The 69789-nt window shown below is 52.4% G+C and overlaps 1 protein-coding gene, 3 long non-coding RNA genes and 1 other non-coding gene across 6 annotated transcripts in view; 3 read left to right on the plus strand and 2 right to left on the minus strand.

The window, feature by feature from the left end:
- LOC132243898 (uncharacterized) overlaps nt 1–884 on the plus strand; it is a 1003-nt gene extending 119 nt beyond the window's left edge. The window contains exons 2-4 of the long non-coding RNA XR_009455469.1: nt 122–149; nt 398–496; nt 831–884. This is a non-coding gene — a long non-coding RNA (uncharacterized LOC132243898). The remainder of the gene's footprint in view (nt 1–121; nt 150–397; nt 497–830) is intronic.
- Nucleotides 885–2165: 1281 nt separating this feature from the next.
- On the plus strand, nt 2166–3557 carry LOC132243899 (uncharacterized). Its single transcript, XR_009455470.1, has 2 exons — nt 2166–2454; nt 3317–3557. It is a non-coding gene; the product is annotated as an uncharacterized LOC132243899 (long non-coding RNA).
- Nucleotides 3558–16043: 12486 nt separating this feature from the next.
- LOC132244167 (acidic leucine-rich nuclear phosphoprotein 32 family member E-like) lies at nt 16044–23419 on the plus strand. 2 transcript variants are annotated; one of them, XM_059715208.1, is made up of 6 exons: nt 16044–16185; nt 18392–18541; nt 19352–19474; nt 20945–21110; nt 21553–21701; nt 23120–23419. In XM_059715208.1, exons 2-6 carry the CDS (start codon nt 18482–18484, stop codon nt 23192–23194), a joined length of 573 nt encoding a protein of 190 aa, XP_059571191.1. In that variant the 5' UTR covers nt 16044–16185; nt 18392–18481; the 3' UTR covers nt 23195–23419. The 2 variants fall into 2 exon arrangements, with proteins under 2 accessions (XP_059571191.1, XP_059571192.1); XM_059715209.1 differs by lacking the exon at nt 16044–16185 and adding an exon at nt 16216–16312.
- Nucleotides 23420–41505: 18086 nt separating this feature from the next.
- TRNAS-GCU (transfer RNA serine (anticodon GCU)) lies at nt 41506–41587 on the minus strand. The gene has a single exon. It is a non-coding gene; the product is annotated as a tRNA-Ser (tRNA).
- Nucleotides 41588–60326: 18739 nt separating this feature from the next.
- On the minus strand, nt 60327–62470 carry LOC132243900 (uncharacterized). The gene is made up of 3 exons (XR_009455471.1): nt 62306–62470; nt 60706–61336; nt 60327–60450 (listed from the first exon to the last, which is right to left on the minus strand). It is a non-coding gene; the product is annotated as an uncharacterized LOC132243900 (long non-coding RNA).
- Nucleotides 62471–69789: the final 7319 nt, after the last annotated feature.

The following is a 69789-nucleotide window of genomic DNA, read 5'->3' on the forward strand; positions in this document are numbered from 1 at the left end:
TCGGGGCACAAGCCCAGGGCCCATCCCACCTTCTGTGCATGTTTCTGCCTGGGGAAGGGGTGTTTTCTGGGACGGTGCCATCCATCTCTCTCAGCCCAGTAATGGTTTTTTGTCTCCACAGCGCACGGCAAAGGGAGGAACGGCTCCGGGTGAGTTTGTATGGGGCAGGGGTCCTCAGGGCTGTGGGGCAGGGGAGGGAAGAGGCTGAGGCAAGCTTGGCCAGGCTGGGGGACATCCCAGAGGCTGCTGAAGCTGGGAGCAGAGTCCCGACACATGGCGTGCGGGGAGAGGAGGGACCTGATGGGTGCGCAGGGAGGTAACGCTGGTGGGTGCGGGGCCCGATACGCTGGGCGCAGGCATGGGCAGGCTCTGACGGGCTGGGGCGATTCTCGTGCAGGCCCAAGTGGAGGCGCTGAGGAGCCAGAACCTCTTCCTGGTGCTGGCCCTCAAGGCGCAGAGGGAGCAGGGCTGCGAACAGGACGACAGCCCCATGGAGGTGAGTCCTTCTGCATGCCCCTGCCCAGGGGAGGGGGAGTGTGCATGTGCCCGTGTGCGCACAGGGCAAGGCTGGCCCCTGCTGTGCCAGCCCCGCAGTGGAGGGGACGGGGGGTTGCCCTGGGGGGAGGGCTTGTGTGTGCAGCGCTGGGCACCATGTGAGCTGTGTGGATGGCACAGTGGGACTGGTGGGGTGACAGGTCTGTGCTGCACTGACCTCCCCTGCTCCCTGGGTTACTGCCCCCCAGCCTCCCCACGTACTCCACCACATGCCAGCGCTGGCCCACGGGCTTGATTTTCTCTTCACTGCTATGTTACTTTTTCATTTGCACCAGACTCCCATGGATATGGAGGGGATGGCGGAGGAGTGCTGGCCACCCTGGAGGGGGTAAGTGAGGGACAGGGAGGGCAGGGTGAGGTACGGGGTGTCCTGTAGCTGGTGGGCTCTGGGCCAGGCTATGGCACGTTGCAAGTGATGCTGTTTGCAGGTAGGGGAGTCCTTCCTTCTCCGGTGCTGGTGGGGATGGATTCAGTCCAGGACCCATTTCTGACCAGCTCCTTTTTGTGCAACCAGGAGCATTAGCCCCTGCCAGGAAACGGAGGCAGGGTCCCATGAGGTCAAGGGGACGCAGACCAACCTGCCCCTCCCTGCAAAAGCCAGCACCCAGACTGGGCCCCTCTGCCGGGCTGAAGTGGGGTGCAAGACAGAGTTTGACAGAGGCGAGTCTTCGTTTGAGTGCTCGCCTCCATGACGGGCAGGGGTTCTGGAGAGAGGGGAGGCCGGGGCATGGGCTGGTGGAAGTGGTAGGGCTTGGGGGTTTGGGGTGTCTGCGAGGTGACCAGTGTCTCTGCCTCCCACCCCCAGTGCTGACACGGTGGCAGAGGGGAGGAGGCGAAGGTGGGGAGCACTGAGCAGGTGAGTTGCCAGGACTTCACCCCGGGGTTTGGAGGTCAGAGCTTCTGGCCCAGGTCAGGCCTGCTGGGACAGAAATCCCCGCTGAACCAAGTGTGAGAACCACGTACTGCTCCCAGTTGAGGAGACTCTCCTTTACCCTTTGGTTGTTCCTGGGTGTGAGCAGAGGGGCCGAGATCCAACCCCATCCCGCGCACACTGGTTTTTTCTCACCTGGCCTGCACCCCACCTTGCGCGTGCCCTGATTCTGCCCTTCTCCCACAGGTTTCACCTGGCCTGGATGGTCCCATGCTGTTTTGCCCCCAGATGAACAGCTGAACTCCTCCCCTCCCCATGCCCCTCCGTCCTCCTTGTTCATGATGCATCTGCCACTGTGATGAGCACCCCTGAACTTTCACTACAGTTTCTATACTTCGAAAACAGCTTTATATATTTTAAAAAATATATTTTATCTAACCAAGGACATAAAATAGGTTGTTTAGGCTAAAAAAGATCGCTTGTTGCTTAGTTGTTTAATTGCTGGCCTCGCTAAAAAAAAAAGCTATATCAACAAAGTCCCAGAAAAGGAAGGGGGGTTACTTGGGAGAGAGCTGGAAGGGGGGTTACTTGCTGGGCTTGCTACACATTTCATCACATGAACAAGTTTAACCTGTTACATAGCTATATAAGGCAGATGCCCACTGGGGTGGGGGTGCGTACTTTATAAACGATTGCCAAACACCACTTTCTACACAAAAATAAAGATTAAGTTAGATCCTTCACTCCTGTGTGTTTATTGACACAAGCGCACCGGACACGAACTCACTGTCCTTTGGAGACAACAATTTCTGGTGACCCAGATGGGACCCTAGCTGACTGCCTTGCCCGGTCCACCACTTTGGCTCCGGCAACAACTGTGGACGGCGCGAGGGCCAGGCACCACCGACCTTATTCGTCGGAGGTCTGACCGTCTCCTGGTTGCCTGACGGAGTCGTGGAGGGGTACAATGGCGCAACGCTTGAAGGACCAACTTAATCGGGCGGGGCGAGGGAGGTTTCAACGGACTGGTGAGTACTTCTTTCCATATTTTGAGCAGGTTGGGGAAGAGACGGCTTTAAAAGTTCTGACCGTGTAGACGCCCTAGGCGAGTGAGATCGGGTGGCAGCCCCGTGAGCTCCCTTTGATCAGTTTGGTTCTGAGGCTGAGCGGCGGTCGCCGTCCGGTAGTCGGACAATGGGAAGTAACCAGTCCAAGATTCCACCCTGCAGTCCCTTAGGATGCATTTTGAAAAACTGGCCAAAGTTTGGAAGCGACCCTATGATGAAACAACAGATGATTCGGTATTGCAATACATGTTGGCCACAGTACCAACTTGCGGATGCTGCAGCCTGGCCGGAGAATGGGTCTTTGGATTATAGCACAATCTTGCAGTTAGTTGTTTTGTAGGCGCCAAGGGAAGTGGGATGAGATGCTTTATTAGAGGCATATATGACTTTGTATAGGGATGGGGTTACACAGAAGTCGTGTGGGATATTTAGGGGAAGCGGGGTAATGGCTTTACAGGGGGTCACCACAGTATGTCCGGAGGAGCCGGAGGAGGGAGACGTGCAGTTGCTAATTGCTCCCACGGCTCCCCCATCTTATCCTGTGAGCCCTGCGTCACCACAGGGGACTTCCACTTTCTGCGCAGAAATAAAGATTAAGTTGGATCCTTCACCCCTGTGTGTTTATTGGCACAAGTGCACCGAGCACGAACTCACTGTCCTTTGGGGACAACAACACCAAGTCTCTGGACTCGGGCCTGCACATAGGATGCCCGCCAAAAGACTTTGGCACAAATTACAAATGGGCACCCACAGACTCCCCACAGTTGGCATTGGGAAACGGTCCTATACTTCCCATCCCACCCTGCAATTCCACCATCTCTAGGTCCTTCCCATGGGAACAGCACTGAGAGAGAGTGCATTTGGCATCTGCCTTTCACCCTCTTCAACGTGGGGACATCCTACAACACCTTTGTGGCTACAAGTTCCAGACCTCCAGCATGACGGGGCTCCAGCACTGTGCCCTGACCTGTCGGCAGTGGATTGATAACCATGTGTCCTTCCATATATTTCGATGTGATATTTTTCTCTGTCTCTCTTAGTAAAGGTGGTTCTTGATGAATGTGCTCCACGTGTTTTGTTTGCCCCCGTTTCCCCATGGGTGAGGTCAGACAGGGGATTCCCTGCTTTCGTGGGTGCTGATTTCTGTGAAATCATGAAGGGTGCAGAGAAAGGGAAGAGGTGCCTAGCCATGAGAGCCTGAAGTCAGTCAGATGTCAGGTTCTAGATGAAATAAGATCGGAAGAGGCTTGTGCTCTGTCTGTCTGTCTGTCTGTCTATTTGGAAAGCTTATGCTCTCAATGCATATTTGTCTTATTTAATTAGCTGATAAAGGTGCAACTCTACCTTGCTTTATTACTGAAGGAATCAATGGCCCATTTTTCCAGGCACTGCGTGGCATCCTGCTTACGCTGCACAGCGGTACAGCCTCAGCATCTCCACCTCATCACATTGGCATGCTCCAAGGATGTGGCCTCCAGCAGTGCCACAGCAAGGCGGGGGGCAAGTGGGGCGACTGCCCTGGGTGCCGAAGCGAAGGGGACGCCGAGAGGCGCTCCCCAGCTGGGGCGGGAGCAGGACGGAGCCGTGAGGGGCTTATCTGGGGAGGTGGGGATGGGAAAAGGGTGGCTTCTGCTGCTGCGTACACTCCTGGCAAGCATGGGGGGGGTGCCCCCCCAATCTGTGCAGGGGGCTAGGGCGGGCTGCCACTGCGGGGTTTGTCCCAGGCATCAAACTTTGGTGCTTCGGCACTGGCCTCTAGGGTGGATCTACCTAAGCCACGTTCTGGCTTCCAGATCTCCGGGAGTCTCCCCAGCCTGGGCAGCCCCCCTCCCAGCCTAACTCCTCCCCTGCTCAATTTTCCTTCCTTCCTCCTCTTTTTCCCTGTTATGCGTTTAATTAGCTCATAGAGCATACTGTTATGTATGCATGTGTCATGGGGTTGTAATTCCTGGGTTCATCCTGTGCCTCAGGGTACCTGCTGGCTGTTGCTGGGGGCTGTAGGGGCCGGAAAGAAATATTTATTCCCCTTAAAGGCAGAACCTGGCCTCTGATACAGTGCTCAGTTCTTGGTTTGGGGCCTTCCTTTGAAGCCTCAGAGAGCAGCTGGCTATTTCCAAGCTGAAACATTAAGGAAAAGGGGGGTAGCGGCTGTGGCAGAAATGCCACCGTGGGTGCCCCTCTCCAGAGACCTGTCTCAGCCAGCCTGGGAGGCTGGAGTTTCATTCCTCAGGGTGGGGATCTCCCACCTGGTCTACATGACAAAAGCCTGGCGCCTGGGAGGCGATGCTCTGGTCACCTGGGCAGGGGGGAAAGACCCGGCCCTGCGCGGGCCCAGGTAGCCAGGGATGCTGGGGAGATTGGTCGGCTTGTGGCCAGTATTGGCAGCTTCAATTGGACCGGGCTGCTGAGGTCAGAGAGGTTATTTAAGGGCTCGGGCCAAGAAGAAGGCAGTCAGCCATTAGCCATGCGGTCATCCAGGTGAATCTGAGCCTGGCTCTCTCCTCATCACCGCATGCTCCAAGAGTGCCCTGCCTCCAGAGGAAACAACAACCACCTCTGGACGATGAGAGTGAGTAAGCTACTAAAGATCCGATTAGCTATTTAGTTTCAGTAACTCAGATGCGTTTAAACGGCTACCTCAGCCACCCTGGTTTGCTCAATGGGATTCCTTTGATATTCCTGTAAGATTTCTATGATACTGCTCTACCTTTTACCCTGTTTCCGCCCTACCCCCTGTAATCAATAAAGTTCTCCTTTGTGACCGGTGTGGGAGACTTATTGAGGGGTGGGTCTAAATTATGCCAAGAAGGCCCCTTAGGTCTGTGGACTAAGGGAGACTTTCCTAATAAGCCCCTGACTTGGGGAAGTGCCCCAAGTGCTTGTATTGGGTCTAGGACCCATTGGACGATCAGGTCTGCGTTCTCCAAGGTGCGCAGAGCCAGAAGTGAGTCCAGAGCCTTGGATGGTGGCAGCGGGACCCCAGGCTAGCGGGTGTGCTCCAGGGAAGGGGTTGGCCGGACGGGAGGCACCCCAGGGAGGCACTCGGAGCCTGGACGGTGGTCGGGCGCAGTGAGGTGGGCGGCTCAACGCAGGAGCGCCCCCTACTGGCCCGCCACAGCGGCAAGATGACACAAAGTGATTTCAGGTGGGAAAGACCCAGGTGGACTGCGAGGAACTAGAGAAGGATCCTGCGTGATTGAGTGACTGGGCAATGAAATGGCAGATAAAAATCCAGCATTGATAAGTGTAAAGTGATGCAAATGGGCAAAAATAACCCATGCTTTACCTATTATGGGCTCTACATGAACTGGTACCACACAGGAAAGAGATCTGGGAGTAATTGCGGACAGCTGGCTAAAAAATACCAGCTGGATGGCTAAAGAAGAGAATTGTGAATGAAACAAAGTCTCAGGATTCCCCTTTATAAACCCATGGTGCCCCCACACACTGAAGACTGTGCCCAGGTCTGGTCCCCGCATCTCAAGAAGGAAATCGAAGAACTAGAGAGGGGCACCAAGAATCATGAGTGTCACAGAGGGGCTTCCTTCCACATGAGAGCCGGTAAAAGAGGCCAGGTCTATTCAGTTTAGAAAAGACCTGCTTGAGGGGGACCATGTGAAGGGTTTACAAGATACTAAATGGGGAAGAGTAAGTCAATAGGGATTTATTATTGACTCTCTTGCAGTACAAGAACTGGGGTGCCAGGATGAAACTAGTAGGGAGTATGTCGAAAGCAAACACAAGGAAGTGTTTTTTCACCCAGCAGGTCATTAGTGTGGGACCCGTTGTACCAGATGTGGTGGAAACTGTTCAAACAGGGATTGGACATATTCTTGGAGGAAAGGGGCATCAGTAGGTATTGAGCACAGGAGTGAGGGGCACGGCCTCTGAATCAGGGCTTCCTAGACCTTAAATGCTGGAGGCTGCAAGTGAGAAACCATGGATAGCCCTGGCCAGACATAGTTTACTCTCCCTTCCAGCATGTGCTGTCTGCCATGGTGTGACACAAGAGACTGGGCAAGACAGACCTGTGGTCTGACCCAGTATATAGCACTTCTGTGCTTAATTCAGTGTGGAGGAGATGGCTTGGTGCCGTGAAGGAAGGAGCTGGTAGTCGGGATCCAGGACTCCTAGGTTTCATCAATAGATCACTAGTTCTGGGATCCAGGACTCCTGGAAGTTTCATCCTAGCAGCTTGGCTAAAATGCTAGGGGGCCCCAGCATCAAAAGCCTACGTTCCCTCTCTGCAGCTACATCCCCATGGGTTTGCTCCCCCCAGAGTAGTTCATGCCCTGAGTGCAGCCAGGCAGGGTCTGTTGCCCCCTTATGAGCTCACAAGGACCCTCCCATTCTGACCTCACCATGATGTCACTCCCTGACTACCTCCTAGGGCCCAGGGACCCTCAGGTGGGCAGTTGCCAAGAAAGAGGTGGAGGAGGGAGGTTGTTATATCTTCTGCTCCACCACCCTGGCAACTTACCAGTATGGATTTTCTCGTCAAATCCATCCTGGTTTTACTCGTATCTCAAGTGGGCTTTTGGCTTTGCAGGTAGGTGGGGGGGCAGAGGGGAGGAGGCTTCTGGGCTTTGCTGGATGTCTCCTCCTCTCCTTTCTGCTCCATGTGTCAGGATGTTCTTAACCTCTTTTAGAGGCAGGGGAAACACCCTGGAACTGGGTCAATTAAGGCAGTTTCCTTGAGTCTTCCCAGGGATAACTGTTCCCCTGGCATGGTTTAGTACCCGCCTCGGGGTTGGGGCTTCAAGCCCACTTCCTGGAAATGGGAGGCTCCTCCCTAGCTTGCATCTGCGGCCGTATGTATGACTGAGGGCAGGCGAAACTTGGGGGCATCTTAACACCAAGTCTCTGGACTCGGGCCTGCACGTAGGATGCCCGCCAAAAGACTTTGGCAAGATCTGAAGCCCCTGGCGGGGGTGGAGGATGTTTGCCAGTTGTAGGGCCACTTATGGTTTGGACTGACTCATGAATTTAGACTCGATTCGGCTGGTTTGTCTTGGAACATGAAACATTTCTTTAAAAAAACCCCAAACTAAACAAAACAAAACCTGTTTTTAGAGGCGTTGGGTGTCGGCTGCAACTGAGGCCGGGGATGGTGACAGGGCTGTGCTAATGCTCCTGCTGGGACGACAGGCTCCTGGCTAGAGGGTCTTGTCCCTCTGCTCAGGGTCCCCGTTGGGATGGTGGGACCTGCCGGGCGGGCACCAGTTCTCCGGCCCTGTGGGGTCCAGGGAGCTGCCCTCTAGCCCGCTGCTCTCTGTGTGTGCAGACCGTTCGTCGGAGGCCGAGGCAGATACGGGGAAGAGCCAAGCTGGGAGGTGAGTAGCCTCGGGCCCTGGCCTGGGGCAGGAAAGAGCATGGCCCCCTGCCTCCTCCCAGCCCATGGGAGCCACGGAGGAGCAGCCAGGGCCCTGCTCACAGGCTGGGGGTGCCGGCTGGGGAGGGGCAGAGTCTCCCCAGGCCCACGCCAGCTCCTTCCTCTCTCCCTTACAGCAGCTTGGGGACATGTGGAGGAGACACCACCACTCCAGTGCACACAGTAAGCACTGCCCCGTGCCCCTGCAGCCTCCCGGGGCCTGAGAGACCCCTTTCTGCCAGGGATGGGGCTGGCTCAGGAAAGGGAGGAGGGGAGGGGGCAATGCAGCCATAGGAGATGCCCTCCTCTTTGTCCTGCAGCTGCCCCATGCCTGGGCACAGCATGCCTCTCCCCAGCCCAGCCCAGCCTGGCACCCCCCTAAGTCCCCACCAGGACAGGCAGATGGGTGTCAGAGTCAGCCCATGCCTGTGCCAGTGCTGGAGCTGGCAGTTGCCCGGCCTCTGGGCTTACACATCTGGTGCCTGGAGCTGCAGCGCCAGCTGGGCCTCCCCAGCCCGGATGCCAAGTCACTGGCCGTCTGATCCCCCCAGTGCTGCTCCGGTGCCCCCGTCCCACGTACGCTGAGAGACGCCGGCTCTGGAAGAGCATCTCCTGCACCCCTCGGGATTCCCGCGCAGCCCTGCGGGTCTCACACCTGCTGCCCGCCCTGCCTGAGGAGGCGCCACGGTGGGAGGAGGCCGAGGCCGTGAAGACAGAGGAGCCTGGATACGACCCACGGGATAAGGCCGCGCGGCCTCCGGGATTGGACACCCAGGAGCCCTGTGTCTGCCTCCCCAAGCCCTTGCCCTGCCGGGCCCTGAGGCTCATGAGCCTCCCTGAGGCTGCCCTGAGCCAGCCCGCGCCCCATGCTGACACCAGTCTTTCCAGCAGGGGAGCCCGGAGACACAGCCTCCACTGGCCCGCGGGTCCCAGGGGATGGCTCCGTGTGGGAAAGAGACTCCCTCAGCCGCCCAGGGCCATCCCCGGGGGAAGCCTTGCAGCACGGCTGAGCCAGAGAAGGGCCCAGAGCACCGCCACCCCCTCCCCCCCGAACTCCTGCAGGCCACTGGGGTGCACCAGCCTGCAGTGGAAGCTGCACCTCCTGGCCCCAGAGCCTCCGGGCAAGCAGGATCCTGCAGACACCACCGTGTTGCCAGGGGAAGCCAGCACCAAGGTCCCAGACCCATCTGAGGATGTTTGTGCTTCCCAGGAGGCGTCGGAGCGGCACCTCATGGGGAAGCAGCTGCAGGAGGTGACTGAGCCAGGCCCGGCCTCTTGCCAAATGCCCTCAGGGGCAGAGACTGATCCAGGAAAGAAGGACCTGTCCCACCCATGGCGCACCACCAATGGAAGTACAACAAACAGCATCAGATGCCTCCTTCCCACCCCGGTGAGAGGCCGCCATGGAGGAAGGGAGCGGTGGAGCCTGGAACAGCCCAGGAAAGGCACCCAGCTGCCCCCTGCCTGGCGCCCGAGAGGGCAGAGGGGGGCACCCAGCGGGCAGCCAGTGGCAGCTGGGAGCCGAGAGCTGCATCAGGCTGGTGGGCAGGTGCCTGACCTCCCCTACGTCTGTGGCCTGGAGGGAAAGCCAGCCCGTGCGGTCTGGCCAGGAGACTCTGAGCAGCTTGGTGCCAGCTGCAGCCTGAAGGAGCTTCAGGGGCTGCTCCAGAAGATCACAAGGGTCATGGCAAGAAGCCCCAAGGCCTCAACAAGCTCCATGGCTAGTGCAGGAAGGGGCCTCCAGCAGCGCAGCCTTGAGACCAGCTGGGAACGGGATCAACGGGTCTCCCAGCTGCCCCCAGGCTCCGAGATATCCCCGGGGACCGATGTCCCGTTATCCCAGACCTCCATGCCTGCGTGGAGGCACCGACCAGCCTCAGTGCTGCCCCACAAGCCAATCCACAAGCCTGGTGGGGAAAGCGGGATGGGACCCAGGCAGGGGAGACCCCCTGGCTCCAGCCAGCCCCAGCAGGGAAAAGCGACCCGTGCTAGCAGCTCGAGGGCTGTGGCAAGAGAAAGCCTCGCCGGCACCCCCGGAGACACCAACAGGCTCCCCAGGGAGAGGGGACGGGGTGCAGGGCCAGGCCCTTGGCCGTGGAAGGAAGGAGGGAGGGACCAAGAAGTGCCCTGTGGGGGCAGCCAGGCCCGGACCCAGGCCAGACCATGTAGAGCCCCCTGACCGGGCGCAGCTCCTGGCCTCCATCCTGACCTCCCTCCACGCTCATGACCTGCAGCTCCAGTTTGTTGCTGACCTGCTGAGGAAGCAGTGCCCCCAGGGTGTCAGTGCCATTTCCCCCACCAGGCCCCTGTGCCAGCTGCCTTCTCCACCCAGCTGGATGTCCAGGCTCAAGGCCAGGTCCGCGCCCACAAGATGAGCCTGAGCTACAGGCTAGATGCCCCCGGCGGGCCAGCTCAGGAGGGGCCGCCCACAGGGGGCTCCCGGGGGACACGGAAGGGGGTGAAGGGTCAGGCGAAGGCAGGGACATCTGAGCAGGGCCTGGACAATGCCACGAACGTCTGGCTCCGCACATCCCAAGCCCCGGATGGGGTCTGTCAAATGAGTAGCAAGAAGCAGGGGAGGAAGCCAGGTGGCTCTTTGGGCCCTGGCGGCTGCCAGGGACCCCTTGAAGAGCCTCAGCGCTCATCTCCAGGGGACCCCTTGGGTCCTTCCAATCTGGACCAGAAGCCCCTGGAGAGAGGGAGCCAGAGGCAGGACAGGAGGCTGAGGAGACCTTCCCACCAACGACCCCAAACTGTCTCTGTCAGCACCAGCACCACGCATTTCCCCCCCCAGCAGATGGACGGAGCCACTTCTCTCCTGGCCACCAAAGAAAAGAAACGCCAGACCAGGACCCCATCGGTGCCCAGAGAAAAGGTCCCTTTGTGCCGCCGCTTCCTGAGGTGCCTCCAGCGCACCTTCTCCAAGCCCTGCCTCACCACGAGGGCCCGGCTGTCCCGGGATCCACGGAACAAGGTCCCCAACGTCAGGCTCACAAAGCCTCCCTTGCGCCATCAGGCCTCCAAGGTGGCACCTCATTGGCACCTCCCAGTCCCCACCTGCCTGCTGGGAGGGACACCCAGGAATCCACCTTCTCCCTGGGCTCGGGCAGGTGCTCGCCCTCCTGGTCGTCTTCTTCTAGGGCACTGTTATCTTTTCCCATCTGCATCACAAATGGGCACCCACTGACTCCCCACAGTTGGCATTGGGAAACGGTGGTATACTTCCCATCCCCCCCTGCAATTCCACCATCTCTAGGTCCTTCCCATGGGAACAGCACTGAGAGAGAGTGCATTTGGCATCTGCCTTTCACCCTCTTCAACGTGGGGACATCCTACAACACCGTCGTGGCTACGAGTTCCAGACCTCCAGCACGACAGGGCTCCGGCACTGTGCCCTGACCTGTCGGCAGTGGATTGATAACCATGTGTCCTTCCATATATTTCAGATGTGATATTTTTCTCTGTCTCTCTTAGTAAAGGTGGTTCTTGATGAATGTGCTCCAGGTGTTTTTTTTGCCCCCGTTTCCCCATGGGTGAGGTCAGACAGGGGATTCCCTGCTTTCGTGGGTGCTGATTTCTGTGAAATCATGAAGGGTGCAGAGAAAGGGAAGAGGTGCCTAGCCATGAGAGCCTGAAGTCAGTCAGATGTCGGGTTCTAGATTAAATAAGATTGGAAGAGGCTTGTGCTCTGTCTGTCTGTCTATATATTTGGAAAGCTTATGCGCTCTATGCATATTTGTCTTATTTAATTAGTTGATAAAGGTGCAACTCTACCTTGCTTTATTACTGAAGGAATCAATGGCCCATTTTTCCAGGCACTGCGTGGCATCCTGCTTACGCTGCACAGCGGTACAGCCTCAGCATCTCCACTACATTACATCGGCATGCTCCAAGGATGTGGCCTCCAGCAGTGCCGTAGCAAGGCGGGGGGCAAGTGGGGCGACTGCCCTGGGTGCCGAAGCGAAGGGGACGCCAAGGGGCGCTCCCCAGCTGGGGCGGGAGCAGGACGGAGCCGTGAGGTTCTTATCTGGGGAGATGGGGATGGGAAAAGGGTGGCTTCTGCCGCTGCGTACACTCCTGGCAAGCATGGCCAGCTTGAATGCATCGAACTAATCCAATCTTCTTCTAAAAGCTAAGAAATATTGATGTGCTGATAGGAGAGCCATCAGGCATTGGAATAAGCTACCCATATTAGTCGTGGAGTCTAAGCAATCGAGCAATGACAGAGCCTGCGGTGGTATTAGCCCCCGCGGGAGCTGCCGCAGCATCTGGGAGCCCAGCCTGAGACACCCAGGGCTGGATCTGCAGGAGGGCCAAGCACCTCTGGTCTCCAGCAACTTCAGCTGGACCTGGGGCTGCTCAGCACCTCTGGAGATTGGCTCTGGGATGAGGCAACACTTGGGGGCCCCAATCCCTCATGGGAACAGGCCCATCCGTGGCTCATGGCACCACCCCCCCAACCCATATGATGTGGCCAGGTAGGTGGAGACAGGGCGGCTGTTCCTCCGGCACAGGACCAGGGGCAGGACCAATGGCTCACGGCAGGAAGGGACCCTACAGGTGGCATCAACATGAAGATGCCGCTGGTGTTGGATCAGTGAGGAGGGAATTGGCGTTCCATCATTCAATGATATAGGGATTAATAACCCAAGTCTAAGATTACAGACACTACCGTTAACTTTGAATTCAAGATCAATTAATGTATCCTACCCTAACATTACCTCAAAGAATTCAACCTAGACCACTGTTAGGGGATCAAGTACCATTGGTTATATGTTCATTAAAGCTTTTGACAGTACAGATGGAATTAAATTTTGGAAGAAATTGTTGAATTATGGGATTGACCCTTCTCTTTTGCACCTGCTGATAGAATATTATAAAGATACATGAGCCCAAGTTAGCAGGGGCCTGAGGGTCAAACTTGCACAGAAATTTCAGCTACAGAAGGGGGTTGTGGTTAGACAAGGATGTATTTCGGCCCCTTTGTTACATGAATGACATTATCAGAAGCATGCAGGATGCTCATTTTCACCCCCCAAAATTACTAGTAATTCCAATTCCTGTTTTAATGTACGCGGATGACACCATTATACTGTTAAGAACCCCCACTGGGTTACAGAGAGCAATTACAACTTTTCAGTATCTTCTGTGGACAGAACAATTTAAAGATAAATTATGATAAACCCAAAATAATGTCTTGGGGAAGCTGTTTGATGCAATAACAGTGGAACACGCGAGGAAGTGAACTCAAAGTTGTTAAAACCTATAGGTACTTGAGTATGAGGTTTACAGTTTTTCCATCATGGAAACAAGCACCACTTTCAGTCGTTTAGAACTGAGGCAGCCCAACCAGTCGTGGCTATAAAGAAACTGTATGAGACCACAGCAGGAGGATCATCAGTCTAAGATCCTGTATTAGTATATCAAGTCAAAGTTGAATCTCAGATCCTATATGGCGCTGAAGTATGGGGTTACGCTGCCAGAAACCATGAAGACATATATCAGAATAAGTTTCTTGGAGCTCTTTTGGGTCTTCCTCCAACTCTTTTTTGAGATTAGAGATGGGATTAGATTCTATAATCTAAGAATTGGGCGCGGGGGGGGGGGGGGAAGGTATTTACAGCTGGATCTCAACAATAAATGGTGATCCTCTTTGACTAGACTCAGGACTGAAAAGCTGCCTACAACTGTTTTGGCTGAGTGTCGACTTTCCACTCCAAGAGCCCAACTCCACTAGGAGCTCTGGAAGCGATCCATTAGGTTTTAAAATGTTCTTCATATGACAACGTATGGAGAAAGTATCTATCACCATTCTTGCAGAAATACTTTTCAAACAGAGAGAAATTAATCTGACTTTTCCAGCAAACAGATCTATACTTAGTAAGCCGTCTTGCAATTTTTGCTTATAAGGCTACAGCGATCAGAGCTAAACGTTCTTTACTGTTGATGAGGCTGATAGTAAAATCAAATACAGTGATAAAGTGTGAGTCAATTGTAGGCCTATCTATAACATTTTTATAGATTCATGACCTGATTTATCACTATATTTCTATTCGATTACGTTAATGTCCGGAGTATGAATAATAAACGTTTATTTCCAATGGTTAGCTATATTTTATTATTACATTTGTATTCGTTATTTTTTGCTTAAATTTATTTTTTATTATGGTTGCATGTTTCTCATGTTTTTGGGAGCATGGCTTTCAACCACAATCCTTAATAAATTTAATTGAAGTTGAACTGATCTGTAAGGAGGGCCCACAGCTCATGTCTGAGGGTTTGTGCTGCTCCTGCCCTGCCAGTATCACCCACTGCATGAGGGGTTATGGGGTAGGGGCACGTGTTGCTTCCCTGCTGGATCTGCAGAAGAGCCGCTCCCTTCGCATAAAGCGGGTCCTGAGAGCTACTTCCCCATCCATCAGCTCCACTCCCATCCCACCCAGGCATTACGGGGTTTAGTCACCCTCCAGGAGACCAATGTAAGTGGGAGGGGCTAGCCTAATGCCACAGCCCTTCTGCGCGGCAGCCACAGACCACAGGGCCCCTGAGAGCACCTCGAAGTACTTGCTGCCTTAGGGCACGCACAGACGAAACAAAAGTTCCCATTTACATCGACGCAGCTCCGTTTGTTTGCATGACCCAGGATTTTCCGTTTCTTTAAAGTCCATTTAGCACCTTAAAATAACACTACTCAGAGCCTGACTCCAAAGACTTGGAATTAATCCCCTTCGCCACGAGGGGGTGCTGCGTTCGGCCTCTGGTGTCCCGGTACGTTCTTTTTTACTCTTAACGATAAGTATGAGAAGTTAAGCGCAAGAAAAACATAATAATAAGTTTTCTGCAAGTAGTTTCAAACTTTGGAGGGAGGGAGCAGTTACATGACTCCCTTCAATACTGCAACCTGAACTTCAGCACGTTCCCTTTCAGAGCCACGACCAGAAGTCCAAGGGCAGCAAGACGCTGCCTGCCAGACCCGACACCCAGGCTACGCAGCATCCCAGGTGGGTTTTTTTCCTTGACACCCACATTGTTTGTTAACTGCTGCCTAGGGCTTCACGGCCCAATACCGACTGCAGCCTAAACTCTGGTCTTCTTGACAGGTCAAATCTCTGCCGCTCATTGACCCCGACCGCGCTATTCTCTGTCCTTCGAAGCTTCACCGCTACCCCCGACACACGCCTGCAGTCCTCGTCTTCACGGCGTCTATTGTGTCGGGGCTCTCGTCGTACCAGTCCCTCGCACTAATCAAGCACGCCAGTCTGCGTTGCCCGTTCCCCCTAAACCCGAGAGATGGCGAGGCCACAAGGCTGGCAGGAGCCAACAGCTCTTGGGATTTGGCAGCCTTTCTGAGCACGTCCGCTGCCCTTGCACACCCCAACAACCGGGTATTTGCACAGCACTGAACTAAACCCACGGCTCTCCAGTTTCCTAGACGTCAGGCGTCCCTTTCGGCGCCCCTCAGAAACTGCCCATTTCACCCGAGTGGGTTTTTTGTCACAAATCATTTTTGCCCCGTCGCAAAGCGCTGAGAAAGCCCCCAACACCGCAAGGCTTTGAACTGTTGATTCCTGTATGAAAGCCCCCACGTTTCTCCTCTGGTGAATCAGGCGTGCACGCCGAACAGGGCTAAACACTACCCGGCACGCGCAGCACCCGCGAAAGCGACACCCCAGACGCCGCGCGCCCAATCGAAACAGAAAGCCTTCGTTTGGGAATCAGGACCGGAAGCCAGCAGGTCCCAACACCACCCCTCCTCTTTCAAGCCCCTTGCACAAGTATCTGCCAGCTCCTTGCTGCAGTTTTCACTAAACACAGTGTTATCTTTAGCCCGTCATTCGGCTAATCTCTGCCTTCGCACCGAACACCTAGACACGTCCCTTTTTCTTTTCTAGCGCCTATAACACCTCATTAGTCTGCTTCCAGCCGCCCAGCCCTGACCCCGCCAACCAAACCACCCCAACCGCGTGACACGGAATGGCGCCCAACAGCCGCCAACAGTCGCATTTAAAAGCTCGGAGCCTCGACGGGCGTCCGGCGGAGCCAATCGGCCGCCGCCGCGCCGCTCCTCCAATGGGAAGCGGCGTAGCGAGAGGAAGCGCTCGCCCCTTCCTTGGCCCCACCTCGCCGGCCGCGGGGGGCGTGTCCTGGGCGAGGGGGCGCGGCGCGCCATGGCATGGAGGCTCAGTGCGCGCCCGGCCGCTGAGCAGCGCGGAGCTCCGGCCGGCGGCGGCGGCGGCCCAGGTCTCCCTGCCCGCGCGGGCTCGGCCGTGGAGGTGATGAAGCGCGTGGTGCTGGAGCTGAGGAACCGCGCGCCCGAGAAGGTGAGCTCGGGGCCGCCATGTCGCGGCGGTGCCCGGCGCTGCGCGTGCCCCGACCCGGCATGGAGCAGCCCCGGGCCCCAAAACACCCCTCCTCGGCGTGCTCCTTACTACGCAGTTGTGCCTTGTGGTGCGTTCTCCTAATTATTCACCTCCTGACCGCGTATTATTATTATCATTATTATTATTGCAACGATCAGATTGTTTTTGGACGGGCCAAGGCTTCTTCTGCCCCCTGCGCTGCTTGTAGAAAAGTGAAGGAGGGCTGGAAGCCCCTGCGCGGGGCACGGGCTCGCCGCGGTCGCTGCTGCGGGCATCTGTTCTCGTTGTTCGGCTGATTTTCGGGGAATTAGGAACTTGCTTTTCTTTTCCGCCTCCCCCTTTTTCCTTGGGTGATCTCCGAGTCTGGGTCCTCCCCCGCGATGCGCCCGCCATTAGTTTCTCGGTTGTGTTTGGGGGTGAGTTTTGGGGGGGGACGTGTTAAAGTATCCTTGTTAAAAATAAATGAATAAATGGACAGCTGCTTTTCTTCGGGGCGGGGAGAAGCCCGAAGTCGCGTGTCCCCCGCTCGCCCGTCCCTCCCGCGCTGGCGTTGCTGGCAGGACCGGTCTTCAGTTATTTTTACCTTCTCGCTGGTGGAGGTTGCGAACAGGTCGTAGTGGCACCGAATCCATCTTCAAAAAAAAGGAAAAAAAAAAGACCCCTTTTTTTCCACCCCCACGCCCCGAGGTGGCTGTAGGCAGGTGGTATCTGCTGCATGGTTTTTCCCCCTGCTGCGTAGGGAAAGATTGTGGCCGCGCTTTGCTTTTTAGGAGAGGGTCGTGGTTTTACTTAATCTCCTGTAGTAACTTCATTGACTGCAGTGCCAGCTGCATGGAGAGCAGGCTGATTAACAGCAGGGAAGCGGAGGCTGCAAGTTGAACTCGGCCAACAAATGATTTGTCGCTCCAGCAGATGTTTTTGCATTTAGGTCAGTAAGGACGCTATCGACTGGCGTGTCTTGCTCTCCCCAAGAATAAAGTCCAGATAGGTTGATATTGCAAAGTGCTTTTACTGCACCCCGGCCTGGGTGACTGACGGCACAAAGATTCCCTGCATAAAAACTACTCAGATAAACAGTGTATTTCTTAACAAGTTGACTGTGTCGGATTCTTTTTTTAAAGCCTTTAAACTGTGGCTGGAGTTACCCCACCCCCACCCCCCCAAAATGGTTTCAGTCTTTCCCTTTTCTTCAGGGCAAAGCCTGAACAACTTTGGGACTTGGAAACCACGAAACAATTCAAAGCTGGTCTCTCTGATCACCTTTTTCTGCAGCAACATGAAATAAGATTGTAAACTTGAAACAAATGAGCAGCTCGTGCCCAACAAAATAACTCAGAAGTCGCCAGTGAACAAGTGACTTCTTTAGTCCTCTCTACAGATGAATCTTTCAGAGCTGAACTTCCCAGACTGGTGTTGCGTTTAATCCTTTTTGTTTGCAGCCGGATTGGTAAACTAGCAACTGTGGTCAACCCACCGTTGGGGACATGGAGGACGGACAAGCAGAAAATGGATTTTTCCCTACAGGACGTTCAGCGACACCGAGTAAATGCATCTAGAATGAAGAAGCACATGCTTCAGTCTGGTGCATTATTAACCTATGGTACTCCCTGCCTCAGTATTTTGAGGGTCAAAGCTATAGGGTTTGCAAGAGGATTTGGTGCTTTTTTCTGGCAAGTGAGGCTATACCCCCTTATTTTAAATAGTGAATGGGAATATAAACCCTCATCTGGCATGAAGCAACCATTAAGTGATGGCTCTGGAAGGAAACTATATGGGTAGGTCATTCTGTAATTGCCTAGTTGGCTTTTGGCTCCTTGCTTCTTCTGATGCATCTGTTCCTGGCTTTCATCAGAACCAGGACCGTGGGTTTTTGTCCGGCCCTGTAAAGGACTGCGATTGTGAACTCTGTCTTGGTGGTTGTGCTTTCTGAAGCCAGCATGTTAACAGAAATAAATTAAGTTTTTATCTTCTGGTGCTCTGTGATGGTGCTTCATACTCTGTTTACTTCCTCTCAAGGTTGATATGGTCGATGAGTTCAGACAACTCAAGTTCAGGTCGTCCCAGATGAGAAGTAAAGCCTGTCGTCAGGCTGCTGGTTTGACCCGAATTGCTTGCTTGGTTGAGGGTCCCTATTAAAGTAATAAGTGACGTTCTGTTTTGTTTCAAGGTGACAGAGTTAGTGCTTGATAACTGCTGATCCAGCAATGGCGAAATTGAAGGTCTGAATGACTCCTTTAAAGAGCTGGAGTTTCTCAGCATGGCCAACGTAGAGCTGACATCCCTGGCCAAGCTCCCCACCTTGAGTAAGCTCCGAAAGGTATGCATCTTCAGACAAAAACCCATCGGTTCTCTCCTGCCAAAGTTGTATACCTTGAAACACAGCAACAGTTAAACTACTTGTGTATTTCCATAGCCACAGTCACGTTTGCATCTCATTGAAATGTTTTACTAAACATTGCTAACTTAAGAATCAAGTCTTTAAGACCCTGAATGTAATTAAAGCTGGTTTCAAACATTAATGAGCCAAAGTACTGAAAAAGCATCACTTGAAAACTGTTAACGATGGCCATCCCAGTCTGTTGTAAAGAGAGGGGGTCGGGAGCAGTCGCATTAGGTGAAGTGCTGAGAACACTGAAATCGTTGTTCGTTACCTGTAAGGAACCAGTTTCAACCTAGTCTGTTGACCTAAAGCCTGTACGAAGATCCAATGCTATGTTGCACATCCCCGTGTAAAAAATAAAGCCTGGAAATATTTTAAGTTTGCACCATAGTAAGTATGCTAACTGAACAGTTGGGATCGGTGAGATCACTTGCCGACTTACAGTAGAACATGCTTGAGTGTCTGTAGGCACCCAAGTATGAAACTAGTTAATGAATTATCACTATCAAGCGCAGGTGTGAAGAGCTTCTGAAATAAATGTTAGGCTCTAAAGAGACGTACATGTGATCAACATGGGTTGCTATGTTTTTAACCAGATTTCATTTTATGCAAGTAATCTGAGGTTTTACGGTCTCTACAGGAAGTCAATAGTCTTGTGATGCATTTGTTCTTTCAATAAAATACAGGCTCTTGATTTTGATAACAATCAAACCAACCATCTAATTATCCAACTTTTGTGCGCTGTAGCTGGAATTGAGCGACGACGTCATTTCGGGAGGCCTAGAGGTCCTGGCAGGAAGATGTCCAAATCTCACACCTCTAAATCTAAGTGGCAACAAAATCAAAGATCTCAGCACTGTGGAAGCCCTTGTAAGTACAAAGTCAGATTCTTAGAAGATTGCAATGTGTTAAAGAAGTCAGAATCTTTCTAGCATTATAAAAGAGAAATAACAATAATTTTATCATTGAATGCAAATGTAAAGTTTGTAAGTGCCTGACGATAGAAGGTCATTGCAAGTAGAAGGGATAAGTACAACAAACACAGTTGAAATAGGAAATCAATAAAACACAAAAAGATAATAAGATGGCTTTAGTGTGACATTCAACAGAACTGAACAGCATGCAAAAAGTAAAACTCTCACTATTTCCCAAGCCTTGGGTAGCTTTTTGTTGCCAGTTCTGGCAACATTTGAATCTTCTTTTTTCTGAATTTCTGTATCCCACTTAGGCCAGTATTGATTACTCCTGTTGCAATACATGCATCATCCTATGGTTCATTAGAGACAGACTTGTAAAGACACTGTAGTAATCAATTTTGTGTCAGCCGTGGGGTTTACAGGAGGAGATGTATTCAAACTTGTGGTCTGTCAGCGATAGTTCTGTATTGCCCGTATTTGTTTTCAGTGGTTAAAACGCATTAAAAGACACCGTGATTTCTTTAATAACAACCGATTTCTGCGGAAAAAGAAGTGAAACTGCTTGGTTAGTAAATGAAAGGTATCCACAAGACCATTTTTAACAAGTGGTTTGTGGCCTAGTAAAAACAGTTCACAAATTTTTAATTAAGTTTTTGGAAGCAAGGTGCTAATCTTTATGATTAATTTTGCTGTTCTTATTACTAAACACAGGCTAAACAAGTGTTTTAGAAACTTGGTAATGATAGTCTGCCTTGCATCTCACTGGTTCGAGTTGTCACAGAGATAAAATTGTTTCTATTGAAGTTAATTATACTTGTTGCATACTTGTTTAAGTGCCAAAACTACCCTCTGAAAGTGGTGTCTCTTATACATGGCCCCCAAAACTGCAATTTCTTAGTATCACTGAAGTATTGAAAAGAACACCTCAAACAGCTAATGATTATAATGGGCTACAAAACCCAGATCTCCTACTCCCTAAGCAGGATTACCTCTATCAGCACATCCCATAGCTGCCCCATTCAGGCCATGGAAAGCTGTCTGTCCACCAGGCATGGTAGGATTGGTGCTGGGACAGTTGGCTGTGCTGACCCCAGAGAATGGGAGAGCCCTGGGTGATTTATAGGATCATATGGGGCTTCCAGAAACAAAGACATGCATCTTAATGGGAAGTAACCTGGGTCACAGCTATTTCAAAAGCAAGTGTAGAGGGAGAGGTGGGATCTCTGGTCTTATGGGGAAGGAACTTTGACAGTCAGCACCAAGACTTCTTAAATGAACTCTGGACAATGGGGAACAGCAAAGGAGAAGAGAAGGTAGTAGGTATACGTAGTAAAATCAATGACATTTAGGAGGCAACAGTCCAGTACTTGGAGGTACCAAATAGTTATTTCATCTCAGTGAGTCATTTTTCATTCATTTTCAGCAAAATCTCAAAAACTTGAAGAGCCTGGACTTGTTCAACTGTGATGTCACAAACCTGGAGGATTACAGGGAAAGCGTTTTTGAGCTGCTTCAACAGATTGCCTACCTAGATGGGTTTGATCAGAAAGATAATGAGGCCTCTGACTCGGAAGACGAGGATGATGAAGGTAACGTCTCTAAACATGCAGTCATGAGTTATGCCATTCAGTCGGTATCTAAATATAAAATTGGAACTAGAGTGACTGTGCAACTGCTGGAGCACAAATCAGCTACATTTTTGAAGTGTAGGCCAGTATCAAATACTGCTTCTGTTGAGTAATGAGGGCGGGGGGAATGCGCTTGCAAACAGTGTAGTCATGGGTGCTGTGCACAGTTAAAGGAGAGTTGCACGTAGGAAAACATGAGTACAAATCTTTTTACTGAGACATAACTATATAAAAGCAGTCGTTTTATTGCTGATACCAAAAGCTTTTGCTTTTTTTTGTACCCGTCATTTTCATATTTGATTCTGTAGCTCATTTGGTTTTTAGAAGCTTATTTAAGATGAGTTTACAAACGAGCCTTTGAGGTTTAAGTGAAGCTGTAAGGAATTGATTACCTGCCTTTCAGAAGGGGATGAGGAGGATGAAGAAGATGAAGATGAAGCTGGTCCACCAGGAGAATACGAAGAAGATGAAGATGATGCGGGTTCAGATTTGGGGGAGGGTGAAGAGGAGGAAGAAGTTGGTCTTTTATACCTGATGATGAAGGAGATCCAGGTAGGACTTTCCCTTTTCTACTGTAAGACTTAGGATTTCCTTGACACTGTCTGATTATACATGTGTAATAATTTAAACTTCTGTAAGCAGAACCGTGTAAATCCACTATCAGATGTGAGCCATAGGCTACTTTAGAGAGAGACCTTTTACTATCAAAAAAGTGCGTTGCAGTAGGAGAGCCACTTCTCTTTGGTATTCTGCATTGTCTTGCTCAGTGAAATGCTTCAAGGTTCATTACTGCGCTGCCTTGAAGAATTAGTGTTGTTATCTACCAGGTCACCAGGTCAGATTTTGAGGAGAAAAACCCCCTTCCAAAGCTAAAAACGAAATCTCATTTGAGGATCTGAGTAAGAACTTGGCAGTAATTCTTTGAGAAAATGAACGAACACTTGATTGGTGGGGGTGGCAATATTGGTAGAAACCTCAATATACTTAGTGGCTTCTGTGTACGGCGGCTGCCAGGAGGTGAAGAACTGCAGCATGGGCTAAAGAAATTGGGAACTAAAGTACTCCTAATGTTACCACAACACAGCTTGGTAACAGAGGAAGGACTCCTTTCATTTGTTGTTGCTGGGGAGTAGGCAGTAGCCAACATTAAGCGCACACGGTTCAGAAAGTCCCGTCTTAACAATTTCAGTATATTTTGGAAAGGGAAAATGAGGACTGGAATCAGCATAATTATACACCAGCTAAACCTGAACTTGAATAAATCCAGCAAAAGCACATCCTAAATTTACATGTCGGTTAAAGATGAAATTCCAGAATGAATTGCTAAATGCCTTTCAACTTTTACCAGATGTTGTAAAGCATTTCATTTGGCAGATAATATATTTGCAAAGATATTTACCTATATGCAAAAAAAGCTTTAGTTTGTCCTCAGTTCCTGCTATTGCACTTATACTACTGGAGATGTCGGTGTATGTGTGTAACATTTCTAGGATTTCATGTAGCCAAGTGGCCTAAATTTGTCCAGTTACCCCATTTATAAAGCAACTTTTGTTTTGTTTCGAAACAAAACAGCTCTGGATGTATAAACTCTTTTTTCTCCCTTCTTGTTTGACTTCCGTTACCGACAAAAAGGGTTCTTCTCAGCTGTTGCTGTTGTGGGCCACTGAATTTTGTAATACTCTTCTTGAGACATTTTCACAGCTAGCTGGCATAATCATTAGGTCAGAAGTAACAGCAGAAAAAGACTCTAATAAAAGACTCCAGCCTTGGTTTTGTACATCTTTGCTAACCTGATAAGTGTAATACAGTAAATTGGGACTCTGGTCTGTACAAATGTCTAGTAATAAAAACAAATTAAACATGATCTTTAAACCTCAAACTGCTGTTTTAATCTTCTGCAAAGCACATGTCATTACAACCTAAGCATACGGTAGTTTTTAAAAAATCTCTTAATGTTCTGTATCTTGAAGGATGAAGATGATGATGACGATTACGTCGAAGAAGGTGGCGATGAGGAGGAAGAAGGCAGGTTCTGCAAAGCGTGAAAGCTGTTTGTTTTGTTTTTTTAAACAACGTGTCCATTCTTTTGGCATCTGTAAATTAGCAAATCTCAGCTCGCTGCCATTGTCAGCTTATGGCACATCTGTTCAGCTCATCCGTTTAACACCACGTAACCCTTGGATGAAATGGGCAAAAAAAATCTTTTACGTTTAAAGGTGTACTTGGTAGTCCTGTTTGTCTGAGACATAAAGACATACCAAAAACTAGAACTCTTGGTTTCAAAATGATACCTTTTATTAGACCAACTGGGAAATGGCATTTTCTCCCCAACGGGGAGAACCGTGTTGGGGAACTGGACACAGGGTCCAGTGTGTCATTAATCAATGCCAGCCTTGTGTCACCTGCAGCTATAATCCTGGGGGGGAGGACCCTTACCATTCAAGGGGTGGGGTGCCCACCATTTGAGGTACCTGTAACACGTCCCTACATCGAGCGGAGAGGCTGTGGGATGTGCATAGACGCGAGTGTGCTGGAAGGGGCTCCTGTCCCCATCCTGGCGGGACGTGATATTATGGAGCTAGAATACCTGCCCAGGGAGAAGGGTCACCTCCTAGAGCTAGAGCCAGAGTCCTACCGTGTTAATGTGGTGACCCGTGAACAGAGCGGAAAGGCTAAGGCGGGAGGAGTGGAAACTTCCCAGGGCCTGGTCACCCAACTGGCTACAGAGGCAGAGGGGGAGGAAGGAGAGACTCTGACTCCCTCTGACTGCAAGCAGCCCCTGGCCATTGAGGAAACCAGCGACCTGGAGGTGGGGTTAAGTGACAGTCCCGGGGAGGAGTCTGGCCAGTCAGTGGCAGAGGAAACAGACTCTTGGGGAGAAGTTGGAGGACGCCCCTGAGGGTGGGGGTGCACTACTTACAGGAGCACCTGAGCTCCCTGCTGATTGCTTAGCGGGGCAGGAGGAGTTCACGCAGGAGGTTCTGGCGGACCCCAGCTTGGAGGAACTCCGGCAGAGGGCTCAGGAGTCGGAGACGGAGTTCACCCCAGAAAAGAGGGAACAGGTGGTCTGGGACAAGGGACTCCTTTATCGGTCGTGGATACCAAAGAACCTGGCCAAGACCTGGGAGCCCTCTCGCCAGCTCGTAGTACCTTGAAAATTCAGGCAACAATTGCTTTCCTCAGTTCGTGATTAAGCTTGTGCCGGTTGCATGGGCAGGGAGCGGACGTGCCAGCGGCTGCAGGCGAACTTCTCTTGGCCCAGAACGTGTCGGACTACTGCAAATCCTGTGAGACGTGCCAGCGGACGGGCAAGAGTGGGGGCAAACAAAGAGCTCCCCTACAGCCTCTCCTGATCATCGAACAACCTTCCTACAGAGTGGGTATAGACATTGTGGGCCCGCGGAGACATCGGACCCACAGAGGGAAGAAATCCTGACTCTGGTGGACTTTAGGACACGGTACCCGGTGGCAGTTGCCTTAACCTCCACTGAGGCACCAGTAGTTGCGAATGCCCTGACTAACATCTTCTTCCAGCTGGGTTTCCCCTCCGAGATCCTGACTGACCGGGGTGGGAACTTCCTGGCCGAGGTGAAGTGCTTGTGGGAGTGCTGTGGGGTGAAACACCTTAAGACCACAGCCTACCATCCTCAGACAAATGGGCTGATGGAAAGGTTTAATGGGACCTTGAATGGGATGCTAAAGGCCTAGGTGGCCTCTAATCCCAATGACTGGGATGAGAAACTGCCGCATCTGCTCTTTGCCTACCGGGAGGTGCCCCAGGAGTCCACTGGGTTCTCGCCATTCGAGTTGATGTTTGGGAGGCGAGTTCAAGGTCCTCCCGACTTGGTGAGAGAGGAGTGGAAAGGGAAGATCCCTTCCACAAAGACCTGTGGTGGAGCATGTGCTTAACTTTTGTCAGAAACTGACTGACATGATGAAGGTGGCACGAGACTCCCTGGCCCAGGCGCAGGAGAAGCAGAGTGTCTGGTATGAGAAAAAGGCTCGCTTGCGTACCTTCGAGCGAGGCGACAAGGTCATGGTGTTCCTGCCACTAAAAGCGCACAAGCTGCAAGTGGCCTGGGAGGGTCCCCAGCTCATCCTGGACAGGCTGGAGGATGTGAGTTATGTGGGAAGCAAGAGCAGGTCACAAAAGACGCCTAAGGTAGTGCATGTGAACATGCTGAAACCCTACATCGACCGAGGGGAGACGGTGTTCTGGGTTTCCCCAGCTGACAGCTCACCCGGGGAGCCGGTTATGCATGGTGACTGAGATGAAGAGGCAAGGATAGAGGAACTCCACCGGCCGGATCATCTGCTGTCCCAGGACAAAGACAAGCTGCTCACCGTACTCAAGGACTACGAGACAGTGTTCTCCAACAAACCAGGTAAAACGCACCTGGCCGTGCACACGATAGACACAGGTAGTCATCGCCCTATCCAATCCCGACCCTACACAATCAATGCCAGGGTGATGGAGGAGATAAAGCGGGAACTTGCACAGATGAGGGAGTTGGGGGTGATCCGGCCTTCAACGAGTCCCTGGGCCAGCCCGGTGGTACTCATCTGGAAGCAGGATGGCACCATTCGGTTCTGCGTGGACTACAGAAAGCTGAATGCCATCACCACCCCTGATGATTCATAGATTCATAGATGTTAGGGTCGGAAGGCACCTCAATAGGTCATCGAGTCCGACCCCCTGCATAAGCAGGAAAGAGTGCTGGGTCTAGATGACCCCAGCTAGATACTCATCCAACCTCCTCTTGAAGACCCCCAGGGTAGGGGAGAGCACCACCTCCCTTGGGAGCCCGTTCCAGACCTTGACCACTCGAACTGTGAAGAAGTTCTTCCTAATGTCCAGTCTAAATCTGGACCTCTTCAGCCTCCGCAAGAGAAGGTTGAGAGGCGACCTTGTGGCTGTCTATAAGTTCATCACGGGGGCACAGAAGGGAAATGGTGAGGTTTTATTCACCAAGGCGCCCCCGGGGGTTACAAGAAATAATGGCCACAAGCTAGCAGAGAGCAGATTTAGACTGGACATTTGGAAGAACTTCTTCACAGTTCGAGTGGCCAGGGTCTGCAACGGGCTCCCAAGGGAGGTGGTGCTCTCCCCTCCCCTGGGGGTCTTCAAGAGGAGGTTAGATAAGCATCTAGCTGGGGTCATCTAGACCCAGCACTCTTGCCTGCCTTAGCGGGTCGGACTGGATGATCTATTGAGGTCCCTTCCGACCCTGACATCTATGAATCTGTGAATCTATAAGAGGAGGAGAGGACGAGCAGTACAAAAGGCTGCTGGATGGATCCGCATTTGGTATGTTGCACCATGCCCGTCCGCACGGCCACAAACTGCTGTCAGCAAAAGAAGCAACCAAAGAAGGGGTTCAATGTCAAGTGCTGGAGAAACCCTGCTAAAAGACATCATCTCCACCAGTTCTTCACGGACAAACACGCCAGCTGCCCTGACACTCTTGGCACCACTGATCACTCAACGAAGAGCGAGAGCTTCAAGAAAGGCATCCATGAGATGTGCTAAAAAATCTCAAGGCTTTTCCAAAAAGAAACATCACGACTTGTTCAGCGAGAACGACAGCCTTCATATTACTCAAACATTCAAAACTGACACAATAACATGAACTCTAAATAGAAGTACCTGCATCAGTGTGTTAGAAAAGGACTCCTGTAAATAGGTGTGTAATCTGTAACATGCCATAAAAAATGGGATAATTTATTATACCAGTACTGCAAATCCTGATGAAACTTTCCCTGGGATCACGTAAGGGCTTCACTGAAGAGAAGGTGCTTGGCTTTCCTTTAGCACGTCATCCTGCACGTTCCCCTAGTCATTGCTTCCCATCTGCCCTGAGGGTTTTCTCCCCCTCCACTTCCCAGAGGAGTCTGACCCCTTCCTCAGGCCGGGTCAGGGCCAGGTTTCAGGTGGCAGATCACATCAGGATTTCTATGCAGGTACCGTCCAGGTGGGAGCTTTCACCTCTGGGGTCCAGCTCCCTGGCCTGACACATGCAGAGATCCCAGTAAATGTGAGGACATGGGGTCCCTCAGCGCTGTGGCAGCTTGTGGGATCCAAGCCTGCCCTCTTCCCCACTCTTGTCACCATGGGATATAAAGGTGACCTGGGAAATGTCCGGGTAATCCTGTCCTTGCTCTCTGGGTGCTCAGGACCAGTCCTGCCATGAGGTTCTCACCAGAGCATGTCCATGTGAGGTGCCAAGGCTTGAACTCCCCTGGAGAGGCCAAGGCTGGTCACAGGCCCTGTTCTGCAGGGCACTGATCTATCCAGCCATCTTTTCCTTCTTGCACTGGTGTCACTGGGGTCACGGCAAGAAATCAGGGTCCCCGTTCATCCCACCTGACCACTGCGGCAGGGTCCCCTCTAGGATACCTTGCTTGGAGTCTTCCCCAGGACCAGGTCCAGGAAGACAGAGCAGGCCAGAGAGCACAAGGGGAGCTGACACCATGCTACACCTGCCATTGCTGAAGGGCTGTGTTGTCTGCACATGGCAGAGGGCTAGGGGAGGGCCTGACTGCCTCCTTAATGGGGACCAGCAAGCAGGTTGGACAGTCTGCAACCCAGGACAGGAGTATCTCTAGAGAAGGCAGGAGCTGCCTTGTGATGGGTGGAGGTGACACGAGGAGAGCAGCATGAGGGGAGATGCTGATTAAACAGGAGAGGCAGGAGAGTCCATCAGGAGCTTTCTTAACAGCAGGTCGCAGGGTGGGATACATGGAAGGGGCTGGGGCTGGGGCTGGATTTGGCATTTCATATAATGTTCATGAAACTCTAACTTCAAGCAATAATTAAAAAAGCACAAACCATGTGGAAGAGATTTCCGTCCATGTTAAAAAGGAAATTCTTCACTGGGGGACCTGATGGGCTCCATGTGAGCAGATGTGTCTCCAGGGACATGGGATCATTGAACAGGAGGACTGGAAGGGACCTCACAAGGTCATCTCGTCCAGTCCCCTGATCCAGGCGCTCTCATCCCTGAGTATCCCATCCCAGCCAAGTGTCCGTCCAACCTGCTTCTCACAGTTTCCCGTCACGGAGATGCCACCGCTCCTCTAGGCAGCCTGCTCCAATGTCTGGCCCTTCATGGTCAGAAAGTCCCTGGTGAGGCCTCCCCAGCGCTGAATAGAGGGGAAGAATCATTTCCCTCGATGGACACATGACACTCCTGTTAATACAGCCCAGGACACTGTTGTCTTTTTTTGCAAGAAGCAGGAGGGAGAAATGGGAGACACGAACTTGTAGCTCAGTCTTGGGCAGGGCCACCTGCCCATGGGCCACAAGGCTGAGTCCTGTGTCCTCCCTGATGTAAACTCAGAGCCGTCCAGGTTGACTGTGGGTCAAGCCGGCCTCCTCCTCTATTAGCAGGGTCAGGGGCCAGCTCTGCTCTCATGCTAGCGTGATTGTCCCTCTCAAACGAGGACCCATGACCCACCCATCTCTGACCACCTGTTCTGCAAGGAGCGTGCAGCAAGCTGGCCCCAGATTTGCCTCCTGCTTCACAACCAGGTGTTGAGCCTGGGCATCATGCAGAGCCTGCTGATTTTCCTGGCCCTGGGAGAAGGTCAGATGAAACACCAGCTCTTTGACCCCCGCAGAGCTGCACCAAGTCAGTTGCTGTGGCAGCATGCGGGCTCAGCCCAGGCCCAGGTGGCAGTCAGGACCCCTCTGCACACCCCCAGCCAGGCCAAGCAAGTTGATGTTTGGCTGTGGGCCTGCAGCACTGCTCAGTTGGGCGACGTGAAGCCCCAGTGGGGTCCCAAACCTCAGACAAAGCCGGCTTGCTCAACAGTTTGCAGCATGGGCCCGGGACTAACCCCTGGATAGGGATTGGGGAGAGCTGTGCACAGCTCAAGAGTTGTGGCCCCTTGCTGTGCCTTCCTCTACATGTGGAGTAGGGCGATAGCAGCCCCAGCCTCTGCTGTGACAGCCCTTTGGGATGTGCTGGTGGGAAGTGCTAGGTCAGACCTATGTAACATCATGGCATAAATCAATGGATCCCGCAGCATCTAAATGGACCATGGAGGTTCCCGGTGTGGTGACCCTGGCGAGTAGAGACACTCAAAAAGGCCGAGGTGCACTTGATCTAAGTTACGGTTTTATCTCAAAGTGGTGTAACTTAGATTGGTAGCAAGAAGAGAATACCTCTGCCCTTGGCAGGGGGTGCAAATCTCAAACCAGCTTCCTCCATTTAAACGACGTGTGCCAAACTTCTCTTGTGCAGTGGATATAGACCGGACTGTGATCACTTATTCCGGTTACAGCGTAATGTCTGCCCCGGCCGTCTGTCCAGATGTACTGAGCAGGATGCAATGAGGCCAGGCCAGAGGCCTGAAGCCAGCCAGTCCCAGTGAGAGACAGGCCCAGCCCTGGCGGGGACAGGCACCCCCTGCACTCAGCCCGGCGCAACAGCCTCGTCCCAGCGGGCCTGGGGACGCAATCCAGGCAGCCGGTCTTGAGGCCACAGGCAGCAGAGCACACACGCTGCAGCCCTGGCAAGCCAGCGTGGCCTGCAATGACCTTGGCTGGGCAACGCTGAAAGCTCTTGGTCCCAACCCTGTGTGCGTGATGCTCAATAGATGATGCTGTATGTTCAAAGTGCACACGCATTTTTTTGTGGCATGAATTCATCGATTCATAGATTCATAGACATTAGGGCTGGAAGGGACCTCAGAAGATCATCGAGGCCAGCCCCCTGCCACAGGGGCAGGAAGTCAGCAGGGATCGTAATATCCCAGCAAGATAAACATCCAAATGTCTCTTGAAGGTGTTCGAAGTTGGTGCTTGAACCACCTCCGGCAGCAAGCTATTCCAGACCTTGGGGGTCGTATAGTAAAGAAATTCTTCCTTACGTCCAGCCTGAAACTGGCCCCCGGTTCTGTGCTGTGCACGGGGCAGTGCCGGCTGCCCGCCCTTGCAGTCCCAGGAGACGGGGCTGGGCCGGGGCCTTCTTCCAGGTGCCCCGGGGTGGGGGATTGACCACGTCCCCGCCGGGAACATGGGGTCAGGGTTCAACCCCCTCAGCGCCCTGGCCTGGTGCAGCCAAAGGCTCCAGCTGCAGCAGGTCCTCTAGGCCAGCTGCTATCCCCACACCTGGGAAGCACATCTGGGCACATTGCACACGTCCACATCCAGGTGGGGACAAGTCTCCTCTCCCCCGTTCCCAGCCCAGCGTTGCTGGGGACAGGACTCGGCAGTTGTCTTGCAAGCGGGCCAGACCAGGCTCGGGCTGAGATATTGGACCAGCCGTGTGGGTAGCCAGGCTTCATGGCACTGGTCAATGGCCTCTCCAAGGCTGCGGTGCTGGGGACGCTCTGTGTGGGCCCGGGGCAGGGCCTGCCACCGCCACCACCGCCTCCAAGAAGCTGTTGATCAAGACTGAGGACGTGATGAGAACAGTATATGGCAAAGGGATGTTACGAAAAGAACAAGACTTATTTGCACGCTTTTTTTGTAGGATAGTTTTGCAGAAAATCCATGGATTTGAGCTTCCCATACAATAATTTCAGATTTCTGACCTAGCAATGCCAGAGGGCAGCACGGCCTGGAGACCCGGACACCTGGGTGCTCACCCCACTCACTGGCAACCTGCTGCTGGGTTGCGGGTCACGCCATTCCTGCCTCAGTTTCCCTGCTGCCCCGAGTTGGATCTGGGGGGCGTCAGGCTGGGTATAATCGGTAGGAGCTGCAGGTGGGTCTGGCTGGGGTGACCAGCTGCAGAAAACAAGGGTAGGAGCTGTAGCTGGCTCTGGGGCATTGGGCTGGGTATAGCGGGGTCAGGAGCTGCAGCTGGCTCTGGGGGCATTGAGCTGGGTATAACAGGGACAGGAGCTGCGATTGGCTCTGGGGGCATTGGGCTGGGTATAACAGGGACAGGAGGTACAGCTGGCTCTGGGGGCATTGGGCTGGGTATAACAGGGACAGGAGCTGCGATTGGCTCTGGGGGCATTGGGCTGGGTATAACAGGGACAGGAGGTGCAGCTGGCTCTGGGGCATTGGGCTGGGTATAGCAGGGACAGGAGCTGCGGCTGGCTGTGGGGGTGTCAGGCTGGGTACAGCGGGAATAGGAGAGGTGGCTGGCCTTTGCGGGCAGACGTTGGCCTAGGTATAAGAAGGGGTATTGGTCTCAGGTTGCATCCAGCCAAGTTTAGGTTAGATCAGAGGAAAAGCTCAGGAGGCGGGTAGTAAAGCACAGGAACAGGCTCCCAGAGAGGCTCTCTAATCTCCATCCTTGGAGGTTTTGAAGCCCCGGCTAGAAAAAGCCTTGGCTGGGATGATGTAGTTGGGGCGGGCGCCCCTGGTGCCCAGCGCATGGCAGGGCGTCCAGGCAGAGGTGCTCTGTGCCCGGCCCTGGGCTCAGCCCCTCTTGCCCTTTCCCCATCCAGCTTTTCTGCTTCCCCTTCTCTTCTCCCCGTGGGGGGCAGAGACGTGGCGGTGGAGCTGAAGACCGAACTCAGGTGGGTGAGCGCTTGCTGGGGTGCGGGAGGGCACCCAGGTGCCTGGGTTCCCCGATCCCCCGCGTAACCCTCCAGCCCCTGCCAGAGCAAGGGGAGCTCAGGGGTCCGGGCTCCTGGCCTGCCCCCGACTCCCTCTCCCAGAGCAGGGAGATAGCTCAGGCCCCCTGGCTCTGCTGCCTGGTGCAATCTCCCAGCATGCTTTGGGCTGGGGCAGATCGCCTGGGGCAGGTGAGGACTCACGCTGGGCTGGTGCCCACCGGCTTGAGCAAAGCCCATGCAGATTCGAGGCCCCATGGGGATGGCAGGGCATGGACAGCTGGGGCTGCCCTCGATGGGCACCAAGGTCGCAGCTCCCACCCCTGGACTCCCGGGTCCCAGGCCCAGCTCGTGTAGCGGTTGGGGGTTGGACGCTTCCATGAGTGGCTGCATACGTCCGAAGGGCGACAGAGCTCCCATTCACCTGGTCCTCTGGAGCAGGATCCCCGGTGATCTCCAGGACACTGTTATTGGTCACCCTGAAGATCTGCAGCCTCTTCCACTTCCCCGAGATCTATACCACCATCTTCTCCCACTCGGCAATGCTTGTTTTGCAAGTCCAGGCACCACCTTGGGCAGAGCCAAGCTGCTCTTGGAAATATTGCTTCACAGGCAGTGCTTAGTTTCATGATCCTTGCACCGCTTTGTACTCCTGACTCTTGTTCCTCTTTAGGCTGCTGCTTGTGGTGCAAAAACTGCAGCCAGGACTGCCGGGCAGCTTGGCAGCGGGCTTGCAGAACAGCAGCCACCCAACGTACCCTGTCCAGTGCCTGTATGAGTGTGCATGCACACGGGCGCAAGCTGGTACTTTTAGTTCTTGTTAGGATGGTGATTTCTTACAGCTCCTGCATTCCTTCCTAATGCTTGCTTTTTCTCACCTTTTTTTGCAATCTGCTCTTTCTCACCCTTTTCCCTTGTTGAGCTGAGCTGAATCAAGTTAGAGATTGAACTAGGCACTGTTTACTTAGTGCTTTAAATGGTTAAGGAACTGAAACCAAACGGAAAGGAAACCAATGGGTGTATAAAGAAGGCTTTTGAGACCTGTGACTAAAGACAGTCGTGGTGAAGTAGGGACAGTCGGGGTGAACTGGGGTGCCAACCTCATGTGGGGGCAGAGTGGAAAGGTTCCTCAGGCCTAGGCAATTCAGGGATCTCTGGAAAACTGTGCCTTAGACACAGAGCTGCTCCCTAGTGCACCACATTGCACGTGGCGTATCCCTCCAGGGTCCGGCCTGTGCTCCATCTGGGGCAGACGCCCAGTGAGCAGTCCCTTGCCTCTTTCAGGAACTTGCAGACTGTCACTGTGCTTGGTCCTGGCTGTGCAGGGCGGAGGAACGATGACTGCACGACCCTTCTCGCCTCGCCCAAGCTGGGAACAGCCGGGGTCTGGCACTACATTGGCAGCAGCCTCCGAGATGCTGCGTTGGCTCTATGCTGCTGGGTTTTGTGAAACCAGCTCCTTGCACTGCAAGCTCCTGTAGGGTAGGAACTATCTCTGCTCTGCATTTGTATATCTAGGGCAATAGTGTCCTGGTCGGTGACTGCAGCTTTCAAGTAATACCCGGTGCAGATGAAGGAGGATGCTAGTGGTGTGAGACTTGCATATCACCCCCAGTGAACTCCTTGAGGGGAGTCTCTCTATTTGGCAACCCCAACTTGGACTTCAAAGTTGTGAAGTGTTTCAGCAGGGAAGTCTGCATCTCAAAAGTGACCTCAAGTGTTTCGCAGCACAGTCAATGTTGGTGCAAGGGAAACATCTAGCTGTTCCTTTGCATCAGCCAGGGAGTTGTCTACAGGCTAACATTGAGCTGCAGTTAGTTATAAGCACACAAAACAGAAAGCTGGCTGAGGTTCCTTTGAACCGTGTCCCTAAATGCATCCTTGGGCAATACAGTGCATCCCTGTGAGCTTTGCTGTTCTTAAAAAGGCTTGGAGGTAGTTGGGAAATATTGGCCTCCTTGCATTGGATCCAAAGGCATTGCCCACGCCATTGAGGTGGGGTGGGGCAGGACCCCAAACGATCCCTACCACCTCCTGTGCAGAACTGCTCCTTCTACCCCATGCCCCCAGCAGAGGATGACGATGCTGCCAGGGTTACCCTGGGAGAGCATCAACCATGACCCATGCCAGGCACCTGGCTCTTTCATGACAGGGGGTGCTGTAGACCTAGCCTCCAGCATGCCCCACCCCAGAAGCAGCTGCATCTCAGCACTTGGTGCATAATCAACTCCCGATACAGCCTTCTTGAATTGTGTGGCTCAAACCAGGACACAGGACCCCAGGGGAGGCCTCAGCAATGCTGAACAGAGCAGGAGATTCATTGCATCTGTTGCTAATTGGCAATACCTCTGACATTTCAGGTGACTGAAGGTCATTGAGTGGCCTGTAGTTACCCGGGTCCTCCCTCCTGCCCTTCTTGTGGATGGGCACAGCATTGGCCCTCTTCCAGTCCTCAGGGACTTCTCCAGAGCGTCACGAGTTGTGGAAGAGTTTCACCAAGGGGTCCTCAGTGACTTTGGCCAGCTCCTTCAGCACTCTTGGATGAAGATCATCTGGTCCCACTGACCTGTCCATGTCTAATATTTTTAGTTGATCACACGCCAATTCTACGGCAATAGTAGGAAGGCAGTTATTCCTGCCATGCTTGTGGCAGAAATGCCACCGTCGGTGCCCCTCTCCAGAGATCTGTCTCCGCCAGCGGGAGAGGCTGGTGTTGAATCCCTCAGGGCAGGGATCTCCCACCTTGTCTCCATGACAAAAGCCTGGTGCCTGGGAGGCTTGGCTCTCTCCTCATCACCACATGCTCCAAGAGTGCCCTGCCTCCAGAGGAAACTCCAACCACCTCCGGACGATGCGTGTGAGTAAGATACTCGAGATCCGATTAGATATTTAGCTTCAGTAACTCAGATGCGTGTTTAAACGGCTACCTCAGCCACCCTGGTTTGCTCTATGGGATTCCTTTGATATTCCTGTAAGATTTCTATGATATTGCTCTACCTTTTACCCTGTTTCCGTCCTACCCCCTGTAATCAATACAGTTCTCCTTTGTGACCGGTGTGGGAGACTTATTGAGGGGTGGGTCTAAATTATGCCAAGGAGGCCCCTTAGGTCTGTGGACTAAGGGAGACTGTCCTAATAAGCCCCTGACTTGGGGAAGTGCCCCAAGTGCCTGTATTGGGTCTAGGACCCATTGGACGATCAGGCCTGCGTTCTCCAAGGCGCGCAGAGCCAGAAGTGAGTCCAGAGCCGTGGATGGTGGCAGCGGGAACCCAGGCTAGCAGGTGTGCTCCAGGGAAGGGGTCGGCCGGACGGGAGGCACCCCAGGGAGGCACTCGGAGACTGGACGGTGGTCGGGCGCAGGGAGGTGGGCGGCTCAACGCAGGAGCGCCCCCTACTGGCCCGCCACTGGGTCTTCCCCCCCTCCTTTACAAGCTCGGACACGGGGCCTCTCAGGGCCGTGGGTCCGGGCGTGTCGGGTCAGGGAGTTCCCACGGGATGCCAGAAGACGACAAAGGAAAAAACCTGGAACATGAAACAAGTTAAGTCAATAACATACACTAACTATAAAACTTGATGGCAGTCTTACACTAGTGATCTCCTCACTAGTCCTGGGTCCTGAGGACCTGCTACCCACAGTCCTTTCGTGACAAGGCGTCCGCTATCACATTCTGGCTTCCTTTTATGTGTTGGACAGTAAAATTAAATTCCTGCAGCTGCCAAGACCAACGTTACAGCTTGGCATTGGTGTTGTGCATGGTCTGCAGCCACTGCAGCGGGGCATGGTCCGACAGGACGGTGAACTGTTGTCCCCACAAGTAGGGCTTCAGCTTGTTCAGGGCCCAGACGATGGCCAAGCACTCCTTCTCGATGGAGGACAGGTTTCGCTCCCGAGGGATTAGCTTCCGGCTGAGGTACGCCACAGGGTGCCGTGTCTCCTGGTGCTTCTGTAAGATCACGGCTCCCAGTCCTACGTCGGAGGCATCTGTTGCCACGTAGAAGGGTTTATCCTGGAGCGGTGCCTTCAGGATCGGTTGTTTGACCAGGGCAGCCTTGAGGGTGTCAAAAGCTTCCTGGCACCCCTGCTTCCAGACCACCGGGTCTGGGCTCCCCTTCTTGGTCAGCTCGTGCAGCGGGGCTGCGGTTGCTCCAAACCCCGGGACAAATCTTCGGTAGTAACCCGCCAGGCCGAGGAAGGCTCTGACTTGCATCTTGGTCTGTGGAGGCGGCCAGTCTTTGATGGCCTTGATCTTGTCCCACAAGGGAGCAATATGACCTCCACCCACACGATGACCCAAGTACACTACCTCCGATAGTGCCCACTGGCACTTCTTGGCTTTCACCGTAAGACCCGCTTGCTTGATCTTACCTAGCACGGTGGTCAGGTGAGTCAGGTGCGACTCGAAATCCTGGCTGAAGATGGCGATGTCATCGATGTAAGCCATGGCAAACTGCTCACATCCTTGCAGCAGATTATTGATCAGTCTCTGGAAAGAGGCAGGCAAGTTGTGCAACCCGAAAGGTAAAACTGTGAACTCGTATAGCCCCGTAGGTGTGGTAAAGGCAGACTTGGCTACGGCATCCGGGTCCAGGGCCATCTGCCAAAATCCTTTGGACAGATCGAGAGTTGAGATCACCTTGGCTGGGCCCAGGCGATCCAGCAACGTGTCCATCCTGGGCATAGGGTACGCATCAGGGGTGGGAATGGCATTCAGCTTCCGGTAGTCCACACAGAACCGGATGGTCCCATCCTGCTTCCGGACGAGTACCACCGGACTGGCCCAGGGACTCGTCGAAGGCCGGATTACCCCCAACTCCTCCATCTCTGCGATCTCCCGTTTTATTTCTTGCCTCACCTTCTCATTGACTGGGTAATGTCGGGAGTATATAGGGCGATGGCTGCCCGTCTCTATCGAGTGTACCGCCAGGTCCGTTCTACCTGGTTTATTAGAGAACACAGTCTCAAAGTCCTCGAGCGCTGCGAGCAGCTGGTCCTTGTCCTGGGTCGGCAGATGGTCCGGCAGGCGGAGTTCCTCGATCCGTGCCTCGCCATCCCAGTCTCCATACATGACCGGCTCCTCAGGGTCCTCCGGAGTTCCCTCAACGGAGGGAACCCAGAATACCATCTCCTTTCTGTCGTAGTAGGGTTTAAGCATGTTCACCTGAATTGTCTTAGGTTTCCTACCCTTAATAGCCACTACATAGGTCACATCATCCAGTCTGTCCAGGACAGCATGGGGACCTTCCCAAGCAGCTTGCAGCTTGTCCGTTTTTAGTGGCAGGAAAACCATCACATTCTCACCCCGCTCAAAGGTACGTAAGCGGGCCTTCTCATCATACCAGGACCTTTGCTTCTCCTGGGCCTGTCCCAGGGAGTCCCGTGCCACCTTCATCATGTCAGTCAGTTTCTGACGGAAGTCAAGCACGTACTCCACCATGGCAGTCTGTTGTGGAAGCGATCTTCCCTTCCCATTCCTCTCTCACCAAATCGAGAGGACCTCGCACTCGCCTCCCGAACATCAGCTTGAAGGGCGAGAACCCAGTGGACTCCTGGGGCACCTCCCGGTAGGCAAAGAGCAACTGCGGCAGTTTCTCATCCCCGTCATTGGGGTTGGAGTCCACATAGGCCTTGAGCATCCCTTTCAAGGTCCCGTTGAACCTTTCCATCAGCCCATTTGTCTGAGGGTGGTAGGCTGTGGTCTTAAGGTGTTGCACCCCACAACAGTCCCACAGGCACTCCATTACCTCCGCCATGAAGTTCCCACCCCGGTCCGTCAGGATCTCGGAGGGAAAACCCAGCTGGCAGAAGACCTTGATGAGGGCGTCAGCAATCACGGGTGCCTCGATGGAGGTCAAGGCAACTGCCTCCGGGTACCGCGTTGTGAAATCCACTCGAGTCAGTATGTATTTCTTTCCTCTACGAGTCCTATGCTTCAGCGGTCCCACAATGTCCAGGGCCACCCTGTGGAAGGATTGGTCGATGATAGGGAGGGGCTGCAGGGGAGCCCTTCTCTTGTCCCCGCTTTTGCCCGTCCGCTGGCACGTCTCACAAGATTTGCAATAGTCCGTCACATTCTGGGCAATTCTGGGCCAAAAAAAGTTCACCTGCAACCGCTGACGTGTCTGTTCCCTGCCCATGTGACCTGCACACGGTAGATCGTGAGCCATGGCAAGCAATTGCTGTCTGTATGTTCGGGGTACTATGAGCTGGCGCTGGGGCTCCCTGGTCTCGGCATGGTTCTTTGGCACCCACAACCGATAGAGAAGCCCCTTATCCCAGACCACCTGTTCCCTCTTGTCCGGAGTGAACTCAGTCTCTTGCTCCTGAGCCATCTGCCGGAGTCCCTCCAAGCTGGGGTCCTCCCAAACCTCCCGCTTGAACTCCTCTTGCCCAACTAAATAGCCTGCCACCGGACGTGGTTCATGCACTTACATTGAACACCTTCAAGAGAAATTTGGATGCTTATCTTGCTGGGATCCTATGACCCCAGCTGACTTCCTGCCCCTTGGGCAGGGGGCTGGACTCGATTATCTTCCAAGGTCCCTTCCAGCCCTAATGTCTATGAAATCTATGAAACTAGGCAATCAGCAGGGAGTTCGCACTCACCCACAGGGACTTCCTGGGTCTCCTCCCTGCTAGTGTCACCTCCCTCTGCCGCTGACGGAATACACACCTCCCCGGGACTGTCACTTAACCCACCCTCGGGGTTACCGGTTCCCTCTGGGACCAGGGTGCGATCGCCGTCTGCAGGGGTCCCTTCCCCTGTGGCCAATGGTTTGGCTTTCTCCTGGAGGTTTTCCAACCCCCCTTCTTTAGACTTCCTGCTCTGCAGGCGAGTCACCGCATGAACGGTGCGGGGCTTTGGCTCTTGGGTCTGTTCCCACCTCTGGAGCTGGGCTTCCTGCTCTATAAGATCCCGTCCCACCAGGATGAGGACCGCAGCCCCTTCCAGTACCCCCATTTCCAGGTATGTTGCACAGTCGTTCCACACGACGGGGGCACGGACTACCGGTACCTTCACAGGTGTGGACCCCACCCCGTGAATAGTGAGGGCCTTCCCCGGGATTATGTCTGCAGGCGAGACCAGGTTGGAACTAATTAGTGTCACACTGGCCCCCGTGTCCAGTTCCCCCACAAGGGTCCTCTCCTTCACCGTGATCATGGTCCGGTGGGGGGCCATCACCTCCTCTGAGTTTGTGATCCGGTAGCAACAGACACTCCTCTCAGAGGGTCTCCGGCCCTCCCCCTCACTGCTCACGGCTGTTGCACGCCTGACGGGCCTGGGTCTAGTGCTTAGCTTTGGGCAGTTGGGCTTGATATGGCCTTGCTCCCCGCAGTTATAGCACCCCCTCTTTTCCGAACTGGGTGGTTTGTCCGAATCTGGGGCCGCCGTGCGCTCTGCAGGAGGTGGCCCTCTTTCCCCTTTTTGACCTGGACCTCCCTTCCCCCCTCTTTGGACCCCTTTTTGCTCTTTCACAGAGTAGGGAGGCTTCTCACGGTTTAGCAACAGTCGGTCTGCAATTTCTGTGGTCTCGTGAACATTGTTGGGGTCCCTGTCCCTGACCAGGGTCTTAACCTCTCTCGGACAGCAATAATAGAGTTGTTCCAGCACCAGGAGCTGGCGAGACTTTTCTCCAGTGTCAGCCTTGGCTTCGGCTAACCATTTAATGCATGTGTCCTCCAACAGGGCCCCAAAATCAGTCAATGACTTTCCGGGTTGTGGGCGCGCATTCCGGAATTTCTTCCGAAAATACTCTGGTCCTAACTGGAATCTTTTAGACACAGCAGCTTTGAAGGCGTTATAGTCATCAGCTGCGTCTGAGGGCAGGCTGTTCAGGACCACCGCCATGTCGCCCTCTACCAGCGCAGACAGGTACATCGTGATCCTTTCCTCCGGCACCTTGCACCGCTGGGCTTGTCTTTCGAAGTTGCTTAGGAACACCGCAGAATCGTCTCCCTCTCGGTAGCGAGCGAAGGCAGAGACGTCCAGTTTGGGGTGTTCCCCGGACGCTTGTGGAGGGTTCGCGTTTCCCCCGATGGTCTGCAAATGGACCTGAGTGTCGAGCTTTTTCTGCTCGAGCTCCATCTGCATCCTCTTTTCCTCCATCTGGGCTGCCAGTTATTCCCTCTCACGCTGGGCTTCCAGCTCCAGCCTTTTCTCCTCCAGCCGTCGTTGTTCCTTCTTTTCTTCCCGCTGTTCCCTTTCACTCTTGGAGCATGCGGTGATGAGGAGAGAGCCAGGCTCAGATTCACCTGGATGACCGCATGGCTAATGGCTGCCTTCTTCTTGGACCGGGCCCTTAAATAACCTCTCTGACCTCAGCAGCCCGGTCCAATTGAAGCTGCCAATACTGGCCACAAGCCGACCAATCTACAAAGCATCCCTGGCTACCTGGGCCGGTGTGCAGGGCCAGGCTTTTCCCCCTGCCCAGGTGACCAGAGCATCGCCTCCCAGGCCCCAGGCTTTTGTCATGCAGACAAGGTGGGAGATCCCCGCTCTGAGGGATTCAACACCAGCCTCTCAGGCTGGTGGAGACAGATCTCTGGAAAGGGGCACTGACGGTGGCATTTCTGCCACAGTGCTCATCCTGTACTCCACCTGGTGCTGTTTTCCCCTTGGTCCAGTGAAAGACTGAGGCGAAGTAGTCGTTCAGGAGTTCAGCTTGCTCCTGGGTGCTGGTAACCAGCTCTCCTGCGCTGTTGAGCAATGGCCCCACACTCCCATTTATTTTTGTCCTGTTCCCCATGTACCTAAAGAAGGACTTCTAGTTGTCCTTGATTTCTGTTGCTAATCTAAGCTTGGTCGCCACTTTAGCCTTTCTTGTCTGTTCCCTGCCAATGCGGCCATCCTTGTATAGTCCTCCTTGGGGCCTGCCCGAGCTTCCCTTGTTTCTACGCCTCTTTCTTCTTTCTTAAGAGGTCTGGGATTTCCCTATTTAGCCAAGAGGGCTTCCCAGCTCTTCTGTTACCTTTTCTCCGCATGGGAATGGACTTCCTCTGTGCTTCCCTACTTGTTGATTGAAAAATTTCTGCCGGAAAAAACTTACGCTCTAAATCGGACATGTAGGCTGTTCGCAGATGTTGGCGGTGGGCGGAAACACCACTTTACATTAAACTCCGCACGCTCCTGTGCTAAGCCCAGCGCAGGCCTAGAAGAAGCATCGCATTAGTTGGAGTTGGCTTTCCCAATGTCTGTATAGGTCAGACAATTAGTGGGGCTTTTTGTCAATTTTTCTTGTGGCTTGAGTTGCAAGGTTGGCAGTCAGAGGAAAGCTTGTTTAAATGAAGTAAGTGTGATTTAGAAGACATTGAGACAGATATTCTGCGTCCCATGGTTGGGAAAGGGGCATTTACATTCCTATTGTGAAATGTTCTGGGATTAAAACAAATGCAAGATCTTCCATGTGCAGGCTGCTTGCCTCACGCACTGTGTCTGAGATTTGGAAATGCATGCATGCGTCTCCTTCTCCGTCATCTGGATGCAGTACTCCAACTGCGGCATGCCCAGAGCCGCATAGAGGGGAAGGATCACCTCCCTGGACCTGCTTGTGATGCATCTGTAGATGCACGACAAGGTGCGGTTAGCCTTGCTGGCCACTTCCTCGCATTGGTGGCTCATGTCCATCCTGGAGTCAATGATGACTCCCAGATCCCTTTCTGCAACCATGTTGGCAAGAGGGGTGATTCCCAGCCTATAGGTGTGCTGCTGGTTCCTTCTCTCTGCACTTGTCTGTGTTGAATCCCAGCCTAGTCTCATGCGCCCACCTCTGCAACCTGTCCAGAGCTAGCTGGATCCTGTTCCTCCCCTCCAACATGCCCACCTCTCCCCACAAAAGTGCCTCACGACAAGGATGGGATTCGAACCCATGCATGCAGAACACAATGGATTAGCAGTCCATCGCCTTAACCACTCGGCCACCTTGTCATGCCTGTTACAATTCCCACCACAAAAAAAAAATCTTTCTCAAGACCAAAAAACCGCACCCGTGCTGGAAGGTCTTGGGCCATTCCTGCAGTATTGAAGTGGCTGAGTCAGATGCTGGATCACGAGAAGGGTTGGCCATCACCAAACCACTGGTCATCAAAATGTTGGGGGCGGGGGTAGAAAGAACAGGTGCAGTCAGTGCTTTAATGTTATTCATGTGTGTGGCCCCTCTTATTCCCTTATTGCTCCTTTGAGACTGGCTTTGGATTTAGCACCAATGGATCCCCCTGCAGCGATTCATGGTGCAATTGTTTGTCTCTCTTCTCTTTCTTCCTCAGGGTGCGCTGGACAGGTGCTCTCAAATTCAGCCCAAGCTGATCGTCTCGGCTGAAGCTGTCGTTTACAACGGCAAAGCGCATAACCGCGCGGGGAAACTACCGAGCGTGGTCAAAGATATTTCACTACGTCCAACGTGAACCCTTGCGGAGTTTGTTCGAAACCTCAAGGGTAAACCACGAGGAAATGGAGTCCAGATTCGGCAACATTACTGAACCCTGAAGATCATAGTCCGCTTGAGACCTAAGTACCTGCGCAGAGGGATCCCGCAGGGTTTGGGGCGCAGGCTTGGAGCCCAGCGTAGAGCTGGCCTCTGGGTCCCCCCACATCTTCCTGGTCTCATGTCCTCTCCACGCGAAGAAGGAGAAGGGAACTCGCTGGGGGAGGAACATGTTATATGTGTTTCTACTGGCCCGGCAGGTGAAGAGAGATGTTCATTTGGCCAAAATCCACTCTTGCTTATACCCAGGAAGCCTGAGGCTGTCTGGGGTTGTGTGGGCTCACCGGACAGCAAACCATGGCCTGTTGGAGAGAAGATGATTCATAGATTGTAGTCGGAAGGGACCACAATGGATCATCGTGTCCGCCCCCCTACCCCGGCAGGAAAGAGGGCTGAGGTCAGATGACCCCAGCCAGGTGACTATCTAGCCTCCTCTTGAAGACCTCCAAGCTAGGTGACAGCACCACCTCCCTTGGGAGCCCACTCCAGATCCTGGCCGCCCTTACTGTGAAACATTTCTTCCTGATATCTAACATAAATCCACTCTCAGCTAGTTTATACCCGTTGTTCCTAGTCACTCCCTGGGGCGCCTTAGGAAACAGCGCTTCCCCTATTCCCCGTTGACGTCCACTAATAAATGTATAGGCGGCCACAAGATCTCCCCTCAGCCGTCTCTTGTGAAGGCTGAAGAGATTATCGTTGGACCGATATTATTTAATATCTTCATCAGTGATTTGGACGAGGGTGTGGAGAGCACTCTCTCCAAGTTGGCTCATTCCAAGTTATAGGGGAAAGTTAGTACACTGGAGGGCAGGGAGCAGATTCAGGCCGACCTGGACAGGTTGGATCAATGGGCAGAAAAAATTGGATGCAATTTTAATAAAGATAAATGCAAGGTACTCCACCTGGGAAGGACCCCCAGCACACCTATAGGTTGGGGAGCGTCCTTCTCAGCAGCTCGGAGGCAGAGAGGGATCTTGGAGCCATAATTTACTCCAAGATGAACAGGAGCCGGCAGTATAATGAGGCCATCCACAAGGCCAATCGCACCCTGTCGTGGGACCCCACTTCCCACCTCCCTCCAGGCCGAGAAGGACCCATCCACCACCACTTTGGGTGCGGTCCATAGCCGTAGTTTCCTGGTGTAAGCGTCTTTCACATGGAGGCAAAGTTTGGGGAGCACTTCCTGAGGTCAAAGATTTAAACAATGTCAGCCCAACAAGCCTCATCCCACAATGTTTCCGAGTTTGTTGGGGAAGTCTGAGCAAGACACTTCCAGCTCTGCACAAATTCGGCAGCAATGCCAGTGTTTCCTCGGAGGTGATTGTAAGTCGTGCTGCCTATGGTGGTCTGTATGGAAAGGCTGATGTTTGAAACTTGCCATCTGGCCTGGTTTTACTTCTCCCCAGGGATGCTCGGGTTCAAAAAAAGTGCCATTTGATTTAAGAAAGTACGAAATATCTGGAAATGACCTGTGAGCCTGGACTGGAAAACTCTTCCTTGTGCATACTCGAATGTCCGCTCGTCTCTCTTGCACCCCAAATGTCTCTGTGTGACGTTTCGGAGGGAAGGGTGGTGACGGACATGTCAGGGAAATGGCTACAATAATTTACAGCCTTTTACCACCCGTGGGGGATAATGAGGGCCCTGAGTGCGCATGTCCTCTCCTCCCCTTGGTGGGAAGGACAGGAGGACTTGCACCGAGGTGACCCCTTTGGTCCCCCCGCTCCAAAACCCCTCCTGTCCATCACCAACAGGCGTTCATCCATGCGGTATCGTGCTCTTCACGGGAGCTGTCTTGGGTAGGGAATCCCCCCGGGCGGCAGAAAATGGAAGACATTCCCAAGCCACGCAGGGATCAGAGGGTCAGGCTGGAGCAAAAGGGCCAGCGGGGTGAACGCGGGTGCATGATAAAACACTGCGGGGTGAGACCTGCCGCGCGCAGGGCAGAGAAATCCCATTACTGGGGAGGGTTGTTCCTTCCTGGTGCCTGTCCAGGCAGCTGCTCAGCTTGCTGCCAAGTGCCCCCTGCCCCAAGATCCCCCTAACTCCCGGGGCTTTCTAAGCCGCGCCAGGGGAAAGGCCAGACTGGGAATGGGATGACAAGGTGTGTGGGGAGCACAGTGCCCACTTGGTGTTCCCACTGCGCTGCTCCACCACAAGAACCTCTTATGAAGAAATTACTTTTTGAGGTAGGATGTCTGTTATGTGGGCTGGCCTGGTGTGTGCATGGCAGGTGAAGTCAGCAGAAGGACAATCAGGTCATTAGGGGTTCAGCCCTGATTTATACAAGTAGCTCATGACAAGGGCAGGATTTGAATCCACACATGCAGAGCCCAAAAGATTAGTAGCTCAACACCCTAACCACTCAGCCACCTTGTCATTAGGTTCAGGAAGCTAATTTTTACCCAGAAGCCAGCTGAAGGTTAGTTGAAGTTTGGTGACTAATTAAAAATATGACAGATGATGAAATGACAGCAAAAGTACAATCAATTACTGTTGATTGCTGTAGGCTTTTAAAGCATCTTGATTATCCTATTGATCTCTGTCTAGTCATTGATAGAAAAAGTTTTCTTTTTTTTACTTTAACTTTATAACTTAAATTAGCCAAAGTTGCGACTTGTGTTGAGTTCATACATTTCCTCTGCATGCCTCTTGTGTCTTGTACTGAAACAACACATGTAAATCATTTGAATGAAGCCAAACCTTTGAAAAGACTTAAATTGTATTGTTTTGCAGGCAGAAAGATTGTTGGGTTTTTTTGGCCTTTGGGAAGCAAAGCTGTGCTGTATTGCATGGTGATCCTGCAGTGAGGTGTATGAAAGAGAAACGTATGGAGGCTTTTCCCTTAATTTTTAAAATACATGATACAGTCATTCCTATTCCTCATCATAGAAACATTGGCCCTCAATCTTATCTTTCTGGTGCATATTTCATGCGTTTGTGGTTACTCCTGCATTTCATGCAAAGGAGAGGAGACGCAAGCTCTACCGAGAGGTAACACAGTCACCGGTTACCTAAGGACTTTGGAAAGCTGAGCTTCGTTCCACCCTCTGCCACAGCCTGCCCTGCTGACCTTGGGCACATCCTTTTGTCCCTCTGTGCCTCGGTGCTCTGACCGTGAGTGGGAATGATCCTTCTCTACCTCACGGGGAAGTTGTGAAGATACATCCACTGTAGGCTGTAAGGCACGTGGGTGCAATGGTAATGGGAGTCAGATGAGCTCCTAACATACAAAAGATAAAATGTTAATCCTTCTGTCCCCAGACTTCTGCTTAAACTGAGTTTTTTCCAAGTTCGTGGTCAATGGCTGGACTCCTCGTTTTAAATGTCATTCCAGCGTCCAAGCTCTGTGTTAGTCAAGTATAAACTGGAATGAAAAAACCAAAACAGCTGAGTTTGAACCAGTGGGCTGTAGTCCTACTACAGGTGTCTAACCGAGATGCTCCTTTGAGATTCAATTCTTGCAAAGCCCGTCCTGCACTTACATACTCCGGTAGTCTCAGTAAGCCTGTGACACTAGTTTTGCGTGATATGGATTTGAATTCTTCTTTTAAGCTCCGGGTGGATGAACACCGCGTGTCGGCAGAGGGCAGCCCTGTGACACCTCGGGGCACGGCAGCAGTGCAGGTAAAATCGAGTCATGGCTCCTGCGGGAAGCTAAGGGAAAAGCAGGTTTGTTCATATATTTCAGTAATTTTTCTTCCCACAAAGCACGTGCCATTTCTGTCCCTTCTCCGTTTTATTGTCAGTTTTTACCGGTAATGTATTTCCTTTCCACGTGCATCTTGTTTGCATGTGAAGACCCTCCTAGCTTCATCACGAGCCCTTCCAGATGTCATTATGTACTATACAACGCCAAGTGTGGGTTATTAAGGCATTTATAAACTTGATTGCTGCGTTTTTTTTTTAATGAATCTTAAGAGCGGTAATATTCCCACAAGACTTCAAATACACTTCCACATATTTTTGATTCATGTTATCTAAGGGAGGGTTGTGTGCGTAAGTGGCTTTTTGTTTTCAGTGGTATTAGAAATCAGGTGAAGGAGTAAAATGTAATTGGGTGTTTTGTGAAGAAATTTTAAACCTGTATTTTGGGTGTAATTGGAGACAAAGTGGCTCTTGCAGCCTCCTGGGGCTCTTACTGTACATGTCTCGTCAGGTCCATGTCCAGAGCGTGCGCTGCGTCCCTGCACCACGCAGGGGTCTGGACTTGTGGCGCTAAAAGCAGGATCACTTTCTACCTCCCCTCCCTCCCTGCTCCCTTGAAAACACCCGATACCGGTCGCTGCTGGAGACTGGTTACTTGACGAGATGGATTACTGGTTTGATTCAGCCTAGACGCTCACGTCTTCCAAGTCCCTGATGTTTTTCTTACTAATTAGGTACAAAATGAGGAAAAAACAAGGTGCTCTTTTGTGACGTGTTAGAGAAGTGGTTCCCAATCCACTGTGCTGGGGCTTTTAACAATATGTTTAAGTGAATATCGTACTGCAGGATGGCAAAGATCACGCAGCAGAGGGTCCACTGGCACAGACTGTTTAAGGACACCACCCGCACAACCTCTCGCCTGGGGAAGAAAGCAGGGACGGTGAGGAAGAAGTTGAGGACAGCGAAGAGGAAAGCGGCTTGGGCGATGAAGACAGCGCCAGTGATGATGGACACAATGACAGCGCCATCAAGTAACAAATCAAGGCTAGAGACTAAGGAAAGGAAGAGAGAAACAGAGGAAGTGCAATGGTGATGGGCGGTGGGTCGGGGCACGGGGGTGCAGGAGCACGATTTCTAATCGCTGCGTGGGTGCGAGACGCTGATCTGCACCTAGAGCAGCCCATCTAAAGGAGATGCTTTGTAGTACCCGTTGTGCTCAGCCCCTTCAGCACCAACTCTGAGCCCTGGTAACTCCCCCATTGCCCTTAATCTTTGGTAACTCCCCCATTGCCCTACGCCCCCAGCAAGAACAAGGAGCCTCCCCTACTGCCCCGTCCTGCTTGTGCTTCCTCCGCGTCACCCATTTCCCTAAGTACCGCAGGGCTTTGGTCACCATCGCCCGGCAAACCAGGTTTAAAGCCCTCCTCGCTAGGTTAGCCAGCTTATCTGCCAACATGACCTTCCCTCCTGCGTCTGGTGGATTCCAAGTCTCCCTACCAATGCGTCTTCAGGAACAACATCCCATAGCTGAAGAAGCCAAAGCCCTGCTGGTGACACCACCTGCAAAGCCATGCACTGCTCTGCAAGATGCGTCCACTCCCTCTAAGGCCCTTCCCCTTGAGCTCAAGGATCAAGGAGAAGACTACCTGAGCTCCTCACCCTTCAGCCTTGCACCCAGAGCCCGGGAGTCACTTGTGATCCTCTCAGGGTCTCCCTGGCAGCATCACTGGTGCCCGCAGGGATGAGCAGCGCGAGGGGTGGTAGGGGCAGTGTGGAGTCGTGGATGAGCACCGTGCAGTCAGAGCGCAGAGACAAAAGCAGAGCAGCAAGGAAGTGAAAGGGCAATAAGGAGCAACCACTTTCACCTTGGCCAAGAGAAGGAGGCTGAGTCCTAGCTCTGCCTCTTAAGGCTGCAGAGCCTGGGGCAGGTGGCCCTACCCATGGCTCAGCCTGCTCCGCCGGAGACCCCGTGCAGTCTGGCGACAGCAACTGGTTTGGACAGCCCCAAACCCCACTGCTGGGCCCGGCTGCCTCATCCCTTATGCCAAGACAGCGCCTGAATCCAACCCTGGGGGCAAGGGGGCGCGAGTCCCTCCAGGGGCCTTGTCGAATGGATGTGGAGACCCATCTCTCTCCGAAATATGGTACCAAGAGGGAGTCCTACAAACCCTGAGAAGAAAGACAGCTCCATGCTTTCCTGCTCTCTGTCACCAGCCAAAGCCCCAACCCCAACCCCAATCCCAGCATGAGCTTCTCCAGCAACCTCAGGCAGGAGACCCTGGGCAAGCTGCTGCCAGGCAGTAGCTGGGAAAGCCCCCAAGTACCCTGCGGAGGCCGACACCACTGCTTTCCACAATGTAAGCCTATGCGAGGGGGTCAAGGATTCATCCCACTTCCACTCAGCAGAGACTGGGCAAACTGCTCGTGTCCTGGGAACAGCCCTCGGACAACTCCCATTGCCAAGGGAAAAGAGCTTCAAACCTTCCTGTTCTCTGCCCAGCCTGAGCTCAGCTGTCTCCAGGAGCCCCCGGGCCGTGACCACAATATCTGCATCCCCAAACCTGGGGAAAGCCCAAAAGCCCACCACTGAGCTCAGCTGGGAGATCCCTCCCTGGCAACACGCACCGGGAGGAAGAGGAGCCCTCCACAGCCAAGCCTGACCCCACCGCTTTCAACCTATCAGACCCAACCCCGTGTGGGGCCCAAGCTTCATCCTCATGTGATTAGCATGGAGGAGGCTACCTACAGACGTCCTAAATAGCCCTCCAGGCATCCCACCAAGGCAGCTCTGAACTATCCCATTCCCTAACCCTAGCTCAGGCTACTCCAGCAGCCCCGTGCAGCACACTGCCAACTACCTGACTGAAGGGACCTGCTTGCAAAGGCCTCAAACCCCGGGGCAGAGCCCCACCAGGAGGTCTGGAGATCCCCAAAGTGCCCTGGAGCAAAAGGATCCCTCCAATACCCAAGCCTCACCCCTCTGCGAGGAGCGCTCCCAAACCCAGCCAAGGTCGGGGCCCAGGGACCCTCACACATGAATTACCTGAAGCAAACCTACCGACCTGTGTCCAAAATACGACAATAATTTGGATTATTAAGAAGTATTACCTTTACAGCTGAATACAAGGCATGACCTGTGGCCTAGCAATGCAGCTGACCTCAAGGCAGAATGATAGCTAAGCCTTTGCTTGTGTCATGTAATCATTTTAATTGTATTAAGCATTTTCTGAGTTAAAAAGTGGATCTGTGTCTGTGTGCTGAAAAATCAGCTACAGCAAGAAGTAAGATAAGACAGGCAAACCATTGTTCTGGGTACACTGGTTACGTCCTTGAGAAGTATCTACTACTGTGTAAGGTTTTGCTAACATATTATAATGTTACTGTTACTTAACTTTTAGCTTTTAAAAAGTGCTAGTTCAGCTTAATAGAAATATGCTGTTACAAAGATTTGTAAAGCACCGCCCAAGTATCGCTTTTTTGTTAACCATGTAGTCTTGTCTTGTTGTAATAAGTATAAAAGATCGCCTCACCCTTGAAGCGTTGCCATTTTGCCTTTTGCTGGCTTTATGGTCTTTGCTCAAGCAAATAAACAGCTGTCTGTCTTTACCCGCGTTGTCTGTCAATCAAATTACAGCTAGACAACGAACCTTAGGGAGGTTTCTCGTGTGGCGGGCCAGTAGGGGGCGCTCCTGCGTTGAGCCGCCCACCTCCCTGCGCCCGACCACCGTCCAGTCTCCGAGTGCCTCCCTGGGGTGCCTCCCGTCCGGCCGACCCCTTCCCTGGAGCACACCCGCTAGCCTGGGGTCCCGCTGCCACCATCCACGGCTCTGCACTCACTTCTGGCTCTGCGCGCCTTGGAGAACGCAGGCCTGATCGTCCAATGGGTCCTAGACCCAATACAGGCACTTGGGGCACTTCCCCAAGTCAGGGGCTTATTAGGACAGTCTCCCTTAGTCCGCAGACCTAAGGGACCTCCTTGGCATAATTTAGACCCACCCCTCAATAAGTCTCCCACACCGGTCACAAAGGAGAACTATATTGCTTACAGGGGGTAGGGCGGAAACAGGGTAAAAGGTAGAGCAATATCATAGAAATCTTACAGGAATATCAAAGGAGTCCCATAGAGCAAACCAGGGTGGCTGAGGTAGCCGTTTAAACACGCATCTGAGTTACTGAAGCTAAATATCTAATCGGATCTCGAGTATCTTACTCACACGCATCGTCCGGAGGTGGTTGGAGTTTCCTCTGGAGGCAGGGCACTCTTGGAGCATGCGGTGATGAGGAGCGAGCCAGGCTCAGATTCACCTGGATGACCGCATGGCTAATGGCTGCCTTCTTCCTGGCCCGGGCCCTTAAATAACCTCTCTGACCTCAGCAGCCCGGTCCAATCGAAGCCGCCAATACTGGCCACAAACCGACCAATCTACAAAGCATCCCTGGCTACCTGGGCCTGTGTGCAGGGCCAGGCTTTTCCACCTGCCCAGGTGACCAGAGCATCGCCTCCCAGGCACCAGGCTTTTGTCATGCAGACAAGGTGGGAGATCCCTGCCCTGAGGGATTCAACACCAGCCTCTCCCGCTGGCGGAGACAGATCTCTGGAGAGGGGCACCGACGGTAGCATTTCTGCCACAAGCATGGCAGGAATAACTGCCTTCCTACTAAAGTGGCGACCAAACTTAGATTAGCAACAGAAATCACGGACAACCAGAAGTCCTTCTTTAGGTACAAGGGGAACAGGAGGAAAACATGGGAGTGTGGGGCCATTGCTCAACAACACAGGAGAGCTGGTTACCAGCACCCAGGAGCAAGCTGAACTCCTGAATGACTACTTCGCCTCGGTCTTTCACTGGACCAAGGGGAAAACAGCGCCAGGTGGAGTACAGGATGAGCACGGCAGGAATAACTGCCTTCCTACTATTGCCGTAGAATTGGCGTGTGATCAACTAAAAATATTAGACATGGACAGGTCAGTGGGACCAGATGATCTTCATCCAAGAGTGCTGAAGGAGCTGGCCAAAGTCACTGAGGACCCCTTGGTGAAACTCTTCCACAACTCGTGACGCTCTGGAGAAGTCCCTGAGGACTGGAAGAGGGCCAGTGTTGCGCCCATCCACAAGAAGGGCAGGAGGGAGGACCCGGGTAACTACAGGCCACTCAATGACCTTAAGTCACCTGAAATGTCAGAGGTATTGCCAATTAGCAACAGATGCAATGAATCTCCTGCTCTGTTCAGCATTGCTGAGGCCTCCCCTGGGGTCCTGTGTCCTGGTTTGAGCCACACGATTCAAGAAGGCTGTATCGGGAGTTGATTAAGCACCAAATGCTGAGATGCAGCTGCTTGTGGGGTGGGGCATGCTGGAGGCTAGGTCTACAGCACCCCCTGTCATGAAAGAGCCAGGTGCCTGGCATGGGTCATGGTTGATGCTCTCCCAGGGTAACCCTGGCAGCATCGTCATCCTCTGCTGGGGGCATGGGGTAGAAGGAGCAGTTCTGCACAGGAGGTGGTAGGGATCGTTTGGGGTCCTGCCCTGCCCCCACCTCAATGGCATGGGCAATGCCTTTGGATCCAATGCAAGGAGGCCAATATTTCCCAACTACCTCCAAGCCTTTTTAAGAACAGCAAAGCTCACAGGGATGCACTGTATTGCCCAAGGATGCATTTAGGGACACGGTTCAAAGGAACCTCAGCCAGCTTTCTCTTTTGTGTGCTTATAACTAACTGCAGTTCAGTGTTAGCCTGTAGACAACTCCCTGGCTGATGCAAAGGAAGAGCTAGATGTTTCCCTTGCACCGACACTTGACTGTGCTGCGAAACACTTGAGGCCACTTTTGAGATGCAGACTTCCCTGCTGCCACACTTCACAACTTTGAAGTCCAAGTTGGGGTTGCCAAATAGAGAGACTCCCCTCAAGGAGTTCACTGGGGGTGATATGCAAGTCTCACACCACTAGCATCCTCCTTCATCTGCACCGGGTACTGCTTGAAAGCTGCAGTCACCGACCAGGACACTATTGCCCTAGATATACAAATGCAGAGCAGAGATAGTTCCTACCCTACAGGAGCTTGCAGTGCAAGGACCTGGTTTCACAAAACCCAGCAGCATAGAGCCAACGCAGCATCTCGGAGGCTGCTGCCAATGTAGTGCCAGACCCCGGCTGTTCCCAGCTTGGGCGAGGCGAGAAGGGTCGTGCAGTCATCGTTCCTCCGCCCTTCGCAGCCAGGACCAAGCACAGTGACAGTCTGCAAGTCCCTGAGAGAGGCAAGGGACTGCTCACTGGGCGTCTGCCCCAGATGGAGCACAGGCCGGACCCTGGAGGGATACGCCACGTGCAATGTGGTGCACTAGGGAGCAGCTCTGTGTCTAAGGCACAGTTTTCCAGAGATCCCTGAATTGCCTAGGCCTGAGGAACCTGTCCACTCTGCCCCCACATGAGGTTGGCACCCCAGTTCACCCCGACTGTCCCTACTTCACCACGACTGTCTTTAGTCACAGGTCTCAAAAGCCTTCTTTATACACCCATTGGTTTCCTTTCCGTTTGGTTTCAGTTCCTTAACCATTTAAAGCCCTAAGTAAACAGTGCCTAGTTCAATCTCTAACTTGATTCAGCTCAGCTCAACAAGGGAAAAGGGTGAGAAAGAGAAGATTGCAAAAAAGGCGAGAAAAAGCAAGCATTAGGAAGGAATGCAGGAGCTGGAAGAAATCACCATCCTAACAAGAACTAAGTACCAGCTTGTGCCCGTGTGCATGCACACTCATACAGGCACTGGACAGGGTACGTTGGGTGGCTGCTGTTCTGCAAGCCCGCTGCCAAGCTGCCCGGCAGTCCTGGCTGCAGTTTTTGCACCACAAGCAGCAGCCTAAAGAGGAACACGAGTCAGGAGCACAAAGAGGTGCAAGGATCATGAAACTAAGCACTGCCTGTGAAGCAATATTTCCAAGAGCAGCTTGGCTCTGCCCAAGGTGGTGCCTGGACTTGCAAAACAAGCATTGCCGAGTGGGAGAAGATGGTGGTATAGATCTCGGGGAAGTGGAAGAGGCTGCAGATCTTCAGGGTGACCAATAACAGTGTCCTGGAGATCACCGGGGATCTTGCTCCAGAGGACCAGGCGAATGGGAGCTCTGTCACCCTTCGGATGTATGCAGCCACTCGTGGAAGTGTCCAACCCCCAACCGCTACACGAGCTGGGCCTGGGACCCGGGAGTCCAGGGGTGGGAGCTGCGGCCTTGGTGCCCATCGAGGGCAGCCACAGCTGTCCGTATCCTGGCATCCCCATGGGGCCCCTAATCTGCATGGGCTTTGCTCAAGCCGGTGGGCACCAGCCCAGCGTGAGTCCTCACCCACCCCAGGCGTCCTGCCCCAGCCCAAAGCATGCTGGGACATTGCACCAGGCAGCAGAGCCAGGGGGCCTGAGTTATCTCCCTGCTCTGGGAGAGGGAGTCGGGGGCAGGCCAGGAGCCCGGACCCCTGAGCTCCCCTTGCTCTGGCAGGGGCTGGAGGGTTACGTGGGGGATCGGGGAACCCAGGCACCTGGGTGCCCTCCCGCACCCCAGCAAGCGCTCACCCACCTGAGGTCGGTCTTCAGCTCCACCGCCACGTCTCTGCCCACCACGGGGAGAAGAGAAGGGGAAGCAGAGAAGCTGGATGGGGAAGGGGCAAGAGGGGCTGAGCCCAGGGCCGGGCACAGAGCACCTCTGCCTGGACGCCCTGCCATGCGCTGGGCACCAGGGGCGCCCGCCCCAACTCCATCATCCCAGCCAAGGCTTTTTCTAGCCAGGGCTTCAAAACCTCCAAGGATGGAGATTAGAGAGCCTCTGTGGGAGCCTGTTTCTGTGCTTTACTAACCGCCTCCTGAGCTTTTCCTCTGATCTAACATAAACTTGGCTGGATGCAACCTGAGACCAATACCCCTTCTTATACCTAGGCCAACGTCTGCCCACAAAGGCCAGCCACCTCTCCTATTCCTGCTATACCCAGCCTGACACCCCCAGAGCCAGCTGCAGCTCCTGTCCCTGTTATACCCAGCCCAATGCCCCCAGAGCCAGCTGCACCTCCTGTCCCTGTTATACCCAGCCCAATGCCCCCAGAGCCAATCGCAGCTCCTGTCCCTGTTATACCCAGCTCAATGCCCCCAGAGCCAGCTGCAGCTCCTGTCCCCGCTATACCCAGCCCAATGCCCCAGAGCCAGCTACAGCTCCTACCCTTGTTTTCTGCAGCTGGTCACCCCTGCCAGACCCACCTGCAGCTCCTACCGATTATACCCAGCCTGACGCCCCCCAGATACAACTCGGGGCAGCAGGGAAACTGAGGCAGGAATGGCATGACCCGCAACCCAGCAGCAGGTTGCCAGTGAGTGGGGTGAGCACCCAGGTGTCCGGGTCTCCAGGCCGTGCTGCCCTCTGGCATTGCTAGGTCAGAAATCTGAAATTATTGTATGGGAAGCTCAAATCCATGGATTTTCTGCAACACTATCCTACAAAAAAAGCGTGCAAATAAGTCTTGTTCTTTTCGTAACATCCCTTTGCCATATGCTGTTCTCATCACATCCTCAGTCTTGATCAACAGCTTCATGGAGGCGGTGGTGGCGGTGGCAGGCCCTGCCCCAGGCCCACACAGCGCGTCCCCAGCACCGCAGCCTTGGTGAGGCCATTGACCAGTGCCATGAAGCCTGGCTACCCACACGGCTGGTCCAATATCTCAGCCCGAGCCCGATCTGGCCCGCTTGCAAGACAACTGCCGAGTCCTGTCCCCAGCAACGCTGGGCTGGGAACGGGGGAGAGGAGACTTGTCCCCACCTGGATGTGGACGTGTGCAATGTGCCCAGATGTGCTTCCCAGGTGTGGGGGTAGCAGCTGGCCTAGAGGACCTGCTGCAGCTGGAGCCTTTGGCTGCACCAGGCCAGGGCGCTGAGGGGGTTGAACCCTGACCCCATGTTCCCGGCGGGGACGTGGTCAATCCCCCACCCCGGGGCACCTGGAAGAAGGCCCCGGCCCAGCCCCGTCTCCTGGGACTGCAAGGGCGGGCAGCCGGCACTGCCCCGTGCACAGCACAGAACCGGGGGCCAGTTTCAGGCTGGACGTAAGGAAGAATTTCTTTACTATACGACCCCCAAGGTCTGGAATAGCCTGTCGCCGGAGGTGGTTCAAGCACCAACTTCCAACACCTTCAAGAGACATTTGGATGTTTATCTTGCTGGGATCTTACGATCCCTGCTGACTTCTTGCCCCTGGGGCAGGGGGCTGGCCTCGATGATCTTCTGAGGTCCCTTCCAGCCCTAATGTCTATGAATCTATGAATCGATGAATTCATGCCACAAAAAAATGCGTGTGCACTTTGAACATACAGCATCATCTATTGAGCATCACGCACACAGGGTCGGGACCAAGAGCTTTCAGCGTTGCCCAGCCAAAGTCATTGCAGGCCACGCTGGCTTGCCAGGGCTGCAGCGTGTGTGCTCTGCTGCCTGTGGCCTCAAGACCGGCTGCCTGGATTGCGTCCCCAGGCCCGCTGGGACGAGGCTGTTGCGCCGGGCTGAGTGCAGGGGGTGCCTGTCCCCGCCAGGGCTGGGCCTGTCTCTCACTGGGACTGGCTGGCTTCAGGCCTCTGGCCTGGCCTCATTGCATCCTGCTCAGTACATCTGGACAGACGGCCGGGGCAGACATTACGCTGTAACCGGAATAAGTGATCACAGTCCGGTCTATATCCACTGCACAAGAGAAGTTTGTCACACGTCGTTTAAATGGAGGAAGCTGGTTTGAGATTTGCACCACCTGCCAAAGGCAGAGGTATTCTCTTCTTGCTACCAATCTAAGTTACACCACTTTGAGATAAAACCGTAACTTAGATCAAGTGCACCTCGGCCTTTTTGAGTGTCTCTACTCGCCAGGGTCACCACACCGGGAACCTCCATGGTCCATTTAGATGCTGCGGGATCCATTGATTTATGCCATGATGTTACATAGGTCTGAGCTAGCACTTCCCACCAGCACATCCCAAAGGGCTGTCACAGCAGAGGCTGGGGCTGCTATCGCCCTATTCCACATGTAGAGGAAGGCACAGCAAGGGGCCACAACTCTTGAGCTGTGCACAGCTCTCCCCAATCCCTATCCAGGGGTTAGTCCCGGGCCCATGCTGCAAACTGTTGAGCAAGCCGGCTTTGTCTGAGGTTTGGGACCCCACTGGGGCTTCACGTCGCCCAGCTGAGCAGTGCTGCAGGCCCACAGCCAAACATCAACTTGCTTGGCCTGGCTGGGGGTGTGCAGAGGGGTCCTGACTGCCACCTGGGCCTGGGCTGAGCCCGCATGCTGCCACAGCAACTGACTTGGTGCAGCTCTGCGGGGGTCAAAGAGCTGGTGTTTCATCTGACCTTCTCCCAGGGCCAGGAAAATCAGCAGGCTCTGCATGATGCCCAGGCTCAACACCTGGTTGTGAAGCAGGAGGCAAATCTGGGGCCAGCTTGCTGCACGCTCCTTGCAGAACAGGTGGTCAGAGATGGGTGGGTCATGGGTCCTCGTTTGAGAGGGACAATCACGCTAGCATGAGAGCAGAGCTGGCCCCTGACCCTGCTAATAGAGGAGGAGGCCGGCTTGACCCACAGTCAACCTGGACGGCTCTGAGTTTACATCAGGGAGGACACAGGACTCAGCCTTGTGGCCCATGGGCAGGTGGCCCTGCCCAAGACTGAGCTACAAATCCGTGTCTCCCATTTCTCCCTCCTGCTTCTTGCAAAAAAAGACAACAGTGTCCTGGGCTGTATTAACAGGAGTGTCATGTGTCCATCAAGGGAAATGACTCTTCCCCTCTATTCAGCGCTGGGGAGGCCTCACCAGGGACTTTCTGACCATGAAGGGCCAGACATTGGAGCAGGCTGCCTAGAGGAGCGGTGGCATCTCCGTGACGGGAAACTTAGGGAAGCAGGTTGGACGGACACTTGGCTGGGATGGGATACTCAGGGATGAGAGCGCCTGGATCAGGGGACTGGACGAGATGACCTTGTGAGGTCCCTTCCAGTCCTCCTGTTCAATGATCCCATGTCCCTGGAGACACATCTGCTCACATGGAGCCCATCAGGTCCCCCAGTGAAGAATTTCCTATTTAACATGGACGGAAATCTCTTCCACATGGTTTGTGCTTTTTTAATTATTGCCTGAAGTTAGGGTTTCATGAACATTATATGAAATGCCACATCCAGCCCCAGCCCCTTCCATGTATCCCACCCTGCGACCTGCTGTTAAGAAAGCTCCTGATGGACTCTCCTGCCTCTCCTGTTTAATCAGCATCTCCCCTCATGCTGCTCTCCTCGTGTCACCTCCACCCATCACAAGGCAGCTCCTGCCTTCTCTAGAGATGCTCCTGTCCTGGGCTGCAGACTGTCCCACCTGCTTGCTGGTCCCCAGTAAGGAGGCAGTCAGGCCCTCCTCTAGCCCTCTGCCATGTGCAGACAACACAGCCCTTCAGCAATGGCAGGTGTAGCATGGTGTCAGCTCCCCTTGTGCTCTCTGGCCTGCTCTGTCTTCCTGGACATGGTCCTGGGGAAGACTCCAAGCAAGGTATCCTAGAGGGGACCCTGCCGCAGTGGTCAGGTGGGATGAACGGGGACCCTGATTTCTTGCCGTGACCCCAGTGACACCACTGCAAGAAGGAAAAGATGGCTGGATAGATCAGTGCCCTGCAGAACAGGGCCTGTGACCAGCCATGGCCTCTCCAGGGGAGTTCAAGCCCTGGCACCTCATGCGGACGTGGTCTGGTGAGATCCTCACGGCAGGACTGGTCGAGAGCAAGGGCAGGATGACCCGGACATTTCCCAGGTCACCTTTATATCCCATGGTGACAAGAGTGGGGAAGAGGGCAGGCTTGGATCCCACAAGCTGCCACAGCGCTGAGGGACCGACCCCATGTCCTCACATTTACTGGGATCTCTGCATGTGTCAGGCCAGGGAGCTGGACCCCAGAGGTGAAAGCTCCCACCTGGACGGCACCTGCATAGAAATCCTGATGTGATCTGCCACCTGAAACCTGGCCCTGACCCGGCCTGAGGAAGGGGTCAGACTCCTCTGGCAAGTGGAGGAGGAGAAAACCCTCAGGGCAGATGGGAAGCAATGACTAGGGGAACGTGCAGGATGACGTGCTAAAGCAAACCCAAGCACCTTCTCTTCAGTGAAGCCCTTATGTGAGCCCAGGGAAAGTTTCATCAGGATTTGCAGTACTGGTATAATAAATTATCCCATTTTTTATGGCATGTTACAGATTACATACCTATTTACAGGAGTCCTTTTCTAACACACTGATGCAGGTACTTCTATTTAGAGTTCATGTTATTGTGTCAGTTTTGAATGGTTGAGTAATATGAAGGCTGTCGTTCTCGCTGAACAAGTCGTGATGTTTCTTTTTGGAAAAGCCTTGAGATTTTTTAGCACATCTCATGGATGCCTTTCTTGAAGCTCTCGCTCTTCGTTGAGTGATCAGTGGTGCCAAGAGTGTCAGGGCAGTTGGCGTGTTTGTCCGTGAAGAACTGGTGGAGATGATGTCTTTTAGCAGGGTTTCTCCAGCACTTGACATTGAACCCCTTCTTTGGTTGCTTCTTTTGCTGACAGCAGTTTGTGGCCGTGCGGACGGGCATGGTGGAACATACCAAATGCGGATCCATCCAGCAGCCTTTTGTACTGCTCGTCCTCTCCTCCTCTTATAGATTCACAGATTCATAGATGTTAGGGCCGGAAGGGACCTCAATAGATCATCGAGTCCGACCCGCTAAGGCAGGAAAGAGTGCTGGGTCTAGATGACCCCAGCTAGATGCTTATCTAACCTCCTCTTGAAGACCCCCAGGGTAGGGGAGAGCACCACCTCCCTTGTCACTCATTCTGTACATGAGCCTTTCAAAATGAAAAGACCAGCAAAAACACGAATGAAGGGTGTGACGGGCTGGCTCTCAGTGACCTAGCCCAGGGGTTTTGAAAGGGCAAAAGGTGATTGGAGGACCTGGGATTCCCTTTCCTCACCAATCAGGCCCCAGAAACTTGCCCCTTGTGTCCCCTGATTGGCCCCTTGGGTCACCTGGAGGGGGATAAAAGGGCAGCACGGCTGACTCAGGGAGAGACCAGCAAGGGACCGCTAGGAAGGAGCTTCAAAGAGCTGGCAAGAGCTGAGCCAGCGGGGCGGGAGCAGTTCCCCAGAAGAGCCTGAAGGAGCAGGACCTGCAGGCAGCAGTGGGACCCTCAGCAGCACGGCGTGTGGCCGGCAGGAGAGGCGTCCTGCTGGGCTCCAGGATCCCCGACGAGAGGCTGCAGCCAGCAGGAGAGCTTCCTGCTCCAGCAAGGATCTGAGCAGCGACCTGAGGGGTCCCAGCTCGGCTTCCAGCTCCTCCAATCAGAGAGCAGGCAGCTCGCCGGGGGGCCGGGGCTCCAGGAAGGTCCAGAGCCCTAGCGTGTTGGAGCAGGGCTAGCACTGGCAGCACTGGTGGCTGTGTGCCCGGGCTCCTGTCTCCCGCATGGGAGATCTGAGTGCAAGGCCCAGCGTTGGTGTCTCAGGGTGAGTGAGCTAACAAGGAGAAATTCCTCTTGCAGTGGAAAGGGGCCTTTGTTTTCTCCCTTTCCAGGTACCCAGGCCCGATATTTCTTTGTCCTTTGACATTTTGTATTTTGTGCCTGTTTATATTTCCCCAACCAGTACTGTTTGCTCTGCTGTTTGTGTTTTATATTTTGTTAACCCTGTCTTTTGTCAATGATTGTAAGTGTCTAACCTTTGTTGAATCCTGCCCCTTGGGGCATTGTGGTGTCCACTATACGCCCTGATTATGCCCGTTATGTTCCCTCATTAAAAGGTCTATGGTTAGGTCCCCAGTGGTGGTCTGGCTCTGCTCTACAGGGGGAGGAGAGTCCCTACACCTCCCACAGCGCTTGTTCACCTGCTCTGATCCCTTCAATTGGAGAGGGGGTACCTCTTGGAGTACCGCCCGGGTTACAAGGGTATTTTTAGGAGCTGTACCTGGCCCCCTGGGGGAACAGAGAAAGGCAGCCCTGGCCTATGTCAGGCAGCCCTCAAGACATTCTCCTACATTCAAAGAACACGGAAAGGGTTACGGGAAGACATACCGTGACAGCTTGATTGCTGGGGCTGGGACACAGGGCAGCTCTGGATGCAGTGGGAAGTCGGGCGATGGGCTGGATCAGGCGTCCTGCTGTGCCTGGGCCAACTGCATGGGGAGTCTGCAGTGCAGCAGCGTCCTCACCCCTCTCTGGTTCTCGACTGGCATCCCACTGCCAACACCAGGCCTGACTGCAATCGTCCTGGGCTTGGCTTAGTGTCAGAAAGGGGACAGGACAAATTGATGAAAGAGACTTGTATTGTAGGGGAAAGGGTTTTGTGACAGGCTCATGCCAGATGCAGTGGCCGATGGGCCACAGACAACTTCCACCCCTCTGGGTCACGCCACGCCATGCCAAACCACGCCATGCCACACCTTTGTTGTTTCCACTGGGTGAAACTTCACTTGCCTGGAGGTGATCAGTGGTTCCCTGAGGGTCCAGGTGTGACAGCATACTCATGACTTGTCTGGGGCTCCTCCTTCCCTGCAGCTCACCCCTTTCCACTCGGGTCTTGTAATTAGCCCTGGTGACATCTTGATGTCATGAGGTTGTCTTTTCTTCTCTGTGAGGTGTCTGGTGAGAATTGAAACCAGAAGGACTTTGCAGCTGCCTTTTATGTCCAAATCACAAATAAACAGGTCACGTACGTTAAACAGCTCATACTAGGCAACCAAGTAGGGCAATGATGACTTTGCGCTGAGTGATCCCTTTCCTAGGCTTGGGTTGGCTGGTGCACCCCTCACTCGCCCACCGTCCCTCCCTGGTGCTAGGTCAGCTATGGCACCATCTCATCCTGACCTCCACTTCCTCTGAGCGAACCCCACTTACCCCGGGAGGAGGCCGGTGGGAATCCCAAACTCACAGGCGTACCAGCTGGGTACGTGGTGTTGGGAAGCGTCCTCAATGGAGTTCTTCACCTGTTTCCCGCTTCATATCGCCCTGGGCAGCCCTTTCCCAGGCCCACCCAAGCTACATGCTTCGGCACAGGCTTCCGTGTGCCTTTTGGGGACCTGCTGCTCCTTAGCTCAGGTGCTCACCGACTCTGTTGGATGAAGAGCATCCGCCTGGGTCCCTGATGCTGCAGCAGTCAGAAGAGCCTGCGGTTCTTTCCTGGCCCTCTTTTCCTCCAGGGGAACCTGCTGGATTCCTTCGTGTGGCAAGCTGAGCATCCAGGTTTTTCCCAGACACTACAGAAGAAGGACGAGTGTCCAATGCTTCCCCAGCTGTGCTGAGCTTGGCAAAAAATCCCTGATCCCTTCCGACAGCTGGGAGAGCATCCGATCCTGTTTAAAGTGTCCTGGTTCAAGACCCCGGTGCCTCTGTATCCAGGCCCACTCTCAAGCCGTTGCACCCGGTCCTTGGGGCAATCAGCGGGGCTCCTGTGTTGGGCGTGGCACTGCCTGCCTTGATTGCAGCCGGGTCCCTGGAGCCGCGGTGCCGAGGTGCAGCGGGCAGGGGCCTGTTACAAGGTTACATGAGAGTGAGGGGGGCAATCCCAACATTAAGATTTCCTTGGGCTTTGAATGCTACAAGCAAATGGGGACGCGATGGGCTAGGGGTCGGAGGAGTGGTAAGGAATGGGATCAGCCAGCATATAGCCAAATGATATCATCTTGCCCAGGGCTGTCTCACTGATGACCTGAGCACGCAAGCATTTTCCTTCCTCATAAAAGCTGTAGACGTCTACAGAAATGCCCAGGCCTCTATTCACATCTGTGCTCTGAGGACAAGGGACGTTTTCCCAGGGAATGTGTAGTTCCCAGCTGGACACTTTGGGGGATATACATCACAGCAATGCCATAGGTAACACAGGTGCACTGTGAATCAGTTCAAAAAGTTCCTCCCTTTCCAGAGACACTTGTGACCCTTTCCATATGGCTTTAAAGGGACTCCAGAGGAATTTGAAGGGAGCAGGGGGCAGGAAACAAGGTTAAAATAAAAACAAAATTGAAAATTCAAACTACAAATTCTGAATGAAGAGTCATTCCAACAAGAGCATTGAAATGCTCCCCTCAGAAGGATCCAAGCAGGACATACCAAGCTCAGAATTGCTAAAGCCCTTTTAAAAACCATGCCATGATTCTGATGGCAGTGGGTTGGACTGTCCGGTCCAGATCAGATGGTCCAGATCTAGGCCAAGACCACTCCATTAAAGACCAGAATGGTGAACAGGTGTCAAACTGGAGAAATGCGGCAGTGGTTCGTACCATGCCCCTTGCTTCACTGGTCACACTTGTGCATCCTCCTTGCCTAATAGCTCAGGTGTACTTGCAGCCTGCCTGGCTCATGGCCACGTTCAAAGGACATGGCTCCTAGTAGCCCTAAGAAGCCCTAAGGGCATGATGGCCCCTAGGTTGGAGTGTGCAGCCCAAGAGAAAGGGACAAAAGAAGAGTCTGTGGAAACCTCGAAGGAATGGAAACCACTTACTTGCTCAGAGAGGCAAAAGCACCAACACTGGCATCCTGTGGGCCATCCCGGATCAGGCAGGGGAGGATGGAGGGACACCTGAGTGCCGGTGTTTATCATGCAGTTGTTGTCTCCAAAGGACAGTGAGTTCGTGTCCGGTGCGCTTGTGTCAATAAACACACAGGGGTGAAGGATCTAACGTAATCTTTATTTTTGTGTAGAAAGTGGTGTTTGGTAATCGTTTATAAAGTAAGCACCCGCACCCTAGTGGGTGTCTGTCTTATATAGCTATGTAACAGGTTAAACTTGTTGATGTGATGAAATGTGTAGCAAGCCCAGCAAATAACTCTTTTTTTAGCTCTCTCTCAAGTAACCCCCCCTTTTGGGGGGGACTTTGTTGATATAGCTTTTTTTTTTTTAGCGAGGCCAGCAATTAAACAACTAAGCAACAAGCGATCTTTTTTAGCCTAAACAACCTATTTTATGTCCTTGGTTAGATAAAATATTTTTTTAAAACACATAAAGTTGTTTTCGAAGTATAGAAACTGTAGTGAAAGTTCAGGGGTGCTCATCAAATCCCCGCTTTGAGGCTATGGCCCTATGGAAATAGGATCATAGTCCTCGACCATTTTTTTTATTTTTAGAAATCTTTTTGTCCCCTCCCGATAGTTTTGGATCGGGTTTGTAACTGATGATTTTACAAACATCACGCGGTGAACAGGGGAAGAAATTGATTGTTTGAGTCCCTCACAACACATTGGCACACACTGTATCCCACAGCAGATTATCAAGAAAATATATATATTTGTCACAATTAATAGGAAAATGTGTTTAAGCTATGAAAAATTAGGAAGCCAAGAAGTAACTCATGAGAAGTTGAACCCTTTTTTTTGTTTAATGTGGGACAGAATTTTTTTTAACTTTTGTATTTTTGACTCTATTAACTGGAGTTATCTGTCAAATTAAAACAACACATTGTTTTGAACTCTTTATATCTGTGGTTATGTCTTAGCAACAGGTAATCTATGGCTGTTTTATTTTGTAGAGTAGGTTTTTTTAGTTTTTTTATTTTAATATTGAGGGCAGCTAGGGCCTGTGAAGCTGTATTTAGGCTCTCTGTTAGGGCACAGGCCACCTTATTAAGCTGCCTCTCAGCGTCTATTATTAGGCCTGGCACCCCTGTTAGGAAAACTGCTAAGGACACTATCTCGGCCTTCTTCAGGAGGTTTATGTCACTATCACAGGATTTATCTAGCACCTTTGAACCTCTCCGGTGACGCTTATTAGAGGTCTTAGGCATACCCGGTAGCCAGACAGTCAGCCGGCCCGGAGCACAAGGGCCTCCTGTGGCATTGGCTGGGATAGATGAATAGGCAGCCTTCCCACAAAGGAGGAACCACCCCCGGGGTAATATAACATGACCGCAGTTGTAAGAGATATTAGTCATGTCTGAGCAATTGAAAATTTTTGGTTTTTTGGTTAGGCTTTTGTAAGCTTGGGTATAGTTTATAAAATTGGCACAGCTGGTGTTACCAGGGGAGGTGACTGTCAACAAATCTATTTTAAAGGTATTGGCGGTTTTTTTTGTGGTAATGGTTTTCCACATGGAGTTGTTAGTGTAATTGATTGGACCTTTTATTTTTTTAGATGTGAACCAAGTTTGATTTTGGAGTGTTTTTATTGGAGTGGGCACCCCTATTATAAGGCATGACATGAAAATATCCTTAACCAATATTTCACCTGTCAAACAAAAATGAGTGACATTTAATATGTCCTTTGTCAAATGAAACTATATATTTTAACTTTTATCAAACCTTTGATGTACCAACCCCTTAGACCCTAAAAACATTATGCCTATGTAAAGAACTATTGTTCACATGGTTGATGTTTAAACAGAAATGTAAGTCCTTTTACTGGCTCTGTTGTCTAACGGTGTCTGTTTGTGTCGGCTTTTGGTGCGACACTTTTAGCAACTTTTTTTGTGGGTGGTATTTTTGGTGTGGCCTTTATCCGGGTGTAGTGTGTCTATGGTTTTACCCCCTGAACTTTCACTGTAGTGTGAGTGGTGAGAATCACAGGAGATGGTCTCTTTTATCTGGGCTGAAGCGGCTCGTCTTTTTATGTCCGGACCAGTATCTCGTCTTTGATCAGGAACTTATGGACTGGTGTATTTAAAGGGAGTGGAAGTTGCTCCTGGACATATCTGTGGAGAAAAGATAATATAGCAGACAAAGAATATAAATATTTTTTTATCTAGCCTTTTTTTTTATATGTATTTGACTCCGGTGCGACACCACTGGATTTTTAGGATATGGCTTGCCATATATTAATTTAAATGGACTAACTCTCAATTTAGTTTTAGGGGCTATGCGCACACTAAGCAAGGCAAGAGGCAGAGCTTTGGGCCATTTCAACTGAGTTTCCTGGCAAAGTTTAGCCAGCTGTCTTTGTAGAGTTTGATTTATTTGTTTTATCTGTCTACTTGGCTGCGGTCTCCATGTTGTGTGAAGGTCTCATTGTATCTCCAGAGCCCGGGAAACTGTCTGGGTCACTTTTGATATAAAGTGTGGCCCTCGATTCGAAGCTAATCCCTCTGGGATTTCGAATTGTGGAATCATTTTTTTTAGCATCACCCGGACCACTTTTTTTGTTTAGTTGGTTTGGCACGGGAAGGCCTCAGTCCATCCAGTCAGAGTGTCTACGAGCACTAACAGGTATTTGTAGTGTTTTTTTGTCCCACTTTTGAAGGTCGGTATTTAAGGCAGTGTTGAAAATAGTGGGACTGTTTGTAAAACCTTGAGGCAAAACTGTCCAGCACAATTGGGTGGTTTTTTTAGTATTTGGGTCTTTTTATTTGAATGTAAAAATCTCTTGGCTGTTTTTTTTAAGTGGGATGTAAAAGAAGGCATCTTTGAAAGATGATTGACACTCTCGAAGCAAACCATATTTAAGGAATCTTTGTATTAATGGTTTTAGGTCTTTTTAGGCTTTTATTTTTAATCGATATTGTGGCACTCTGGGCGGGGAAATTTTTGGCTTTAAATTAATGTATATAGGGGTAGCTAGTTTGGCTCTTCTTGGCTTCTCTCCCACCCATACCCATGGTATTATAGCGTCTTTTATTTTGGGGGGAATTTTTTTTGGTTTTTTTTTTGTAATAGGAGACACACCTGAGCTTTTTAGGCTTTTTTAGTTGGTATCTTTATAGTAATTTTGTCTTTTGAAAAGATCAATTGGGCATGTAATTTGCACAGCAAATCCCTCCCAAACAAAGGCATGGGGCACTCAGGCATATACAGGAACTGATGAGATTTCTTTTTTTTTTAATTTGTATTTTATGGGTGGCACAAAAGGACGATATGTCCGCTGGCCGGTGGCTCTGATTATGGGGATCTTGGTTTTTGATAAGGGTCTTTTAAAATTGGTTATAAGCACTACTGCTTGTGGCCCTGTGAGTAACAAAGCACACCCCCAGCTCTGTTACATAGCCCTCATGGCAGGTTTTAACTTTCCAGTTATTTGATGGAAGAATGATACAGCCAAACGTAAAATCTCAAGCAAGGTCCTAAATTATTTGGAAAACATCTTTCTGTTCCTAAAAGTGAAGGATATGATTAGTGAATCATCTCTCTTGGAGGTTGTCCTGACCAACAGGGAAGAATTGGTTGAGGACGTGAGGATAATGGGAGTTTAGTAGACTTCATCATTCCAAGACAGGGAAAGCACGAGGTCAGCAGAATAAAGACACTGTTTTGCAAAAGGGCAATTTTCAGGGAAATAGTATGTGAGATGCCTTGGGAGGACAGACTGAAGGATAAGGTGGCCCAGGATGTCTAGCAGACTCTAAAGAGCATGAATTGGAGGCGCAATAACAAGTTATTCTGACATGATGGAAGCATAAAAAGAACAGCAGGTGACCAATGTGGCTGCACAAGGAGCTTCTTTAGATGCCTTATAATCAAAAGGAAAATGTAGAGGCAACTGAAGGACAGGAAGGCCACGAAGGAAGCATAGCAATAACTAGCAGAAAATGTCATGGGCAAAATCAAGCAGGCAAAGGTGAAAAATGAGTTACACTTGGTGAAGGAAGTTAAGGGCAACAAGGAGGGGTTCTAAAAATAGACTGGTCAGAATAGAAAAACTAAGCAAGTTGTCGGTCCATTGCTAAAGAGCCAGGCTGTGCTACTAACAGAGGCTGAAAATAAGGCAGAAGTGCTGAAAAGCTACCTGGCCTCACTCTTATTAAAAAAAAAAAAAAAAAATCTGAAACAAGACAGCTAATAAAAATTAGACGAGAGAAAAAGTTAAGGGATAACAAAAGAGAGTTTTTGGTTGATTTAAAAAAAAAAAAGCAAGTCAGCCAGACCTGATGAACTTCATCCCAGGCTACTGAAGGAACTGGCAGAAAAGCTCTCAGAGCCCATGGCAATTATTATATTTATCAAAAGGCAGAACAGGTGAAGTACCAGAGGACTAGAGAAGGACCAACATTGTTCCCTTCTTTAAAAAAGGAGGACCCATGGAATTGCACACAGGTCAGCCCAACTTCAATACCTGGGAAGTTACTGGAGCTCATTTTTAAGAAGTTAATATGTGAGCATCTGGAGGAGAGGCTGATCACAAACAGCCAGCATCAATTTGCTAAGAACAAATGGCATCAAAGAAATGTGATCTCCCTCTTCAACAAAGTATTTAGTTAGGTGAGGGCAGCGAATGCAGCGTGCATGCTGTGTTCAGATCTCAGTAAGATTTTTAACAAAGTTCCACACAAACTTCTCCTAGACAAATCAGGGAAACATGGACTAGGTAAACTTACTGCAGGGTGGATAGACACCTGAATTAAAAGCTGCAAGCAAAAAGTAATTATAAATGGATCGATGCTGGAACAGCAGGAGGTTTTGAGCAGAGTCTTACAACTGCATCCTGCATCCAGTGCTGCTGAAAAGGAGTATTAATGATTTGAATGCAGGGACAGAGAGCTTTCTGAGCAAATTTTCAAATGGCTTGAAACTGGAAAGGATTGCAAACACCCTGGAAGGAGCAAAATTCAGAAAAATCTTCATAGATCGGTGATCTGGACTAGAAACAACAGAATGAAGTTCAAAGCAGACCAAGTCAAAGCACTACAGCTGAGGAAAAACAATTGAAAGCACAAATAAAGAATAGGAAAAACTGGCTGGATGGCAACACTGCTGAGAAGAGTTGGTGTTTTGGTGGATCCTGTGATCCAGTCTGAATCAACAACGTGATGTAGCTGCATAAAAGTGTCTAAGACACAGGAGGTGGTAGTGCCGCTCTAATCAGTGGTGGATAGGCCTCATCTAGAGCACTGGGGGACAACCTTTTGGGCAAGTATGCCACAAAATTACCCCCACACCCTCCCCACCTGCCAGTCCTCTCCTGCTGCTCAGTCTGTTATCCTGCTTTCTGTTCCCAGGCCTGTGTTTCCCTGCCTGATCTGCTGCTCTGCTTTCTATTTCCTTTCCTGTGCTCCTTGCCCAGTTTGCTGCTTTGTTTTTTGCTCCCTGCCCTATCTACCACTGTGCTTGCTGCCTGTCCCCCCCCTGATCTGCCACATGCCACATAGAGGCCACCCACCGCACTTGTGGCACACAGGTCATAGATTGGTCACCCCTGATCTGAAGGCTTGTATGCAGTTCTGGGCATTTTCAAAAGGATGTGGAGAAGCTAAAGAAAGCCCAACAAAATAATAAAGGGTTTGAAAGGGAAGCTCTACAAAGAGAGGCTGAGAAAAATAAGCATGTTTAGCTTGCAGAAAAAGCAACTGAAGGGAGGCAGAAGAGCGGTTTTCAAATGTCTGAAGGGTTGGTAATGAAGAATGAAATCAAAACAGAGGGCAAGTCAAATAGCAATGGCTTGAAATTGCAGTAAAGTCGAATGAGTTCATTTCAGAATTAGGAAAAGTGTCTGTTGTTGCTGAAACAGTGGAACAGACTGAAGCAGGACGGCTTTGGTTGACCACTGTTGCCTAACTGTAGTTATAATTGTCTCTCTCATCTAAATTTGAGTGGCCACAGTCTGGAACGGGCTCCCAAGGGAGGTGGTGCTCTCCCCTGCCCTGGGGGTCTTCAAGAGGAGGTTAGATGAGCATCTAGCTGGAGTCATCTGAACCCAGCACTTTCCTGCCTATGCAGGGGGTCGGACTCGATGATCTATTGAGGTCCCTTCCGCCCCTAGCATCTATGAATCTATGAAATGCAAGCTCCTGACTTATATTTTTTGGTCGATACCAGGCTTAGGACAGCATCAGAGTTTTGAATTCCTGATTGTCAGTTCCAGATCTGCCACCTCACTTGAGCCAGTTCAGGACTACCAGTGGCAGAGCCTCATCTTGCCCCTGTGTGCCAGGGAAGGCACTCCTAGGCTGGGCAGTGCCGGGTATGGGGCAGGGAGAGCATGGGCTCTGGGTGCAGGGGTTGCACATCCTCACAGGCAGATGTGAGAGCTGTGGCACCTGTGTTGGGTTCAGTGTCCAGGGGGAGCGAGGGGGACATGACAGCTGGCTCCAGCCCTGCCCAGAACAGGCTGAAATCATAGTACGTGCCCCCCTGCAAACATTCAGAACACGTTCTAACATTTAATACGGCCCGGTAATGGTTACTGTCATCTCAGATAAAACATGCGCTCAAAGTTTGATGTGACGGGGCTCTAAGGGTGACGGTCTATTCCTCCTGGGTCATCTCAGTGGCTGTTTGTGCTCATCTGTGTGGCACTTCAGATGCTTACACGCCCAGGGAATTCTGTTCCTGAACATGTCTTTAGAGTGACCGCCTTTTCAAAATGCAAAAGAGGGACACATGAGGCCAGTGGCCAGGTAGGGGTGTCATGCGGTGCCACCCCACTACCTGCCCTGACCCCCGCAGAGGGGAGCACATCTCCCCCATCCACCCCCGTGCTGTCACTGCTGCTGCCAGCCCAGGGGAACAGGTTGCCCACAGCCCCCGTGCCACCCACCTGAGTGCACACAAAGCAATAGGGGTGGGCAGGCGGGCAGCAAGAGCCCACCTGCCGACACAGCAGAGTCAGGGGCAGTGTCCCAGCCATCACGGACAGGTCGCACCACAGCCACCACCCCAGAGGGCACCCTCTGCACCCAGCTGACCCCAGCCCCATTTACTGCTGCTTCTGCAACCTCCTGGCTGCCACCGCCACTGGCGCTGGGCTTGGCACTCGCTCCCTCCAGCACCGTCTTCCAGCTGAACTGCGTCGAGGGAAATCTGGGACAAATGCTGTTCTGCGGTCATTTAGCCAGGACTCGATGTTTACATTTCAGGACTCTCCCATCTAGATCTTTGAACCCCTGAGCTGGCCGCATGTTAATACCTTATAGTGGCTTAAAGCACTCGTTGTTCCATTTACAATTATGAAACTCCAGGGCAGGATTATCTTCAATCTGCCTAATGTTGTTCCTGTTCCATTCCTGTGTAGCCGCTTCCTACAGCTATTCTGCCCAAGTTTAAGTCCACCAGTATCCCAGAATGCAG

This window comes from Alligator mississippiensis, chromosome 11 (genome assembly GCF_030867095.1).
Source record: "Alligator mississippiensis isolate rAllMis1 chromosome 11, rAllMis1, whole genome shotgun sequence".
Lineage (NCBI taxonomy): Eukaryota > Metazoa > Chordata > Crocodylia > Alligatoridae > Alligator > Alligator mississippiensis.

Excerpts from the sequence above, each read along its gene's own strand:
- LOC132244167 (XM_059715208.1), top strand. The coding sequence starts at position 18,482 with ATGGCCAACGTAGAGCTGACATCCCTGGCCAAGCTCCCCACCTTGAGT. Across the intron at positions 18,542-19,351 it reads CCTTGAGTAAGCTCCGAAAG|CTGGAATTGAGCGACGACGT; the intron begins GTATGCATCTTC and ends TGTGCGCTGTAG. Across the intron at positions 21,111-21,552 it reads GGAAGACGAGGATGATGAAG|AAGGGGATGAGGAGGATGAA; the intron begins GTAACGTCTCTA and ends CCTGCCTTTCAG.